Source organism: Felis catus, chromosome D2 (genome assembly GCF_018350175.1).
Source record: "Felis catus isolate Fca126 chromosome D2, F.catus_Fca126_mat1.0, whole genome shotgun sequence".
Classification (NCBI taxonomy): Eukaryota; Metazoa; Chordata; class Mammalia; order Carnivora; family Felidae; genus Felis; species Felis catus.
Window position 1 is genome coordinate 17,764,835 of NC_058378.1, and position 60,948 is coordinate 17,825,782.

Below are 60,948 nucleotides of genomic sequence, written 5' to 3' on the forward strand. Positions count from 1 at the left end.
TGTGCTGACAGCTCAGAGCCTGGAGCCTGCTTCGGATTCTGTGTCTCCTTCTCTCTCTGCCCCTCCCCAACTTGTGCTCTGTCTTTCTCTCTCTCACAAATGAACATTTAAAAATTAAAAAAAAAAAAAAACCTAAGCATAGAATTACCACGTGACCCAACAATTCCACTTCTAGGTATATACCCCAAAAGAATCGAAGGCAGAGGTTCAATCAGACATTTGTCGCACACGCACATTCGTAGCAAGTGGCATTGTTTACAATAGCCAAAATACAGAAACACCCAAATCTCTGTCAACAGAACATGTGCTGTATACGTAACTACGAAACACTGAGCCGCAAAAAGGAAGGAAATGCTGACACGTGCTACAACTTGGAAGAACCTTGCAAACGTAATGCTAAGTGAAATGAGCCAGATATGAAAGGACAAAACTTGCATTTTTCTACTTATTGGAGGTCCCTGGAATAGGCAAATTCATAGAGACAGAAAGTAGAATAGAGGCCCCCAGGGGCTGGGAGCAGAGGGAAATTGGGAGTTAGTGTCGAATGGCTACGGTATTTTTATCTGGATGATGAGAGTTGGGGTGATTGTGTTCAGCCTCATTTGCGGTATGGATTACCCTCCGTTCCCCACCTGTGTGTCCCGTGGACTCCGTCAGACGGGGGCCTTGGCGGCCTGTCCTGTTACTTGACCCTCTGGTTGAGGAAGGCTTTTGCCCAGATGTCTGAGAGTCATCCCGTGGGCGCCGGGTCATCCTGCCCTGGACCTAAGTACCTCTTTCACTCTGCCTGTGGTCTATGGTCGGGCACAGTTCGAAATCCGTGTATCTCCGTCGAGACTTACGGAAACATGTTTCTCATTAGTTTCTAGGGGTAATTCTACCTCCTGTGGATCCTGGTTCTGAGTTTATACGGAGGCTGAGTCAAACCAGGGCCGCCGTGTCCTTAGTAGCAGGCAATGCGACCCTTTGATATCGTCCTAGAGCTGTTTGCTCCCTTGACCTTCGTCTCTCAGGTCAGCTCGCGCTAAGACTGCAGCGGGCCACTGGAGGTTTCCTGACTTGGGGAGGCCACCATTTCTGCAATTCTCTCCTTCCGTTTCCGGCCACTTATGGAAACGCTAGAATTTTATTTCTGAATTTTATGGGAGAAAACAACCCCTCGGATAGAATGATCAAGGCAGCTCATTCACGAATAACAAGGAATAATAAAGGTCCTAATAAATTAGGACCTTCTCCTGCGTTTCATTTTGGCTGTCACTTCGACGTTACTCAGTATCTTTTATTGAATAGTAAGTGTATTTATTTATTTATGCTGTTATGAGGGTCCATTTTGCTTTAAGATACACTGCTATCATTGAGAAGAATAAGTGAGGTTTTTTTGGTTCATGATTTCTCAGGCCTAGCACACACAATTCCTGAGAAAGGAGGAGGAAGTATGTTACAGTGACTAACAGCTGTTGGGAGACAAACTTGGTTTTTGTTTTGACACTCAGTATCTGTTTTCCCCTTTCTCCCTCAGCACCTTAAGATTTCATTTCTTTCTTTTTTTTTTTTAACTAGCAGTTTTTCTTTTCTTTAAAAGAATTTTTTTTTAATGTTTGTTTTTGAGAGAGACAGAGAAAGAGACAGAGCACAAGCAGGGAAGGGTCAGAGAGAGCAGGAGACACAGAATCTGAAGCAGGCTCCAGGCTCTGAGCCATCAGCACAGACCCCGATGCGGGGTTCAAACCCACAAACTGCAAGATCACGACCTGAGCCGAAGTCAGATGCTTAACCGACTGAGCCACCCAGGAGCTCCTATTTATTTGTTTTTGAGAGAGAGGGAGAGCACAAGCAGGGGAGGGTCAGAGAGAGCAAGAGACACAGAATCTGAAGCAGGCTCCAGGCTCTGAGCCATCAGCACAGAGCCTGATGCGGGGTTCAAACCCACAAACTGTGAGACCATGACCTGAGCCGAAGTCAGATACTTAACCGAGTCACACAGGCACCCCTAACGGCTTTTCTTTTAAATGTTTATTTATTTTTGAGAGGGGGGAGGGGCACAGAGAGAGGGAGAGAGAGAATCCCAAGCAGGCCCCGAGATGACAGCAGACAGCCCGATGTGGGGCTCAAACTCATGAACTGTGAGACTGTGACCTGAGCTGAAGTCAGACGCCCAACTGGCTGAGCCACCCAGGAACCCCTAAAAACATTGGGATGGGGGCATCTGGGATTGTGGGGCATCGGACTTCAGTCAGGTTATGATCTCATTGTTGGTGAGTTTGAGCCCCACGTTGGACTCACTGTTGTCAGTGCAGAGCCCGCTTCAGATCCTGTCTCCCTCTCCTTCTCTCTCTGCCCCTCCCCTGCTTATGCTCTCTCTCTCAAAAATAAATAAAACATTTTAAAATAAATAAATAAATCAAATTTTGGAATGGGTTTTAGAAATGTCAAGGCTTATAAGAAGCCTTGGAACAGCTCGGCGAGAGCCCCATGAATTATTGTGCGTAACGCCCTGTGATAATGATGCCATCCACGGCGACATATGTCCCTGTGCTTCTGGCTCAAGGATGTTCTGTTTCTGCAGATACAGTGGCCAGCTACTGGCAAAAGAAATATCGGCTTTGCAAAAAACAGACTGACTTTTATATATTTCTACCAAATGCAATAATAGAGATAACCATGGGACAAGGTTTCTGTGGGACTCTTTTCTGACTTTGCCTGGGACTTTCAACCAAGCAACTGAATGCTGCTCAGAGAGGGTGATTTTTAAAAACTTGTAATTATTGAACACAGCATGCACGTTCCGTGGACGGTACGATGACCCTTTTATTTAGAAAAAGGGACTGGCATCTGTTTTCTATCAACGGTTTTCACCATCGTGCTCCTTGCTTCAGCAAAGGCCACCCTGTGCGCTCAAAGTTTCTTGTATCTGGAAGGCATCCTGCCACCCCTTGGAGCAGAACACCGTGCATGCTCTTTGAGCAAAGAGAGCTGGTATCGCGTGCTAACAGACAGATGCTCAGGACGCCCTTCGTGTATCCACAAAAGCTAAGCCTATTGTGACCAAGCAAAGGGATCTAAGGAGCACGTATCTTGGGTCCGATTTCCTTTCCTCCCTGCTTGTGGTCCACATGCGTTAGAGACAGAAGGCCCAAACATGAACGTGGGCCAGAAGCTGTGCTGGGCACTTGGGGAACACAGAGGTGGGTAGGACTTGACCCCGTCCCCGCCGGTAGGTCATTCCTGGTCTACAGGGGACACCCACAGTGGGCAGGAGCGCACGCACAGTAGAGGCAGTACTGTGATCCAGCTAGGCTAGGGGATGGTTCCAAGCAAGAGGACAGCAACCCGGCTCCGGGCTGCGTCCCGAGAACACGCTGAGAGGTGAGCAAGGCCCTACTGAGTTCTGGGCATTTTCCCGGGAGCAAGGAGGAGGCCTGACTGTATTTGAAGCAGGAGGGTCACAGAGCACCTGTCATAGTTGGGAGCTGGGTGGGGGCACATGCAGACATGATTCTCCTCTGCAGTGTGCTGTCGAGGAGCTCAGGAGAGGCCGGGAAGGGGACACGGGGCTGGGTGCAGACATGGTGACGGAATCCACGAGCACACAACATGAGGTGTGTGCAGAGAGGGATGAAAGTACTGAGTGCCAAAGACGCCAATGTTCAAGTCCAAATAGAGGAGAAGAGCACGGACGTGGGACTGGCAAGGGTGGCCGGGAAGGCAGGGGAAAGCCAGAGGGTAACCGTGCCCAGAGCGAAGGAGTGGGTTCATAAAGGAGGCATGGCCGGGAGCCTCCGGTGCTGCAGAGACCTCCCACAGGAGAAAGACCCCGGTGTCCCCGGGGCTGGCGCTGTCCCAGCACAGGTGCCAGCACTGTGGTGGGAGGAGGAAACTCCTTCCAGCAGTGTGTTGAGAAGTGAGCACAGGGGAGTCCTTCTGGGTGGCCGACTGTCTTTGTAGAACCTAAAAGGTCAACTGCGGGGGCCGACAGAGGAAGCTAAATCGTATGGATGGTTGGCTTCTGATGAGTTTGGAAGACAGAGGAGCATGTTGACGTGCTGAAAGGAAGGAGGAGGACAGAGAACTTTCTAGAAGCCAGGTCCTGATGTGGCCCGGAGAGACTCCTCTGGACGGTCTCCTTCTTTCTCCGAACGCTGGGCTTTGTCGGAAAATCAGATCAGTGAAGTCTCAGGCTGACTGGCCCCACCTCATCTGCATCCTACCGGCCTCTCCGTCCACCCCATTGGACCAGGACTGAGCCACACGTGACTTGCCTTCAAAGCCCCAGAGTTAGAGAAGGAATCACATAATTGCACAGGGCAAGGCAGCCCAGAGAAGTTGAGTGATAGGGTTAGAATAACACAGCTAGCTGGAGGTGAACTGCAGACTAGAATACAGGTCTCCAGACTTTAAATCCAGTGTCACTGCGTCACATGATCCTACATTTGTTCCACGTGGTTCAGCGGCCTGCCCCCGGAAAGAGCGATTTCCCTCCTGGCGGGGTTCTATTGGTGGTGCACAGAGAGAGCTCCTCCTTGAGAACATCACTGGGCTGTGTTCTTCCATCCAGGGCCACCATTCAGGGATGGCGGGAGAGTCTCTAAGTCTCTCTCTCCTATCTGTATTTCTCTCACGCGCTCCCTCTCCCTCTCTTGTCCCCTCGGCTCTTTGTCCCCTTCCAGAAAGGCACTGCGGGGCTGGGAAAGTGCCCCAGGCGAGCATCAGTGGCAAGCACAGCCTCCTGCTGATTCACAGCTGTGGTGCCCCCACAGCCCCCACACTGGCACTTGGCAGGCCGTCTTGGCTGGCCGTAGAATGGTGCTTTGTTACCATGAATGATCCGGAGTACTGAGTCGAGCTGGCACCACTGACCCCAGGACTCGTGCCAATCGGCATCCTGCTCTGGTACTTTCTGAAGCCCCGGCACCTCAGGGCACTGCGTGGCTCCACACCGGGCAGGGCAGAGAAGAGCCTGGAGCGTTTCAGATACAGGTGTCTCTGGCTCGCAGCTCCCTCCTGGTAGGGTCTGAGGGGTTTGGTCTAAGGATCTATGGGAAAAGATTTTCACTCTCTGGGTTCCGTGCAGCTCTTTGCATGTGACCACAGGGCTGCAACTGATGTCAGGGCTGGGGGCAGGGGGGTGCGGGCAGCCCTGTGAGCAGAGACAGTGGGGAGGTAGGTCAGCTCTGCTCTCTGAGGTCTCCCTCAGAGTCCATGAACGTCTTTATTTAGAGAATCCCCCCACCCCCCTTACGTTGTCCTTTATTGAGGGCTTACAACGCATCAAACACTGCTGTCACGTACAGGAATTTCAGTCCATCGGCCATTGTAGACTTTGCGTCCAGCAGAGTTAAAATACTCGGGGCACAGCCACCCTTCGTGTGCAAAGCTGGCCCAGGTCAGCAGGCAGCTGCTCGCACGCAGGGGAGGAAGTCCTCGCTGCATGATAATATGTATCCTCCTCTCTGGACCTGAAATCTCACCGAGGAACATCATTCCTTAAGCTTAAAGCTCTCATGGTGCTTCAAAATGTCAATACTTGCTTTACAAGTTTACTTATTTATTTTTGAGAGAGAGAGAGAGAGAGAGAGAGAATACCAAACAGGCTCTGCACTGTCAGCACGGAGCCTGATATGGGGCTCAAACTCAGGAGCCATGAATAATGAACGACCTGAGCTGAAACCAAGAGCGGACGCTTAACCGACCAAACAACCCAGGTGCCCCAAGATGATAATACCTTTTAAGTGTCATTAGTCATTTATACTATTATAAGAATAATTTTCAGGTTACTTGATAGCATGATAGAATCTCAAGGTTGAGAAGGACTCCACTTCCTCCAGCCAGGACTTGAATATCTTTATTCAGCTTCTGCTCAAACAGGGAGCAGTCAGGATTGTGTTCATCACTCTCAGCTGCCTGGTTTGGGTTGTTTAAAAATCTGTTTCACGGGGATGAGAAAACCAAACGTGTAGGGTTGCCTGAGCATTAAATGAGCTCTTTGTAAAGTATGACTTGATATTTTGAATGAGTAGGGTGAAATCAGAAAACAATCTTTTTTTCTTTAAATGAATTAATTTATTTTTGAGAGAGAGTGTGTGAGCAGGGGGAGGGGCAGAGAGAGAGGAGAGAGAATCACGCTATCGGCGCAGAGCCTGACGCAGGGCTCGAACTCACGAACCGTGAGATCATGACCTGAGCCGAAATCAAGCATCAGAAGCTTGACTGACTGAACTACCCAGGTGCCCCAGAAAGCAACCTGATTTTTGTCTTCCATTGTCATTCAAAGACTAGGTCTCATTCATCCCCAACCCTGGATGAGAAGTCGGGTGGGCCTCTTGCCGTCACTGGTCTTCCCCAGGAAATAAATCCGCTGGCATTGGAGGTCAAGAAACACACTCTCCACACAGTAATTAAAATGTCTTGTCCAAGGTTCAGATGAGCAATTTGAAGCTGAATCCACTGAACACGGGGGTCCAAGCAAATGCCCATGTGGTTGTTAATGATTTGGGGTATCACCCTCGCAGTCAGGGAAGGAGTGGGGACCTGTCTGGAAATATACATATCTCACTCAACCAAGCTGATGTCTCTACTATTAAAAAGTTGGAAATTAACGGACAGATTAGCCTACTTAAATGTACTCAAACTCAGCTCAAACTGTGCTTTGTGAAATTGATGGCTATTGCCCTAAGAACTCTTGTCCCATCAAAGGTGAGTGAAAGCAAGTATTCTTGAAACTAAGAAAAAAACACGAACACGCATTATCATTTTGACTGAATTAACAGAAACCAGTCACTAAGGCCGATGGTAATTAATTCACTATTATTTATCTGCTTGTGCTCTCTCTCAGGTCTCTCTGGTCTCACAGATCATGTACTTTTTACTAAAGGCTTTATCGAGGTATTTATTTATTTATTTATTTACTATTTTATTATTTATTATTTATATATAGAGAGAGAGTGAGAGACCGTGTGTGCGCATGCGAGCAGGGGAGGGGTAGAGGCAGAGAGAGAGAGAATCTTAAGCAGGGTCCACGATCAGCGTGGAGCCTGACTCGGGGCTTGATCCCACGACTCTGGTATCATGATCTGATCTGAAATCAAGAGTCAGACGCTGAATGACCTGGGCCACCCAGGCGCCCCTCTTGAGGTATAATTTAAACATCACAAAACACACCCACTGTAAGAGTACAAACAAATGTTCCTTAGTAAATGTATAGAGTTTCACAACCATCGCCACGATCCAATTTTAGAATATTTCCATCACCCCACACTGTTCTCAAGCTATTCCGTGAATCCTCACTTCCGTTTCTAGCCCCCCAGCGACTGCAGATCTGTTTTTTGTCTCTAGGGATTTGCCTTTCAAAAGAGCTTTATGCACATGCGAAATTGAAAAAGCATATATTAACAGTTTATTTTACAATATTTACATTTCATTGTGATGAATTTTGTTAACCTATTCCCCAGTGATGGGTTGGGTTCATTTTTCTTTCCGGCTTTATAAATAAATCTTCTACGGGGCATCATATACAAGTCTTGTGTGTGTATCATGTATTTTCATTTTTCCTAGGTAGGTCATTGAGAGTGGATTTGCTGATGTACATGGTAAGTATGTGTTTAACTTTTAAAGGAAACCCAACTGTTTTTCAAGTAATGGTACATTACTTTCCCCCCAGCAATGGATGAGGGTTGCAGTTTCTATACATCTTCACCAGCACTGGGTGTTGTCAGTCTTTTTCATGATAACCATTCTAGTGGGTCTGTGTGGTATCCCACTATGGCTTCAATGTGACAATGTGTGCATTTCATTAATGACTGGTGACATTCAGCATCTTTTCATGTGCTTATTTCCATTGGCATATCTTCTTTAGAGAAAGGTCTAGTGAAATCTTAGCCCATTTAGAAAATTGGGTTGTTTACATTAAAAACAAATTTTAAAAAGGGGAGGGCACCAGGGTGGCCCAGTTGGTTAAGCGTTCAATGTCAGCTCAGGTCACGATCTCACTGTTCATGAGTTTGAGCCTCTTATCGGGCTCTGTGCTGACAGCTCGGAGCCTGGAGCCTGCTTCGGATTCTGTGCCCCTTTCTCTGCCCCTCCCCAACCCTCTCTCAAAAAGAAAGAAGTATTTAAAAAAATTAGAAAATCAGGTTGTTTGTTTCCCTATTGAGTTGTAGTTCCTTGCATATTCTGGAAACGAATCATTTGTCAGACGTCTGATTTGCAAATATTTTCTCTTCCAGTTTGTGGCTTTTCTTTTTATTATTATAATGGTGTCTTTTGAAAAGCAAATATTTTAATTCCAATGAAGTCTAATTTGCCAAAGTTTTCTTTTATGAATTGTGCTTTTGGTGCCACATCTAAGAAAGCTTTGCCTAATTTAAGATCACAAAGAATGACTCCTATGTCTTGTTTTAAAAGATTGATCATTTCTGGGGCGCCTGGGTGGCGCAGTCGGTTAAGCGTCTGACTTCAGCCAGGTCACGATCTCACAGTCCGTGAGTTTGAGCCCAGCGTCAGGCTCTGGGCTGATGGCTCAGAGCCTGGAGCCTGTTTCCGATTCTGTGTCTCCCTCTCTCTCTGCCCCTCCCCCGTTCATGCTCTGTCTCTCTCTGTCCCAAAAATAAAATAAACGTTGAAAAAAAAATTAAAAAAAAAATAAAAGATTGATCATTTCAGTTCTTACATTTAGGTATGACACATTTTGAGTCGATTTCTGTATATGGTATGACATGGCTGTTTTTGTTTTTGTATATAGCTATATGGATATTCAATCATCCCAGTCCCATTTGTTGAAAAGACTATCCTTTCCTCCATCGAATTGATTTGGCACCTTTGTAAAAAATCAATCGACTATAAATGGAGGCGTTTATTTCCTGACTTCTGCTCAATTTATCTGCATGTTTGTCTTTAAGCCAAAACCATACTCTATTGATTACTATAGCTCATACTAAGTTTTGAAATCAAGCAGAGTAAGTATTCTTACTTTGTTCTTTAGGTAGATTTTATGCACAATATTCAGGAGTTTTTGTTGTGCACAGATTCAGGTCATCTATGAACCTGTCAATAGGTTTACTCCTTCCTTTACAGTCTGTTTGCGTTTAATGGCTTTTTCTTGCCTCTGTTACACTGGGTAGAACCTCTAGTGTAGTGTTGAACAGAAATGGTGAGCACTGATATTTTTGCCTTATTCCTGATCTTTGGGGGAAAAGGATTCAGCCATTTACCATGGCTCTTACCAGTAAGTATGACAGTTGTGGGTTTCTTTTAACTGCCTTTTATAAAGTTGAGAAAGTTTCCTTTTACTCTCAGTCTTTCAAGAGTTTTGATCATGAATGATGTTGGATTTTGTTGGGGATTTTTCTGCAAATGTTAAGATGATCATGAAGCTTTTGTCCTTTATTCTCTTAGTATGGAGTATTACCTACATGCATTGAAACTTGTTTGATTGCCTAGTATATGATGTAACCTGGAGAATGTTCCATCTGCTTCTGAAAAAATGTGTACTTATTTTAGATAGATAGAGTGCTCTAAAATGCCTATTAGTCAAGTTGCTTGGTAGTGTTATTTAAGCGTCTGCATCTTTGCTGATTTTCTGTTTAGCTGTTCTATCAATTACTGAAGTGGGATATTGAAATATCTAATTGTCAGACTGTCTATTCTTTCAATTCTATGCATTTTTGCTTCATAAATTTTGAGGCTCTACTGTTAGGTAGTGTTACATTTATAATTGTTATATATTCCTAATGTATTCACACTTAATGATCATGCAATATCCTTCCTTGTCTTTAGAAATACTTTTTTCTGGAAGTTAATTTTGTTTGATAGTAATATAATCACTCTGGGTCTCTTATGGCTACCATTGGCCTGGTATACCTTCCTCATCATTTTACTTCTAACCTATTTGTGTCTTTTTGTGTGAAGTGTGTCTCATGTAGACAGTAGCCATTGAATCTTATTTTTTTAATCCATTCTGATAATCACTGCCTTTTGATTATAGTGTTTATCCATTTATATTTAATATTATTGATGTGGTTGGATTTCGGTCTGCCATTTTGTTTTCTATTCCTCATTTTTAAAATATGTTTCCCCTTACTGCTTTTGTGGTAAACAACTTTTTTCTAGGTATACCATTTCAATTCCTCTGTTGCTTTACTTCATTTTTGTTATTTTCTTAGAGGTTGCTTTACAGATTAAGATATGCATATAACTTATACCATCTACCTCGGGTTAATACTTGCTTAATTTCAGTAAAATATAGCAATATTGTTTCAATATATCTCAATTTCCTCCCTTTCTTTTGTGTAATTATTATATCTCCAAGAATGCTATAAACCCAAGGATATAGTGTTATAATGATCGTTTTATATAATCTTACGTCTTTTAACAAAATAAAGAGAAAAGAGGTTTAGAAAAGAGAAAACATATATGTATAGTCTTCTGTCTTTGCCCACGGATACCATTTGTAGTGCTGTTCATTTCTCCTGACACATTCGAGTTATCATGTGGTGTGAGGCCAGCAGATCAGGAGACAGTTGCTGTTGAAAAGGTAACTTGTTATACTCACAGATCCCAAGAGGAGGGGCCCTGCCATGTAGGACCATACAGAGACCCCCCAGGGTTGCTCAGGAAGTGGAGGGAGCAAGAGGAAAACATGGGCAAGAGTCTTAACTGTGGTTTCCATGGGAAGAATGAGTGAGGCAGAGTAATTTCAGCAGGCTCTTGGGCATAGGGGTGCCCCTAGTTGTATGGCACCTGGCCCCGTGGTGATTGGGGGGGGGTGGGTAGAGGCCTGGAGTGTGAAACCCCCATAGAGGAGATGGTTGGGGTGTGGGCTCTGGATTGGGTGGCTTGTCAATGCAAGTTGTTTGCTCTCTCTGGGAATTGACTAGCCCCGAAAGGGGCAGTCCCCCCAGGGTCAGCAAGGCCTCAATGTGTCAACGATCAAGTGCAGAAACTAGAAAATATGGCTGTTGCACGTCGCTCCTGTCCTGCATCCATTGCTGGGTGAGCTCAGAGAAGGGTTGGGAAGCGAGAGAGAAGACCGTGTTGCCCTGACACCTTCAGCCAGGGGGCAGGGCTCTTGATGAGGTTTTGTTTCTACCTTCATGTTCATCCCAACCATGCTTCCTCCTTCCGTCTCTGAGCACCTTTCCATGCCACCTCACCTGCCACAGGTATATAAATAAGAAAGCGAGACCTAGCATTTACTGAGGCAACATCTTATCATGTTATTTTCCATGATCCAGTTTGGTGGGATTTTCCTATGCAGGGTCAAGGAGCTAAAACAAGGCTTCTCCACCCTGTTCTTCCCCCATCATGGTGGAAATGAATGCAATCCAGTCTGACCTGAATCTGGACTCCCGAGAAGAAATAACATTGCCTTTGGCGTTTCTGACCCAAAAGCTTTAGACACAAAGAGTTGTCTGGACTGGATGGAGAATTAGTTACCACCTCTTGGAGGAGGAAATAGAGATTTTCGTGTTGTTCCGCTCCTACAAGTAAGCATCCAGAATTCCCTGATGTTTGCCCCCAGTAAGCAAACACACCTAGGATGAAGAAAATGCTTAATTATGACATCACACCTTTCCCTTCTCATCCCCAACGTACTTACAAAAACATTGTCCTGTGGCGCCTGGGTGGCTCAGTTGGTTAAGTGTCTGACTCTCGATTTCGGCTCAGGTCACGATCTCAGGGTTTGTGAGTTCAAGCCCCGCATCAGGCTCTGCACTGACAGGGTGGAGCCTGCTCTCCCTTTCTCTCTGCCCCTTCCCCACTCGTGCATGCACACACATTCTCTCTCTCAAAATAAATAAGCTTAAAAACAAAACAAAACAAAACAAAAACCAAAACATTGTCCTGTGTCGGATGTTTGAGTATAATGATGGATGCTCCGTTGAAGCCAGGGTTCTATGCACCGAGTTACACTCTGGATAATTAGTAGTGGGAAGAGGTGGAGAAGGAAGGGGGAATGCCTGAACCTGAAGGTATGGCACCAGCCATCTTCGGGAAGTGATTGTACAGAGAAATAGCATAAAATCCGAGGTCAGAGCTGTGTCCATTTCATTCTTCCAAGATCAAGATGGTGGGACGGGGGGAGGAGAAGGTTGGGTCATGGGAGCAGAGCTCTACACCAAGAAACGTTCTGAAGTTCATGGTCCAGAAGTCAAGACTCAGCCGGACAGAGTGCGTCCTTGCCAGGGAAGCCTCAGATGTTCATTGTCAGCTTGATGAACTGGGAACAAAAAGGAGAAAGAAAGAGAAGGGCTGGTTATCCCTCTAGGTCCCCGCCAGCACTGGCCTGTTGAGTCCATGGCAACTCTGCTATGCGATTGCCTTGCCTGCGAGTATGGACTTCTGCTTCGACATGAAATATTAAAAAAAAAAAAAAAAAAAAAGAATCCTCAGCACTTTGTTTTCCCAGAGGTCCTGAGTTCTGAATTGGCTCAAGTGCAGACGGTGAGAGAGAGGGAAGTGTGCTTTCTCCTGGCAAAGCAGACAGCCTTCCTGAGGCTCCTCAGCCGTTTCCTCTTTGACGAGGGCCCCCCTCACGGTGAGCTCACAGGTGGTCCTCCATCATGTGGAGGCTGCGGGCTCAGCATCCGGGCTCTTTACAAGTGAGCTGGTGGAGAAGTTGCATGCAATTCTCATTTCCTCCATCCTGCCTCTGCCTCCCCGCCCCTCCACCCCAGCTTTCCTATCACAGCATGGTGACGTGGGGGACCGTGCTTGTGTGGGACGTTGTTTTCTCTCCTCTCTGCCCCTCTTCCTGGGCACAGCACGTGCCGAGGCCAGGGTCAGGGAAGGCGGCTGGGTGAAGGATGACGCACAGGCTCTTTTAGCAGAGTAACTGTGGGTGGGGCCAACCCAGGCAGGGCAAGGATCCATTGTTACCTAGGTGGATGGTGGGGGGGTCCCAACTGTGGCTCTTGAACTTGGCCGTATATTGGACTCATTGGGGAATTTAAAAAATATCAATGCTTGGGCATGCCTGGGTGGCTCGGTCGGTTAAACATCTGACTCTTGACTTTAGCTCAGGTCATGGTTCTAGGGCTCTGGGATCCAGCCCCACCTCAGGCTCTGTGCTGAGTGTAGAGCCTACTTAAGATTCTGTCTCCCTCTCCCTCTGCCCCTCTCCCATCCTCTCTCTCTCTCTCCCTCCCCCACCCTCTAAAAAAATGTATCAGTGCTTGTGCCCCACCCCAAGAGATTTGGACTTATTTGGTCTGGGTCATGGCCAGGCCACTGGGGTTTTGAAATCTCCCCCAGGTGATGCTAATGTGCAGCCGGAGTTGAGGATGATGGGCTTGAAGGGAGAGAGAGGGAGAAGACTCAAAGATCTTCGACATCTCCCTGTTGTCTTGGAGGTGAATAAGGGGCCGGGGGGGGGAGCTTACACGAGATGGCTTGGGTCTGCCGAGGGGAGGGCAGACAGGAGAGAGAGCTCATTCCAGCCCCCACACCCGAGGACGCTTGGTTTGGAAATGACACCTTGATGCTGAGGCAGTGGGATGCTTCTATCATGCATCTGGTGGCCTTTGGCTTCGAGGCCTTTGGCTAAGAAGGTATTGAGTACCACACCTGCCCACTCTCCCCCCGCACTGGGGACAGGCGGAAAGTGTCCTTGGCTTAACAGAGGCCAAACCCTGACGAAACTGAGAAATCTGTCTAGGAGTCCCTCTTGTGTGATACGCACAGGGTGAGTACCCACATCTTTCTTTGGAATCCTCAGGCTAAGGCCTTGATCTCTCTGCAAACGGTGACACTGAGGCACAGGGCAGGTGAATGCGTCAAAGCACGGCCCACACGGCCATCAACCTCTTCATCTTGATAGTCAGTAAAATGCAACCCAAATCCAAAGTTGCTGTTGAATTTGGAAAGGAGCCGGGTGTCTGCGGTGTGAATGTGAAAGAGGGAGGGGAGGGGAAAGGGCCCAAGGATGGGAAGGAGACACAGGCTGCCTCCTTTGCTACTGTTAAGTTCAAGGGAAGGCAGAGCTGGAGCGGAAGACACGGGGAGGGAAAGGAAAATAATGGGAAATAAAAATCGTGGGAACCATTGGAGGAAAGCGCTCCATAATTTTCTCCCTCCCTGCCTTGGGGCAGGAGGATGACCAGCCAGCACTTGCAAACCTTAGTACGGGTAGGAATCCCTGGGGATCCTCCTAAAACAAGATCTGACTCAGCAGGTCGGGGGTGGGGCTTGGTCTTCTGCATTTCTTATTTGTTTGCGTGATTTTTTTTTTTTTAGTTTTATTTATTTTGGCCACATATAACTGACATGGAACACCGTGTGAGTGGAGGACGTACAACGTGTTGATTGGATACGCTTATATGTTGCAGGGGGATTATCACGGTGGCGTTAGCGAACACCCCTTTTAGGTCACGTAACGGTCATGTCTTTTTTGTGGCGAGAATAGCGCAGATGGTGTCTTTTAGCAACTCGGGGGCCTATGGCAGTCCTGTGGGCTGTCGTCCCCACGTGGCACTCTGCTGTTCCTAACCAGCTCGCCTCGGTTAATGCCCACGCTGCGGGTCTGCAGACCACGCTCTGGGCAGCGGGGAGAGGACTGTCTACACCTGGGGCGCCCCTTCCGAGCCTCTGAAACTCTGATCCGTGTTCTGCGTTCCATCGCTTTGGCTGTGGTCAGCCCCTGTCACTGGCACAAGCTGTGTCTTTCTCAGGGTTTTTGAGGTGTGTGCGCGCGTGTGCATAGAATCATGAGACCCGCAGGACGGCATGAGCAAGGGGAGTGAACAAATTGGAGGCTAGGAGGCAGACAGGCTGAGGAACCCGTATAGCAGAAGGCAGAGAAGCAGTCAAGGTTTGCTGGCTCACTCTGTTCAGGTGATTAAGCTCTCTATGCCTCGGTTTCCACTTCTGCAAAACGGGGATGCTATGAATCCTTAGCTCACAGGGCTCTGGCAATGATCGCATGGACTGCTAACCGACGGGTCCCTAAACATATTAGCAAGTTTACTGTTGTCACTGCCCCCGTGGCTCAGTGTAAACTTCACATTCAGTCGCGCATTCAGCAAGCGTTTACACAGCATGGGCTCTGCCTCGCGCTGGCCGGATCGTACCTCGTTTATGTTGAGATGAATGAACTCCTTGTTCTTTGTACTGAGCGCGTGGAACACCCCTAACGGGGAGAGACATGAGAAAGGCATCATTGTGGGGACGGTTCCTTCAACAGGTTCAAGGGTTTCCTGTGACCTTGGGGCCTGCCGGGCTGCTGGTGGAGGAAATGCTCCATCTGGTGGTGAGCACGGGTCTTCTAGAACAGCAGGCCAGACTCAGGCTGACTCCGCGGGGATCTCTCGCACCTGGGGGAGGCTCTTGAATTCCTGGGATGGCGGAGCTGGTGGCCTTACCATTGGGTGGCACCTGTTGTCATCTACAGTGTGCCAGTCAGCCGGCCAGCTCCCGGGCCCCAACATCTCCCCTGTGCTAACTTTTTGGGGAGCTACCGATCCCCTGCAATCTACGGACCTCCTCCCCAGAGAAAGAACACACGTACGTAAAGTTTTGCCTGAGTCTTGAGAGCCGTTCAGCCTCCATGAGCCCCTTACAAGAACATGAGCCCCCAGCTGCTCCCACACATAGGAGCAAAGGTAGGACAGAGAGCCCTCTAAGCTGGACGCCATGGCTAACGCGCTGAATAGCCTGGGGGTTACTTTCCTCTCTGGGCCTCAGTCTCCCCATCTTAGTCAAAGTGGCCGAGCCACTCAACCCCGGCTTCCCCTGAGAGTCACCCGGGAACTTGAGAAATACAGCAAAAGGGGGGAAGGGTGGCTGTCCTAGAACAAAACAGACAGGGCCCGACAGCCCAATGCAGTTGGGTACCTCCCGAGACCGGCAAGCCAACGTGGAAAGACGGCCTGCGGAAGTTGAGCAGGGGCCAGGTCTTAGATGAGGTTGAGGGCTCGCTGAGAGCCTGCCTGTCAGAGATATCGACAGGGGAAGGGACTCAATTTCTGAGGTCTGTTATTAATAATTCAGGAAAAAAGGATGCGTTAGAAGGACGTCTGAAAGATCAGCAGAACGATCGTTGCTGAGGCTGGTATAAGGCCCTAGAACTCCCTGGGGGAATTTTTATAAATACTGACACTGTGTGTCACCCCCCGGATTCTATTCAGTTGGCCTCCCGGGCAGCCTGGTCATCACAAAACATTATTTTTTCTTTTAATCCCCTTCTCCTATTGTGCCCGTCCCCCCCACACTCCCAGGTCATCAAAAAATGCTAGCCCTTCCCCGGGGGCGGGGAGGGGCTTTGTAGTGGGTGGCAAAGTTTGGAAACACGGGTGCAGGGCACATGGGGACCGATTGTCATTCTTTCTACCTATGTATGAGTAAAAATTTCTACAGTAAAAAGTTTAAATGATCCTGGGGTAAAACCCTAGCCTTGATATTTTAAAAACAGTCTCCAGGTGGTGAATCTAACGTGAGGATCCCGGAGTAGAGGGTGTTGGGGCAACCGTACCTTCCCCCTAATAGTCCTCCGTTGTAAGAACACGTTGAGCACCCCTTGCTGGGAAGGATCGGCCCAAGGGGACTCAGGACAGGGGCAGTTGAGAGAAGAGAAGCTACCAAGTCTCATCATTTTTAGGTCGGTTCTGGCCACTGCGTGATTGTACTAAGTGACAATCTTTCAGGAGGCCTTCCTAAAATGCACCTCTTACCAGCTGCTGGTGACCGCCTACAGAAGGCGCAACCTCCCGGCTTGGCGTACAAGGCCAAGGACCTGCTTGCCTCTCTCAAAGCACCACGAGCAGCCAGCAGAAGTGTCTTGCTTGTCTCCTAAGCCCAGCCCTCCCAGGGATGACAGCCTGGTGGAGACAGGCTTCAGCAGGGACTCACCTGTGACCTAAGTGACACAAAAGAAGCCGAGGGGGGAGCCCCAGTGCCCCAGAACCGAGGAGCACGGACCCTGCCTTGGTTTAACGAGTGCCTTGAAGTCACCTAAGCGAGCACCCTTTAAAAAATGCCGAGCAGAATGGGGCCCTGATCTGTGGGGGCCAGCGCAAAATGGAAACATGGGGCCCCCTGTACAAAAATGATTAAAATTCAAGATGGCGACGTCAAAGCATTAAACCAAGCGCGGGCCTCCTCAGGGGTGCGGGGCCCCGTGCGTCAGCGCATTTCGCTCCCCTCCCCCAACCCTGACAGCCACCCCGGTCCTGGGTTACAAGCCCCCGGATGCGTTTCTTTCAGCTTCAACTTTGTGACAGTGTGACGAGAAACTATAAGCCCTAAGGACCCCTTGCACATAATCTCTTGAGTAACGACTCTTGTCTGGGATAACTGGGTCAGCGTTCAGACAAGTGTTTGGACAAGACAATGTCAAGTACAAGACACAAAGGTAGGGTGGAGGGAGGGGGACGGAGGGAGAGGGAGAAGGGGAGGGACTCCCCTGGTTCTGTGTGCTGTGATAGATTTGACCTCAGATGGGGCCTTCCTCAGATAAGAGGCAGGAGCCCCCCACCCCCACCCGTGGCCCTGTCCTCCCACGAGGACACTGTGAATGCACTCGAGGAGAATGGCTCTTAGCAAGCGGGAATGTGCTGGGCCCATAACCCACAGGTCGTGCACGAAGACGCCCCCACCCCCACCCCTCAGTTAACCACACACAGCGCAGAAATCACACGATGACAGCCGTCTGTGGCCTGTCCTCGCCAGGATTTCTGGCAGGTTATCTCTCACCAGCTCCTGGAAGGGAGCCCAGGGGTCGTGGCCCCCCTCCTGGGGGCCCAGGGCCCCCGAGGACACTCACGGCTCGCGTTCTCCAGCCGGACCAGGCAGTTGAGGAAGTCATCAAAGCCGAGCTGGAGGTTCTCGTCTGTGTACCTGAGGACAATCAGCTGCAGGAGGCGACCGCTCAGCTGGAAGCCTGCGGGGAAGAGCAAGGAGACCCCAGCCCGTCAAAGGCCGGGCCCCGCGGGCGCACCTTCGGGAAGCGCCCAGCGCTCTGTCCGCAAAGTGCGGGTTCTCAGGCCCAGCGGGGGGCCCCCGTCCTCAGACACTGCGTGTCTCCACTAGCTGACGATGTTTCTGGATGTTTGGTTTACCTGGGAGGGAATCACATTAAGAACTCTGGCAGGGCCCGGGGGGCCTGTCTGTGAGTCATGCTCTGTGAGAAGCACCACGCAACTTGGCAGGGGCTGTGAGCTGCAGTGGCCTCAAGGCCACGGCTACGTGCAAAGGACGGCCAACCCCAGACACTCAGACCGCCATGGTGGGGACTGCGGGGGGATGACAGACGCCCCCTGGATCCCGTCCTTTGTGTAGGGAGCTCGTAGATGTTAGGACTGAACCATCTGGTTTGGATTCAGTCTGCTGGTGACAAAGCCAGGGACAGGGTGGCAGATGGCAGAGGAAATCTGTGAGCTCCTCCCTGACCCCCAACCATGGGATCGTCCATGATAATCACCGTCCTAGAGTGCAATTAGAGGCTTGGAAGCACCACGGCCTGCCACCAAAGGGCCACACGTGCCCCCGCTTGGCCAGAAAGCTCGGCCAGAGGCTGAGAGAGGGGGTGAGGCTAAGTTCAGCCCTAGTGGGTACATTTGAAAGACTCCAATATTGCACAGCAGTTTAAAACACGGGTCCCGGTGTGCGGGAGCGAGTCCTGAGCCCGAGGCCTGCCTCCGGCACTGACAGGGCTGTGCTCTTAAGAAGCATGAACTCAGGGGCGCCTGGGTGGCTCAGTTGGGTGAGCCTCCGACTTCGGCTCAGGTCACGATCTCACGGTTCGTGAGTTCGAGCCCCGTGTGGGGCTCTGTGCCGACGGCTCGGAGCCCAGAGCCCGCTTCGGGTTCTGTGTCTCCCTCTCTCTCTGCCCCTCCCCCGTTCATGCTCTGTCTGTCTCTGTCTCAAAAATAAATAAACATTAAAAAAAATTAAAAAAAAAAAAAAGAAGCATGAACTCAGGTTAAAGACCGGCCACCCTCCAGGGCACCAGAAGCAAGTGGCTTCTAGTCTCTTCTAGGCTTTTCTTTACCTGTGGCTTTCAGGGCGGTCCGCAGCTCATAGGAGGACATAGTGCCAGACTTGTCAGCATCGAACTGAAGGAACAGGTTCTACAGGGAGGACAGAGGCATTGAGAACCAGAGGGCACCCAGGGGCGCCAGCCAGCGCCAGCCCGCGCGGGAGGACAGACTCCTCACAGGGTCGGGCAAGGCCTTCAAAACAGGCGGGTCCCTGTGATTTCCCTTTTCAATTTGGGCGCCAGCGCGGTGGTACTTTGCTAAGCCTGAGACGTGATCTTGGGAATGGAAATTCCACCATAATTACTTCCCTTCTGCCCTCTCCTGGCCGGCAGCACCTTGACCGTTTAGAACCCCCTCCTGCTCTAGGCTCGCGCAATCCCCAGAGGCCAGGCCCCGGCCGGGTTACTTACTGTCCACTTCTGCAGCTTGTCCCAGAACATTTTGAACTCCGCGAACCCCAGCTTCCCGCTGCCGCTGGTCTGTGCCGAGAGCATTAAGGAAGGAAGGGAAGAAGGCAGGTGAGCCGGGTTTCAACCCGGTGCCTCGTAGGACTCCAGAGATGAAGGGGCAAGGGGCTGGCCCGGGGGACTGGGGACACAGATCCAGGGCTCTTAGGGAGGCGGCTTAGTTACAAACCATGCATCTCTGAAGAATGAAAACTGCAGGGGTGAGATGGGGAGGGCACCAGAAGGCTCGAAAAAGCACATTATAAAAAAACTCCCTTTATTCTCTTAGAGGGGACCCCAAAGCGGTAACAAGATCCCCAAGTCCCTTCAAAACCTTCCCCCCACTGGCCAGTTCGGGCCTCTTGATTCGGTTCCAATTCTAGGGGCGGCCATCTTGGGTTGTTCCCCGAGGAGACGCCTATCCTACCCGTGAAGGAGGCCACATTCTAGAAAGGTCCGCACCGCAGGAAAGCACAGCTATTTCTGCCCGTGAATTTGGAAGGATACGTCCATTAGAGAAATGATGTTTTTACAGGAAATCAGGCTGAGCTTCTTGAATTTGACGTCCTTTTCTGAAACCACACACAAAAGCAGAATTCATGGGACATGTGATAAGATAAACCTATTTCCAGCTGCTGGAAGTCCTACGGTGTGGTCAGATCTGGGGCTGGTGAGGGGGACACGTGGTCACTCCCAGGATGCTGGTGACAGTGGAAACTGACAGGGCCCTTTGTGAGGAAAATTTGCTAAATATAAAAAAGATACCTTAAAAGTGGGAATATCTTTCCATTCCTTATCCTAGTTTTAAGACTCCCAAGCAAAGAATTACAAATTGAGATTTTTTTTTTTATCATTTGGTCATTAATAATGGCAAACATTTAGAACGGAAAGGGGCAACAATGCAAATGTCTCCCCGTGAGGAATAAACGACACTTGGTATATTCCTACAACGAAACATTATCTGGCCACAAAAAGGGATGCAGTGATGCTGGTAAATACTACAACGTGGATAGATTTTGTGAATGTTATGCTAAGTAAAGAAGCCCATGAAAAAGGACTCCCTATTACATGATTTTTTTTTTCCTAAATAGCCTTCATGCCCAGCGTGGAGCCCAACATGGGGCTTGAACTCACGACCCTCAGATCAAGACCTGAGCTGAGATCAAGAGTGGTCAGATGCTTAACCGACTGAGCCACCCAGGCGGGCGTCCCACATGATTCTTTTTATATGAAAAGTCCAGAACAGGCCAGCCTAATAGAGACAGAAAGTAGATAGGTGGTTGCCATGGGATGGGGGCCATGGGGAGTGACAGCTACTGGGTACAGGGTTTCTTCTTGGAGTGATGGAACGTTCTAAACTTGGTGGTGGTTGCACAATTTTCCGAACATCCTAAAACCCGTCAGGGGTGAATGGTATAGTAGGTGAATTATATCTCAAAACTGTGACATTAAAAACTAAAATTATCAAGGGGCGCCTGGGTGGCTGAGTCAGTTGAGCATCCGACTTTGGCTCAGGTCATGATCTTGAGGTTCACGAGTTCGAGCCCCGCATCTGCACTGACAGCTCAGAGCCCGGAGCCTGCTTCGGATTCTGTGCCCCCCTCTCTCTCTGCCCCCTTCCCCACTCGCTCTCTCTCTCTCTTTCAAAAATAAATAAACATTAAAAATATAAAAAATAAATGAAAATTGGATCTATAATTTAATGACAATTATGTGTGTGCACATATATCCACACACTGAGAGATACAAACAACACATACATGAAGATACACACACGTATCTTAACAGTGGTTATTTATGGGCAGTTGATTATTGGTGGCTTTGGTCATTGTCTTGGGGCTTTTCTGACTATCTTAGAATTTTCTGCCATAACTGGCTTCGTTTTTGTAATCAGGAAAGAAACAAAAGCTATTTTTAAAGTCTACCTAAGGCCAGCCCTGGAAAGCAGGGAACCTGGGAGAGCTGGAGGGGAGCCAGGAGGTATGCAGTCACAGGTCACACGTCCCCTCCATAGGAGCCCTGGGGTCCCCGATGGGTGGTGGGTATGAGCACTTACTCTTTTGCAGCACAGCGTTTAAAACATATTCCAGTTTCTCTGCAGTTACCTCCATGTCCTGTGGGAGGGGAGATAATTGCTTTTGATGGCCCATAGCATTCTTTTGATGGCCAGAGCTGCTTCCAGTTCTGAGCTTGATTTGGCTCAAGCAATAGCCCGGCCCTCAAGGACCTTGCCACGGGCCCGTGTGCCCACGTCGTGAGTGGCTGCAGCCCGCTGAACTTCTCAGGGACTATGGCCAACCCAGAAAGGACGGGAAGGCTGGGCCCCACAAGGCAAGCTTCCCCACTGAGCTAAAGTTCCCAGGTGCTTATGTCAGAGCACATTTATGTCTGGTTCTCCAAGCCTCTGTGCAGCAGAACCGCCTGGAGAGTATTAGAAATGCGGGCATGGATTATTCCCATGGATTATTTTCAAAACCTCCAGGGTGAATTTCAGAACCGCTTCTCTAAGGCCGTCTGTTCAGTGCGCTAAATCTCGGCATCGGCATCGAGGACACTGAGAAGCTGGTTAGAGATGGGGAGGTCCAGGCCCCGCCCCTGACCTCCTGGTGAGGAAATCTGCATTTTCCCAGGATGCTCAGGCGATGTGTCTGTACGTGACTGAGCAGCGTGGACTTAGGGCTCCTTCTGTCCAGGGTGTTGAACCAGCATGCGAAACAATCACCTGTGAAGTTACTTCCGCACACACCCGCCCAGGTTCCACCCCGGAGCTTCTGAGGCCCAGGTGCTTTTTGGTCGTCAATACAGTTTGAGAGAATCTTCTGCAACATTCCTCACTTCCCTTTCCAACCCGGATCTCCAGTTCCAGCAACTTCTGTCCCTCCTACGCTGGGAGGGGGTGCTCACCCAGGCCCGTCCTCCGGATGGCATCAGATGCCGGAAGTTAACCATTCACTCCCTTCCCCACCTGGCCAATCAGCCCCGGAAGGAGAACAGATGGCCGCTTTGCCTGCACGGGCCCCCACTTTCCTCCACCCAGACTGTTGTCCCCAGGTCTCCCTGACCTCCCGTTTATGGCACTGCTTGAAATCCCACTGTTAGGGCTTCGACCCCAGGGACAGGTGTCACACGGGTTTTACGATTCAGGAGCCCCACTGGGGCAGGAAGCTAATGAGGTCATTAGCACCGGCCATGAAATGGTTAACTCTATTTATGGCTACCAGGGAACACAGGTGGGGACAGTTTCTAGGAGAAAGGAGGAGGCGGGGCCAGGAGATACCCAGGGCCCCCGACAAACAAGCTAAGTACTGAGGGGGCAAGGATGGAGTCAGGGTCAGAGAGCAGGAGGTGAGGGACAGATCCTCTCCTTCCCCAATGGCTGGCCCCGGCCCGAGCTGCCAAACCTGGCCATGCTGCTGATGTCACTGGACAGAAATCATGTTTGTAATTTAACGGTGACGTCCAAGCAGCGCCACCCTCCCCCGGAGCAGAGAGAACATTTTAATGGCGGTGGTCTATGGGTAGAGTTCAATGAGCCACGTCTTCCAAGCTTTCTCTAGCCTTTCACAGAACGCCTCTGGGCCGGGCTGAGCTGCTTTGGGTGCTATTACCCCACGGACAGTGGCAGACCGGCATGAGAGTGCAGTGGGGGAGGCGGTCCTGAGAGCCTCTCGAGGGACTGGGGCTGGTCTTCCAAGTGACCTGGGCTGGCCTCACGTTGGAACTAGGTCCGCCAGGCCCCCGGGAGGCGTTGCTGACCAGCACCCTGCTGCATCCCTGGGCGGAGGAAACCAGGCCCCTGAGCTCTGCAGAGGATCAAGGCCGAGTGCAGCTTGCGGCCAGCCCTACCTCGCTGGCAACTTGTTCAAACAGGGCCCGGAACTGCAGGTGCTCCTCTGTCCCCTGGCCAGCTGGAGTCGGCTTCGGAGGCTAAAAAAGCAACCAGAGGAACTCACGTTGGGCCCCACGAGAAACGAACTTGGCATTTGCTTTCCCAAAGAGATAGCAAGAAAAAAAGAGGCCCGCCCTGGAGACGGTGTGGCCCCGTGGGATACGCTGGGACCTCGCTGCTGTGTGGGGCGGGGTGGGGGTGGGGGACAGAACTGGCCACCGTCTGTGGCATTAGGAACAGCAGCCTGATTTGTTGCCACGGCTCTTGAGAGGGAGAGTCTGGAAGGACTAATTAGTGGGGCTTTGCAAGTAAGAGCGACAAAGGAGGCCAGAATCCTGACCGAGTTGGGGTCCCGGCCAGGGTGGTCACAGCCCCCTGTCTGACCCTCACCACTCTTGACTGCTTGACTCTTGCTTCACCATCTGTGTTGACAGGTGGTAAACTCCTCGAGGGCAGGAGTCTGTCTCTAGCCGGGAGCCCAGGGCCTTGTGCGGGGAAAGAGCTCAGTAAATGTTTTGGGTGTTTTGTCCTGTGCGGATCCGAGCGGACGTGGGAAGCATCAGACTGTTCCGGCTACACCCTCAGCACCTCTTGAAAGTCTCAGAGCCCTTGGACAAGTATAAAACCCGCCCCTCCCTCTGCCCCTCCCCACACACATATCGTCAGGAAGAAGTAACGTGTTGCCCTAAGTCCGCTGTAAAAGAATCCACCAGCTACTCTCGTTTTCTTCTTATCACTTATTTTTCTTAAATTGAATGCGCTTTAAAGATAATTCACCCCCTTCGGAGGCAGCAGCCACCTCCCAGGGAACAGAGCGAGTTGGTCAGCACAGAGAAAGATCGGTCCAAACAGAGCTTCCTTCCGGGCACCTACCTCGTCCCCGTGCCTGGTCCTGGTGGGATACGAAAGACTTAGAAGGTACAAAGCCTCCTTCTCCAGGAGGTTAGAATCGAGGTGCTTACCTGATCGCAGATAAGACACTCCCCAAACTCCAAAGTTTTGAGTGATGCTGTGACTGAAGGAAGCTTTCAGGACAGACACTGAATCCCACCCTCCAGAGTAACATGAGAAGGCTCACCTCGGGAAGGTCAATGTTCACATCTCCATCCATGTCCCTGGGTGGGGCGGGGAGGGAGGCAGAAAACACACCGACTCACTTGTGGATTCACTTCCTCCCTAGGATCTGCAGCACTAACGGGGCCCCAGAGGGCTTGGAAGGCTCTGGCCCATTGAAGCCCTTCTTTTTCCATGATGTTTATGTGTCACAGGGTCTGCAGACCCCCTGCGTTGACCTCCCTCTCTCTCCCCTATCACTCAGACCCTGCCCAGCACGAAAATGAGAGGGAGGCAGTGTAGCCATCAGCCAAGGAGAACTCGTGAATCCTGGACTTCTAGAAGTAAAAGAAACTACCAGCTGCCACCCCCTGTTTCCTGGATGCACTTTCGCAAGGGATATTTATGAAGTGAGGGTTGGGCTGTGTGTGTACGTGCCTGTTTGGGGAAAAGAGGAAAACTAATGGAAAGGTTTATTTTGCTGTTCACATATTTAGGGGAACCGATAGTGTTTGGAAAGCAATAATATTGGCAGCAGGAGGGGCTTCAGCTTTTAGTGAGACGAAAACATTTGGAAGAATCCAATCTTACAGAGGAAACTCGAAGCACTCCCCAAGAAAAACTGCTAAAAATTCAGAGGGAAGACGCATAATCAAACATTAAAATGGAGCCCAGATTTGGCGGGGGGCAGAACTGGCCGCTGCCTGTAGCATTAGGAACTGCAGACTGAGTCCTTGTGAAGGCTCTTCAGGGAAGAGTCTGGAAGGACTAATTTAAATTAGTGGGACTTTGCAGATAAGAGCAACCAAGGAGGCCAGACTCCTGACCCAGTTGGGGTCCCGGCCATCCCCTGGGCATGCACAAGAGAACCCTTTCAGAACTTTTTAATTGTTTAAGATCCTCTCAAGAGGACGAGGCCAATGGCAGAACTGTGGTTCTTCAGTTACTGAGCTACAGAGCTGGTGTGTATGCTCGAGATCACAGCAGACGAAAGTACTTCATTTGGAGGCCCCTGGGTGGCTCAGTCGGTTAAGCATCCGACTTCGGCTCAGGTCATGATCTCACGGTTCATGAGTTCAAGCCCCACGTCAGGCTCTGTGCTGACGGCTCGGAGCCTGGAGCCTGCTTCGGATTCTGAGTCTCCCTCCCTCTCTCTCTCTCTCTACCCCTTCTCTGCTCACACTTTGTCTCTCTCTGTCTCTCAAAAATAAATAAATACTTAAAAAGAAAGTTAAAGTACTGTGTTCAGGGCAAACGTGAGTATGGACCCTAGTTCTGCCATATGTGAGCCTTCTATGAATGCCCGGGCTCTGATCTCACCCCACTATTGGGGCAGGGAGCATAAAATGTGGGATGGGCACAGCCTGGTTTCCCTCTCTTGTTATGGCTGCCCACAAAAATTGCCCATCTTCACGCCTCTCGTACAGGTGCTCTTGCGTGAACAGACACGGGGCTTGTAGGGAGAAGGCCAGAGGACAGCTCTCCAGCAGGATTTTTTAAAAAAAATTAAGATCTTATTGCCCCTATTTAGCTGATGGGAAAGAACCATGCCTTTTGTAATCAGCTCGGGAAACCCAGCCAGACTTGAGAACCGAGAGTATTCTCAATGCCCGCCACCAGTCCAACTCCATGCCACGAAACACAAGATAAAACCGGAGGCCACGAAGTCACCGCTGATTCCATCTTGTTTTCTCAGGTCGGTCCTCAGTGGGGGGTGCATCTAGCTCAAATACAGAATTCTCTGCGATCCCTCGAATGCCTCTAGAACGTCGCCCTGATGGCGAAAAGGGCAGCAACGGGAAATTTTTTCTTAGAAGTATCTGATACGGTCTAATTTTTTGCTAAGACGCTGCAAAGGGGAGGCGGCAGAAAGTCGGGTGTACAAAATGGAGGGCAGCCTTGGGTAAGGTAAGCACTTGACCATTGGCTTTGGTGATTGTAAGTGCCTGACATTGCATTCTGGACTGTCGAGGCATCCATTTCAAATCAAAATTGAGATCCTCATCTCAAATAAACACATCGCGAGCGACATGGCTAGATAAAAAGCCCAGGTACCCCACCCATGAGGTTGTCCCTTTTTTTAGAAAGCTCCAGTAGACCATTTGACCCACTGATTCCTTTGCCTTCAAGCATTTTAATTCACCAATAGTGACCCTTTGGAAACTCTAGGCTCAAAAAAAAAATTAAAAAAAAAAAATGGGGCGCCTGGGTGGCGCAGTCGGTTAAGCGTCCGACTTCAGCCAGGTCACGATCTCGCGGTCCATGGGTTCGAGCCCCGCGTCAGGCTCTGGGCTGATGGCTCGGAGCCTGGAGCCTGTTTCCGATTCTGTGTCTCCCTCTCTCTCTGCTCCTCCCCCGTTCATGCTCTGTCTCTCTCTGTCCCAAAAATAAATTAAAAAACGTTGAAAAAAAAATTAAAAAAAAAAGAAATAAAAAAAAAGAAACTCTAGGCTCCTACCCTCGACCCCAATAAAGGCAGAACCCCAGGCCTGTGCGCATGCTCTCTCTCTCTCTCTCTCTCCCCTCAAGATATTGCTGTGTGACTCCAGGGGTGCTGTGTACCCTCCAGAACCTGTGAGCAATAAACCTTGTCCTTTCCAAGTTCCCTGGGTCATTGCTGAGATGCGTCTGCCCTCAACGTTGGCTCCAGCTGGGGAACCGTCTGGGGGGGGCTCGCCACAGGGAGTACAGGCCCAAGTGAGTGCCCTCAGATGTTCCTAGCTGATGGCATCACTGTCCCTAGGCTGAGACCGACGACCTCAAACAACTTGGCAATATTTATTAACTGACGCTGAAAGAGCAGGTCGTGCTAGAAACTTCTAGAAACCTGTTCTATAAGGAACTGGTCATTGTAATAGCCACCCCCCTTCACTTTGCTCAGAAATAAGTCCTAGCATTTCTAAATGTGGGTCCCACTCCAGAAGCTTCTTGGACATAGGGTTTGGAAAATGAAGCGCTCCACCCGGGGGGGTCTGGTGAGCATGATTCTGGAAGTGGTTGGAGAGAGCAGCTTTTCAGTGGCCTGTTTGAGGAAAGGAAGGAGCAGAACCAAAATAGAAATGTATCCCACTTTGCAAATGGGTTAAGAGACCTTCCTGCCTGCTTTCTCAGGTGCGTCGTGGAGAAGAGAAGAAAGGGGTCAAGGCTCCAACAGTCCCCTGGTGACTTCTCGGGGATTGAACGACTAAATGAAGAGGGATTCTTGAACCTGTTACTCACTGGGTGATAATTTTCTTCTCTGTAAAGATCCTCAGGCAGAAATCAGCTTCCTGATGGGGCTCAAAAGTGCTGGGTATCAGGATATACTCCCCAGGGGGCAGTTGGAAGCGGTCGGAGACTTCTCTCAGGTTGATGAACGTTTTGCTTCTGGCCTGGGAAGCATGATACCTGAAGAAGTCTTTGTTCAGGTGTTCGTCTTTGCGGGGGCTCTGCAGTGGGAACGTAAGAGGGTGGTTCTATAAGGAGGGCCATTGGTCTTGGGTATTTGGACACAGTTTGGGGACTGACCATTGAGTCTCGGGCATGTGGCTGAGAATCCAGCACGTAGGCTCTAAAGCTCAGCTTGGTTCCTACCCACCTGGTAAATGGCATAGCCAATGGTCAGCATGTCGGCACCAAACCTCTTGAGTTTCCTTCGATCTTTCTGCATCAGGGCTACAAGGAAAGTGCAGTCCTCCTGCCCCTCATCTTTCTCAATCAAGGACAGTTTTATCTGTGGATTGGTCCAGAAGGTATCTGCCATTGAAAGAAGTGAATTATTTTGCCTTCCTTTAGAAAAACACAAAGGACACCCCCCTACACACACACACACACACACACACACACACCATCCACCCCCACCACAACCTCCCAAACCCGAGAAAGTCATTCATTTCTTCTCTCCCTGTTCTGATGGCCCTCGTGCCCTACTTCCCATAATCCCAGTGAGAATGCCAAGTGCTCTCCCTTTTCATTTCCACCTTCTCTTGAACCATTTCCCACAGAACTTTTAAAAGACATTCTTCTGGGTCTACTCAACTACAGTTCCTTCCGTCTTATTTTGTCCATGTGGCATTTCAAAGGAGAGTGCGGTGCCCTTGGAGTTGTGCAACTGGAACAGAATCCACCCCACTCCGGCTCCAAGGGTGAACACTGAGTGATTTACGTTCGCCCCTGTTGCCTCGGACAACTGGAACAAAGCCAACCAGCGTGTAGCATTCACCAGGCAATATGGGCTCAAGGAATTCCCAGTAGAAGGGAGTTGAGGACTACTGTTGGATGACCCTCGGGAGCTCTCACTGTTCATGCAAACGAGGGCTCAGGAAGCCCTGAATGCTGCTGCCAGCCCTCCTGTGACTCTCAAGAAATCCAGACTGAGGAAAAAGTCAACAGAAGGAAGAGGGCAGAGCAGAGGATTACAAACCAATGCGTTGACAGCTATGCCTGAAGGCCACCCCACTTCTCCTCTGAATTTTTCAGTTATGTAGGGGAAAAATCCCTTTTTATTGCTAAACTAGCGTGAGTTGTGTTTTCTATTATTTGTGATGGAAAAGAACCTAATTTGGAAAACAAGAGAGTTTCCTTGAGCAATTCTTATCCAACTTCCTGCTCTTTCTTTGCAGCCCTCACCGGCCATCTCTGAAATCCTACCATCTAAACTCTACACTTCAGGCTTTCTCCAGGGTCCTGGCCCTGATCCACTGACGTACCCTAGGTTGGACTGGACACTTGCCAATGACAGAGAGTGACAGGTGGACGACCAACCTAGAAAATTGCGGCAGCCCCCGGCGGTGGAGCCCCGCACCCAGCTTCCTTGATGGACCGTCACCTCCCATTTGTGGACAGCATCCTCCTCCAGGGCGTCGGGAGTCAGGTTGCAGATTTCTACCTTGTCAAAGTGGGTCTTGAAGTCCCTAAACGCCATCCTACAACAAGGTGGAGAGACACCAAGGCGTAGGAGGTGATGGTGATGCCATGATCCACTCAATCGCTTAATCATCTAACCGACCACTAGTGAGTGTCTGCATCTGTCCTCAAGACTCAGGTGTGGGCACACAGAAAATGCACAAAGGTAAGGAAAACCCAGAGCCTCTGTACTCAAAGTTCAAGGTAAATGTATCTGTAATTTCCAATTGAATGGCTTGTTAATCTCTCAAGCTTGTGGATCCTACGTGTTTTCCACAAATTTCTTTGACTCATGACCTCATGGTTCCTGAAGCAGGCCACCAAAGTTCACCCATCAAAACGGGGCCAAGGACTACAACCCACTCCTTCCATCTAGGGTGGGGTGTAAGCAGTGATGTGTGGGTCAAGGCTGTTGGAAGTGGGGGTGTCTTCTCCAACCTTTCCTGTTTTTCCTCTTCTGCTGGCTTCCTGCAGGTGACTGTGTGACCCCAGGGGAGGGGGGAGCCATACAGAAGAAGGGGCTTGGGTTCCTGAATCACTGCACAGAAAGGGCCACCCACAGAATGAGGGTGTCTTCCTGGACTGTTATAATGAGTGAGAGATAAACTGTATTGCATTTGAGTCTTTATACATCTTGAGTCTATTTGTGACAGCAGCTGGTGTTACCCTAAGTCATTGGTGCCTTGAAGCATGGAGCTGCCATGACCGAATTCTAAAATATGTGATATCAGCTTAGCATATGGGCAGGTTTCAAGGACATATTGGAGATAGAAAATAGATATTCATGTTAGGAATGGCAATATATTTATTAAAACTGTAAAAATAGGGGCGCCTGGGTGGCTCAGTCGGTTAAGCGACTGACTTCGGCTCAGGTCACGATCTCGCGGTCCGTGAGTTCGAGCCCCGCGTCGGGCTCTGTGCTGACAGCTCAGAGCCTGGAGCCTGTTTCAGATTCTGTGTCTCCCTCTCTCTGACCCTCCCCCGTTCATGCTCTGTCTCTCTCTCGGTCTCAAAAATAAATAAACGTTAAAAAAATAAATTAAAAAAACTGTAAAAATATGGAAGACAGAGGCTGTGCTCCAGGGGAAGAGAATGGAAAAAGCTGGAATATTCATATGTATCGGTTTTTGCTTAGGGTGTTTAAGAGGGTATCTAAGAAAGACGTGAGCTCAGGTAAGAATTGACTGGTTTGCTCACCAGGGAATAAAGCTAGAAATCCGAAATTTGTGGTCTTACACAGGGGAAGAGCCAACTGTTTTCTGAACCCCACAGGAAGAAATACGATTAAAAAAAAAGCTTCTAGAGATGAAGGTCCACTAAAAACTTTCAGTTAGGGGCACCTGGGTGGCTCAGTCGGTTAAGCGTCCGACTCTTGATTTGGGCTCAAGTCATGACCTCACGGTTTTGGGGGATTGAAAACCACGTCGGGCTCTGCGCTGACAGTGCAGCTCCTGCTCGGGATTCTCTCTCTCCCTCTCTCTCTCTCTGCCTCTCCCCCACTAGTGTGTGCTCCCTCTCTCTAAATAAATAAATAAACGTTAAAAAAAAAAAAAACCTTTCAGTTACACAAAGAGATTCTACCTTGTGGAAAGTCCAGATTAGGAATGTTTTGTGCCCACTTCAGTCTATATTCAACTCTCAAGGTCGCTGCCTTCAGGGGTCCTTGTCATCAAGTGGGGCAAAGGAGTAGCCCAGGGAGCAGTGGGGCTGCCTGCCTTCAAATTCATGGTGCAAACTCGGATGATGGGTAGTTCGGGGGAGGGGTGCCGGGCTGCAGACCCAGGCTCAGCCACACGTACAAATCAAATTCTCTGCCAACCTGGGTGAATGCGAGGGGGTTGAGACAGATGGATTTGCTTTACCAGAGAAATCAAACAAAAACAGACAAGGGAAACATGCAAGTAAGCCAAGGGCCATAGGGTGCTCTCATACCCATTATGTCGTTAATACAGAAAGGAAAACAGAGGCCAGCACTGTACCAGAATTCCCCGTCGTCGAGAGAGGTGTGACACAGGCGCTTCTGCTCAGCTGGCCCGACCGAAAGCCACTCGGAGGAACTAGGGATAAGCAAAGTCAGGCTTTAGGTGGAGGGTCTTGCACAGTGGCCGAAACAACACTGGCCTTGGTGGAGAGGAGTGTCCCTCCTGGGGAGGCAGGGTATGCGGCCATGTGGGGAATGGTCCCGGTCAGTGACTGCTCCCTGGGCCCCAGAAATGTCCCAGGGGAGCTGGAGGCTGGTTGAAAAGTGAGCGTCCAAAAGCAGCTGATGGAAAAGGCCCTTGGGGTCATTTGAACCTCCTCCATGGGGGATTCTCATGGGGCCGTCATAGGATGTTGAACACCAGCAGGGTAGCAGAAACTTCCAACTGGAAGCCACGAGTGGACTGAAATGCGTGCCCGGGAGCACCTCCTGGCCTCGCCTCTTCGTTTGTAAGCAACGTTTTGACAAGTGATGGTAATAATGCCTTATGTTCACCTGGGCTTGAGATTCCACACCCCAAACACCTTCTTTACGTGACCGTGCTAGGAGGCCAGGTGGGGATCTGTGAGGTTCACGGGCCCATTTCGTGGACCAGGGCACCCAGGTGGGCAGCCATCACCACCCGCCTCCAAACCCAAGAGTTCCACCTCGCCTCCGAGTTCGCTGTGTCTCCGCGACCCCCGCAGCCACCCCCAGAGAGTTTAGGCCGAGTCACCACCACTGTGGTGCTCAGCCAAGGCTGCCCGCCTCACCCACGCCCTGCATGGGCCCCTCTCCAGGAGGAAGGAGCCCCTCTCCAGGTCCTGCCCGCCAGGGTTGGAACAGCGGAACTAAGAGCCATTATTTTCTTTTTGAACCAGTACCTTCCACGGGGCTCACCCCCCTGATAGCGGGCAGACTGGCTAAGGAGCGCTTTCAGCACTTCCGTCGTAACAGGGGGTCAGGATCAGGAATCAGGATGGGGACCTGCCCTCCATCACCCCAAGGCTGAGCGGGAGCGTCCGGCCTTGACCCCAGTAAATGCACTCTCCTTATTTCGCCCTCTGCGCGTTTCGCAGGAGAAGGAGAAAGGGGCCCCTCGCCTTTCTCTAAACTGAAGGACGCGTGTTCTCTAAACTGAAGGACGCGATGAGTCTACGCAGGATAGGAAGCCGTCTCATTCATTTGGGTGTCAGTATTTCTGTGCTTTCCATTTCTGCCAGGAGAGGGAGGCCGCTCTCTTCCCTCCTGTGATGCTGCTCGGGTGTGAGTCCATCTCGGCCACAGCTCCCCGGCTCTGAGGAGGCAGGAGCCGGGAACCGGGGCAGCAGGTAGGGGGACAAGAGCAGCCATGGGAGGTCTGGCCTCCGCGGGGGCGTGGCTGTGCCCTCGGGCTGGAGTCAGGTTAACGGAGACACAGACGCGCTGACGACTGTGCCGCGGTGGCTTTGTTGTGAGCAGAGGACAAACACGAGCTCAAGATCTATTCAGGTTCGAGACTTGCTCAAGATCTATTCAGGTTCGAGACTTGCCGGAGGTCTCCCCAGGGCCCCACGAGCCATGAGCGGGTGGGGCTGGGACAGCAGGACCCCAAGACGGCAGGGGCAGGGGAAGGGTGGGCCCCACCCAAGCATATCTAAACATTCCCTGGTCCCCGTCACCTGGGCCGCTTCCCGAGGGACAAGGAGGGGACACACACCTGCAAAACAAAACTTTCTTTATAACTGGGGACCAAATAAAGAACCCTGGCTGACTGCTCTGTAATGGATGAATTTCCTGTCCCGCTTCCTCTGTCTCTCCACTGGGCCACCGGGCCTCTGGCTGGTGGTCACTGACCAATGAGAGAGAACCCTGGAATGACCTGCCTGGTGATATTTCAGGGATCCTCACACCCAAAATACTCATTGCCACCCCCACCCCCACCCAAAACACATACATACCAAATATCAAAGCTACCATAATCGGAGATCAAGCCTTTCACAATACCATGGGGCTATGAACTATTCCCATGGGAGGGAATACATCCACTGACATAAATACAATCATTGGAAAGTTTAAAAAGACATTAGGGGCACCTGGGTGGCTCATTCGGTTAAGCGACCGACTTTGGCTCAGATCATGATCTCGCAGTTTGTGGGTTCTGTGCTGATGGCTCAGAACCTGGAGCCTGCTTCCGATTCTGTGTCTCCCTCTCTCTCTGCCCCTCCCCCACGCTCCCTCTCTCTCTCAAAAATAAATAAACATTAAAAAAAATTTTTAAGCCATTATAAGGGCGTTCCATTTTGACTACATGATGGACCAGAGGGCTAAAAAGGGAGGAAGTAAGGCCACCCAGAAGCAGGACCCTGAACAAGAGTCAGGAGGGAACTGGGAGCTGTAGACCCGGGGCCCCTTCTTCATACGTCTGCACAAACCAGTGCTGGCCCCTCTGTGCCCCAGAAGGCAAGGAGGTGGGGACTGACCTGTCACTCCAGGACCCGTTCCACTCAACCTGGCCCCAAGGGTTCCGGACTCTGATGAGCTCCACGTTCCGGCCTTGGAAGTTTACCTGGAGGGGAAAAACACCAGGGAGATTATATATTCACGTGTGAACCTCAGAGTGCTTCACCTCCAGCCCGGGCTGGATTTACTGAAAGCCTCTTGACTGTGACACGCTAAAGCCATGTCCAAACTCATCAATTCTTTTTTTTTTTTAATTTTTAAATGTTTATATTTGTTTTTGAGACAGAGAGAGACAGAGCATGAGTGGGGGAGGGGCAGAGAGAGAGGGAGACAGAATCCAAAGCTGTCAGCACAGACCCCGGTGCGCGGCTCCAACTCGTCAACCGCGAGATCATGACCCGAGTCCGAGTCTGCTGCTCTGGTGACTGAGCCACCCAGGCGCCCCGAAACTCATCAATTCTTCACTGGCCCTTGGAATTTTCTAGTTCCTAGTGAACATAATGGCTAGCGTTACCAACACCGTTATACCAGTCACCCACGATGGTTGCACTGCAGCTGGAAAATAACGTAGGATTATAAATAACAAGAAACTAGTCCACGTGAATCTTCAGATGAACGAGTTTTCTCTCTGGCCTGGAATCTCCCTAGATGCGGAGATCAAGTCTTATTTATCAGTGTACCCTCAGCGTCTAGCAGAGCGAGCGGTAAAGAAGAGTGGCCAGAAGTACTCATGGAGTGAGTTTTCTTCATCCTTAACATCTTACTCATGGATCAGTGAAAAGTATGCAAGCACACACAGGAAATGTTAACAATGAATAAACAAAAACCACTTGCAAGCCTTCTGAATCCAATCTCCCCCCACTTTCAGGTGTCAGGTGAAGATTTCTGCTGTCCATATGGAGAACCCTTGGGCCAGTAAAGAAGGATGATGTAGTCATGGCCTTCATGCTCTGCCCTGGACCAGGAGAGAGGGCCAGTGCATTTAGAAAGATTTTGGAGGAAAGAGAGTAGAAGTAAAAGACTTTTGTTCATCAGTGAACCAGAAATTTGAGCTCAAAACTCTTTACCCTCATGCACTGGGCACAAATTATATTTTTGGTGTGTAAAAATTAAGTTAGTGGAACCTCTCCAGGGTCCAAGATGCAGCCCGCAGCTCATCATCTAAGATGTCCAGGAAGAGAATTGTTCACGGAAGGTAAATCCCTTATTGGTGGAGAGAGAGGAAAAACAACTGAACAGATGTGATGAAAGGTTTCTATTTCTTAAAATAATATTTGGAAGATGTAACATTAAAAATCACCTGCCAAAAAGAAAAACACCACCTGCCTACCCAAGAGAGTGATTGGCCAGGCATTATGGGTGGGAAGGAGGAGGTAAGAACACTTTGCAAACAGTTTTAATTATAAAGAATGCAACTGTATCCCCTGGTGAGGAGGAAGGACCGGCTTCCTTCTGCACTCCTTACTCCCCACTCCTCTAGACTGGGCTTCTCAAAACATGGGTGGCAACAGGAGGAGACCAGAAGTGCTGGTGTCCTGTACAAACCGGGTTTGAGACTTGTCCAACAGAAGCATGAAGTGGGCAAAGACAAGCCTTCGGACTTCGTTGAACTTGAACCTGAGAGGATACAGCCCTTGGCTTCTTGTCCTCCTCTTCCAGGTCATCCCCTTTGCTTCTCTTTCCCACGTGTCCCCCCAGGAGCGCTTGTCCAAACCAAGCACTCACTAGAAGTCAGGATGGTGTGCATGTGGGTCTGGAAGCCCCTGGGAATCAGTTCCACCCTGGACTATAGCTGCAGAGAATAGGACTTTTGAAGGTTAATTTTATGCGTCACCCTGACTTGGCCACTGGTGCCCAGATATTTGGTTATACACCATTTTGGGTGTGTCTGTGAGGGTGTTTCTAGAGGAGATTAGGATAGGTAGACTGAGTCAAGCAGATGGCCCTCCCCAGTGTGGGTGGACCTCATCTGATCAACTGAAGGTCTGAATAGAACTACAGAAGGTGGAGGAAGGGGAGAATTCACTCTAACTGCTGAGCTTGGACTTTGGTCCTCTTTTGCTCTGAGACCAGGACTTGTACCCTTGGTTTTCCTGGTTCTCAGTCTTTTGCACTTGGGCCAGAACATCATCCCCAGCTTACAAATGGCAGATCACAGGACTTCTCAGACTCCATAATCATGTGACCCAATTCCTCATTATCTATCTATCTATCTATCTATCTATCATCTATCTATATTTTTAAATTATTTTTAAAGTATATTTTAAGAGAGAGAGAGAGAGAGAAGGAGAGAGACAGACTATGAGCTGGGGAGGGGCAGAGAGAGGGAGAGAGAGAATCCCAAGCAGGCTCTGTACTGTCAGCACAGACTGTGAGATCATGACCTGAGCCAAGATCAAGAGTTGGGCACTTAACCGACTCAGCCACCCAGGCACCCCTCATCTATTTATATCTTATTGGTTCTGTTTCTCTAGAGAACTATGACCAGAACAAGACTGGTAGAATTAGGGAAGAAAAAAAAGAAAAAACAAAGCCTAGGCTCCCACACCAGCTAAACAAGGTTGTTACTCTGGTGGAATCACATGTCTCTCTCTCTCTCTCTCTCTCTCTCTCTCTCTCTCTCTCTCTCCTTCTCTCTCCTGTTTTGCTCTTTTGAATTCCAGCTGTCTCTCATCCTTTAGATGAGACATCCTCAAAAATATCTGAAAGTGTGGTTTAGACTGTGATGCCCTGAGAGTTGCTTCAAGATTCACAAATCAATCAGTAGGATACACCACATTAATAAAAAAAGTATAAGAAATAAGAACCATATGATCCTGTCAATAGATGCAGAAAAAGCACTTGCAAAATACAGCATTCATTCTGATAAAAACCCTCAACAAAGTAGGGATAGATGGAACATATCTCAACATCATAAAGGCCACATATGAAAGACCCACAGCTAATATCATCCTCAATGGGGAAAAGTTGAAAGCCTTTCCCCTACGGTCAGGAACAAGACAAGGATGTCCACTCTCACTGTTACTATTTAACGTAGTACTGGAAGTCTACGTTGGCAACCAGCCAACAAAAAGAAATAAAAGGCATCCAAATCAGCGTGGAAGAAATCAAACTTTCATTATTTGCAGACAGCATGATACTCTACGTAGAAAACCTGAAAGACTCCACCAAAAAATCGCTAGAACTCATACATGAATTCAGCAGTTGCAGGATATAAAATCAACTACAGAAATGTGTCGCATTTCTATACACCAATAATGAAGCAGCAGAAAAAGAAATCAAGGAATCAATCCCAATTGCAATTGCACCAAAACCAGTAAGATACCTAGGAATCAACCCAACTAAAGGGGCAAAAGATCTTTACTCTGAAAACTATAGAAGACTTATGCAAGAAATTGAAGAGGACACAAAGAAATGGAAAAGTATTCCATGCTCATGGATTGGAAAAACAAATTGTTAACATGTCAATACTACCCAAAGCAATCTACACATTTAATGCAATCCCTATCAAAATACCACCAGCATTTTTTGCAGCGCTAGAATAAACGATCCTAACATTTGCATGGAACCACAAGGACCCCTGAAAAAGAAAACCATCCCGAAAAAGAAAAAAAAAAACCTGGAGTCCTCATCAGGGAAATACAAATCAAAACCACAATGAGACGTCACCTCACACTTGCCAGAGTGGCTAAAATTAACCATACAAGAAACAACAGGTGTTGGCGAGGAGGCGGAGAAACGGGAACCCTCTTGCGCTGTTGGTGGGAAGCAAACTAGAGCAGCCACTCTGGGAAACTGTATGGAGGTTCCTCAAAAAAGTGAAAATAGAACTGACATATGATCCAGCAATTGCATTATTAGGTATTTAACCAAAGGATAGAAAAATACAGATTGGAAGGTGTACATGCACCCCAATGTTTATAGCAGCACTATCAACAATAGCCAAACTATGGAGAGAGCCCAAATGCCCATCGGCTGATGAATGGATAAAGAAGATGTGATATGTATAATGGAATATTATTCAGTCATCAAAAAGAAGGAAATCTTGTCATGTGCAACGATGTGGACGGAGCTAGAGTGTATTATACTAAGTGAAATAGGTCACTCGGAGAAAGACAAATACTGTATGAGTTCGCTCATATGTGGAAGTTAAGAAACAAAACATGAAAATATGGGAGGGGTACTCTTAACGAGATCATACTCTTAAGGACAGAGAACAAGCTGAGGGTTGATGGAGGGAGGGAGGGAGGGAGGGAGGGGATGGGCCAGATGGGTGAGGGATATTAAGGAGGGCACTTGCGATGAGCACTGGGTGTTGTATGTAAGTGAGGAATCACCGCATTCTACTCCTGAAACCAATATTGCACGGTATGTTAACTAAAATTTAAATTAAAAAGAAAAAATAAAATAAAATTTAAAACCCTTGAAGTCATTGGCAGTCGGATACATACAAATTAAAACAATGACGCAAGATCACCTCATACCCGTTTGTTTGGCAAAATGCAAAGACCGGCTGTTGGCAGAAATTTGAGGAGGGGACAATTTGACACGTGCACTGGTGGAATCGTAGCGTGTTGCGACCATTCTGGAGAGTAATCTGGTACTATTTAGGCAATTAAGTACATGCCTCAGATCCCGCAATCCCACCTCTGGGCATGCATCCTCCAAAACGTTTTGCCTAAGTGTCTGAGGAACCACGTTAAAAAGAAAAATATATATATAATGTGACGCACTAAATAAGTACAAGGGACTAGCACGACTGAGGCTATTCCTATACCCTGTCCGCAGGGGTTCACATCGCCTACCTGGTCAATTCCTGTCACACTGTAGGCATGGCCCTTAATGAGACCAAAAGGTGTTCGGGCTTCAGACTCTGTAGCATTTCGGATCTGGAACATGAAAAGAGCACCGTTGGACCCATTGGGGACCTTAACCCTTCCCTCCCTGCCCAGACCGAGCTCCAGGCTGGGGCTGGCCCCTTCGAGCCATGTGCCTGAAGCATAGCCTCGCGCCGGGGTGAGGAGACCCTGAATCCCGCGACAAGTTCACTTTTTGCCGCCAAACAGAACAACCTGACCGCCCCCATCATGCAGCACAGCACAAGATAGAAGATCCCATACACCCAAGAGAGGATAGCCGGCATTTAACAGTAGACAACCCTATGTCACACGCCTGAAAGCGAAGATGAAATGGATAATTTAGTAGCAAAGAATACATGCCCAAGGTCGACCCAAGAGGAGACAGAAAGCTTGAACAGGACTCTAACAACTAGCTGGGATAAAATTATATGCGTGTGTGTTTGCACGCATGAAGACATTGGAGAAATACTGTCAGAGTCCTCTCTACAGATACGAATTTTTTTAATGATATACGAAGCAAAAAAAAAAAAAAAATTCAGGCACGTATAAAGTAAGATGCCATTTAGTAAAACCAAACTAAACTTCTGCTGTGGTTGTGTATGTATGTGCATGCCTGTGTGTACAAAGAAGAGCGGGGCGTGAAGGGCACACACCCGGTGTCACAGGGCTGGGACTTGGGGAGGGAGATAGGGATATGCCTTTATAGATCGCACGATTGTCCCACTGGCTACAGTAAGTACACCCCAACTTTGCAATTTGGAAAACATGAAATTAAAACCTCTGTTTTAATGAAAATAAATACACATTGACACCACCCTCCCACTGCCTGAAAGTTATGTTCTTCCTCACACGGGGCCAGGGCAGCTGGCCCAGATCCCCAGCCCCAGGGCAGCGGGGGGCATGTGAACAAGCCAATGAACGACTTACATCAATGGAGCAGCCCACGAGAGAGCCCCTCTTCAAGGCCTTCTCCAGAATCTCATAGAAGTTCTCTGGAGCCTCTTTAGTTGCAAAGGTCTCTGCTACACCCCCGGTGAAGTCTTCCATGGCCTCGATGGCGCTGCCTCCCTTCAGAGCCTCGTAGCTACCGCTCAGCCTATAAGGGCGGCAAGGAAGCACGGACACCGTTGCAGGGAACCAGGAAGACCACCAGGTGGCGCCCCTTGGCCAAAGATTTTCTAACTTGTAGGGCCCGTCGTTCAGGGCTTTGCCCTGGCTGGGTGATGCGGAAGGAAGATGGGAAGCAGGCATAGGGCTTTACCTGGAGCTCCAAGGATCCAGGCTCTCTGTGAGACAGGCAGTTGGCTGTGGTGGTAAAGGGCGTGGACTCTGGTCCCTGACCGGCTGCAGGTTCAAGGGCCGGATCCACAATGTACAAGCTGAGTGCTCTGGGGACACCTCCCTTACCCAATGCTTCAGTTTCCTCATTTGCAAAATGGGGGTGATGGGTGGTGTATGCTCCCTCCCGGGACTGCTGTGAGGTTTAAATGAGTCTCTCTCTCTCTCTCTCTCTCCTCCCCTCTCTCCCTCCCTCCTTCTCTCTCATCTTACACACAACAGGGCTTGACCATGAAGGAAGGTGTCAGCTATATGTAGACCTGAGACAAAGTTGAAGATCTTTTTCTTCCTTTCTGGTCTTGCATAATCCCAACCTTTTTTCTCATAGTTGTATTTTTTATGAATATGAGTTTTATTAATATAAATTCATATAAGGTAAAGCCCTATGCCTGCTTATATATTATATATAAATTTATATTAATATTAATTTCTATTAATATTAGTTGTATTTTTATTAATATTATTAATATAATAACTTATATTAATATGAGTTAATATAATATAATTAATATACGTGCACACACACACATACACACACATATAGGCATCCTGCTTGCATTTTAAAACAAACTTTCCCATTTAGAACAGTTTCAGATTTAAAGAAAAAATTGTACATAGTACAGAAAGTTCCCATCTACCCCCACCCAATTTCCCCTAGCGTTAACATCTTACGTTAGTGTGGTATACTTGTTCCCAGTGCCTGAACCCATACATTGTTATTATTAAGGTCCTTACTTTCTTCTTATGTCTTTAGTTTTTACCTAATATGCTTCTTCTGTTCCAAGAACAGGATATCCCATCCAAGATATCACATCACACTTAGTCCTCATGTCTCCTTGGCTGTGACAGTGTTTCGGACTTTCCCTGCTTTCTACGACCTTGACAATTATGAGGAATACTGTCGGGTGTTTTGTAGAATCTCTCTCAATTAGGATCTGTCTGTTGTTTTTCTATTGGTTAGACCGGGGTTATGGGTTTGGGGGAGGGAGACCACAGAAGTAAGGTGTCCTTCTCATCACATCACATCCAGGGTCCATAGCGTCACCATGACTTACCGCTGCCCATGGTGCCTTGACCACCTGGGTGAGGTCGTGCCTGTTAGATTTCTCCACTAGACAGTTACTCTCTCTCCCCCTGTCCACGCCGTCCCCTTTGGAATGATGTCATTACGTGCAGCTAAGGAGCAGGGAGTTTTGCTCAACCTTAGATGACTTGCAATTCTTCTACAGGGTAGATTTATTCTTTTCTCCAATTTATGTATTCAGTCATTTGTTTATATCAGAATGGACTCATGGGTATTTGCTTCGTACTCTGGCTTATAATCCAATACAACTTTACTTATTTTGTTCCTCACAGTGTTCTAGGTTTGGCTATTTTCAGCTTCTCCAGCTGGCTCCTGGGTCCCTTTGACATAACCCCATCAGTGTGTGTGTGCGTGTGTGTGTGCGTGTGTGTCTAAAACGTGTTCTCACTCCTTACTACTGCAAGACACTCTAGGCTCATCTTATGAATTTCCCACCCCTGTCCTACAATCAGCCTTATCTCCACGGAGCCTTGGTTCCTTTCATTGGAAAATGGTATTTAGAGACCAAGACCCGAGAAGTAGGAGTGCTTGTTGCTGTGGGGCTGCCATTCTTTCTAGGCCATCTCTGCTGACAAAGTAGGGAAATAATGTATATACACTGACCCTGTATATATACATATATCTTTATGGAACCATCTCTTTCAAACAAGATGTGAGTTCAGCCTGAGTCGCCAGCCCTAACCCATGACAACATGCATTATTCCAGCCTCCTCCCCTTGCTTCTTTGTAACCTCCTCTCTAACTGTGAGGAACCTAGCTCGACCACCTGCCTTAATTGTTCAATTCACAATTATATACATGTATCATGTATTATATATGAAACATAGACATTACAAAACATATATATGATACATGTATATATGCATAATATATGTATTTTATATATACACACATATATAGCACATATATCATACACACACACACACACACACACAATTATATATGTATAATGGTATCAGAATGTTGTCTTATGTCCCTATGAGAAACAACTTTATCAGCCCGAGTAGAATGCTCGTGTATAATTCCTCTTGCCGTTAATCTTACAGACCCCACTCATCTCCACCGTTACTCAGGTTAGCTCCCTTTTCTCCTACCCTCCAGTGAGTTTGTCTCATAAATTTGTGATATAGTTAGATGAAATGCATAGCCCGCATTTCATCCTGGGATTCTTCATCCTTCTCGATGATTTTTAAATCTTGTATTAAGCTTCATTGTTTGTGCCGTAAAGGGTTATGGGTTTGGTAAATGAATGGCATCATGTATTTACTATTACAGTATCCTACAGAATAGTCTCGCCACCCTAAAAAAAGATCCTTTGTGCTCCACATATTCATCCCTACTCCTCTCTGTCCCTCCCCCTGAACTCCTGGCAACCACTGATCTTTTTATTGTCTCCATAGTTTTGCCTTTTCCAGAATGTCATACAGTTGGAATCATACAATATGTCGTGTGTTCAGACTGGCTTCTTTCACTCTGCAATATGCATTTAAGATTCATCCATTTCTTTTCATGGCTTGATAGCTCATTTTTTTAAATCACTAAATAATGTTTCATTGCCTGAAAGTACCACATTTATTTACCCATTCATCTTGAAGGACACCTTGGCTGCTTCCAGTCTTTGACAATTGCGAATGATGGGGCTAAAAACATTTGTGTTCAGGTTTTTGTGTGGACCTAAGTTTGTATCCAAGTCATTTGGGTAGAAATGACTTTTTACCCGACTCATCTACCAAGAAATGTGACTGATGATTCATTAGGTAAGAGTATGTTTAGTTTTGTAAGAAACTGCCAACTTGTCTTCCAAAATGGATGACCCATTTGGGCCACCATGGCTCCCCCCGTGGCCATTCATTGGCTCCCCCCACCAATGAATGAGAGTTCCTGTTGCCCACATCTTTGTCAGAAATTGATGCTGTACGTGTGTGGTGGTATTTCGCTATTGTTTGTAATTTACAATTTCCCAGTGACAAATGATGTTGAGCATCTTTCCATGTGTTTATTTGTCCCCTGTCCATGTTTTCTGGTGAGGTGTATCCCAATCATCTTGGGCCTCTTCTAATGACCAAAAACCAAACACAGATTTTCTTTTTTAGGAAACTTATTCTTCACTCTTTGAGTGAATACCCTTCATATTCCACTGACTCCTACCAGCTGGAATTCTTGACCCAAAGCCTTTTCCAGGGCTGCCGGGGGAGGATTTCCCTGTGCTGGGCTCACCGAGAAGGAAGCTATGCCCACCCAGCCCTGGAAAGCACAGGCTGTGGCCCCTGGAGGTGACGGTTGCACAATAATGTGAATGCACTGAATGCCACTGCACTGTATACTGAAAAAGGATTAAAATGGTCAATTTTACCACAGCCCAGATGTTTGAGCTGTAACAGCACTCGGTGGGAAGTCAAGAGAGCCAAGATCTGTCAACACATCCATAATTTCTTCCACCTCCCCTCACAGCTCTTCGGAAGGCCAGACTCGTGACACAGGGAGAGAAGAGGGACATGTGTCACCACTCTGCCCAAGGATGGGCACAGCTAAGCCATGACAGGAAAACTATCCACACTTTCCTTTTCCACCTCCGAGCCTGACCGAGCCCCAAGAGGGTTGGCCGCACGGAACCACACCTGTGAACTCTGTGTCCCTTGTCATTGAAGCTCTCTGAAAAGGCTCTGGGGATAGAGACCACTTCTTGGACCTGCCTGGCCCTTGGCCTGGCCCTGCAGGGGGCACTCACTTGGCGTAGGCTTTTTCCAGCAGGGCACTCCAGAACTCTCTGTGGTCGGCCGAGTGGAGGAAGATCAGGCGGTCCCTGAAGGTGGGCAGTCGGTCATCGATGACCACATCCAGCCATTCGCTGTGCTGCCAGAACTGTTGGCCAGATGGAGATGGAAACCATGGGGGTGAGGCACAGGGGAGGTCTAGCCCCATCTGTAAAGGCTTGGCTCTTTCTTCCACCCTGGGCTCCCTTGGCAGTTCCTCCCTCAGACCAAACCTCCCTTAGGGTCTTGAGGAAACTCACACGTGGGTTCCGTGATGGGTCCCCTGGACTTTGTCCATCAAGCATCCCACCCCACCGCTGGCAGCGGATTGGAGACCCAGTGTCGACCCATCAGAGCCAGGGTCACACGTGGACACTGTAGGGTGGGCCGAGTTAGCTCCTCTCTCCCAAGCGAAGGGGGTCGTGTGGGGTTTGCTCCTCTCCTGCCCAGCTCGCGTCTCCATGTCCCTCTCTCCACCAATCGCAGGTTATCTTGGATGTCCCTGCCTCTTGAGTTGCCTCTTTGCCCGGGGGCGGAAACTCTATAAGTGATCTCTTTTGGCCGTTCACACGCAGAGAGAGGCTATGGTGGGGCACACTCGTGCCAGGTGTGCCGACACCAGGTGAGTGTGCGTGCACCCGTATGTACGCACGCACGCGTTCTTGTGTGTTCACACACGTGCCTATAAGTGAGTCCAGCTACGTGTGTGAGCGCATATGTTCACATACGTGTACGCGTGCATTCGTGTGCATGCATGCACACGTGTGTGAGTGCATCCATGTCAGAACTCAGATTGCCAGCCTTGGGGACGGAGGGGACGGGGCTGGCCCAGGCGTGTCGGGACAGAAATGCGTGCCTGCCCCGTGCTGCCCCCTTCATCGGATCCTTTTAGTTTTGTGAACACCCCACGAGCTCGACATCAGTCCTTGTTTCTCCAGACAGCTTGTGAAGGCCGGGGTCCCTAGGAAATCTGCCTGAGGTCACCCACATAGGCACAGGGACGGGCGGGCATCCGTGGGTGGGCAGCTCTGCACAGGGACTACAGGGAGAGGTGGGGAGAGGAGAGGGAACAGGGTGGAGAGAAAACTGCAAACCGATTCCCAGGCAGGCCGTGCCCACGTGAGGCTCTGCGCGGGTCCCACGGGGGTGACGCGTGTCCTGCCGGGACCCCAGCAGGTGACGTCTCAGTGCTTCTTTCTGTTTCTATTTCTTACCCTCACACACGTCTCCAAATCTGTGCTTCTTCAATAAGGAGAATCTCTCGGTTTGAGAAAAATATGAGAAATAATCCAGTCCCTGAGAGGTATAAGGGTTTTAGGCCATTTATGCTGAACGCACAAGATATTCCAAAGACGAAAACCTGTAGCGTGGGCCTGCACACTTGCCAAAGTTCTACTGGATATATTCCGAACGCGGTCCTTCGAGTGCGTTTAGACGTTAGCCCTTGACAAAGCCCAGTTTGGGGTGCGGCTTTCCCACAGATGGGGGCGCATTCCTCCCGGGATTACCAAGCAGCTGAAGAGGCGGGTGGCGTCACGTTGGACCCCAAAGACCTAGCTCTACCGGCCAAGGCCCCCTCTTACCTGGAAGTGGAATATCCCGGCATAACCGGGTCCAAAGCTTTGGTCCTGGGGGACGACTCGAACCAGAGCTTTTTCATTCAGCGTCAGGGAGGCGATGGCAGCTAATAGCCAGCAGTCGCCTGCGAAATGAAGGCCATAAATCACAGTTTTCATCGCCCAGTTCACAGTAAATTGGGAAACGCTATACACCAGAAGGAGAAGTGGGGGCGTTCCAGATGTGGCCGCGTCTTTTCCGCATTTAAGGCAACGGACAGAATACCACCAAATACCTCTGCTCCCCACCCCCCCACCCCCGCCACCTTCTGCCTCCCTTCCTGGCTCTTCCCTTGCCCGGTTTATCACGCACAGCTGTTGCCGGCTGGCCAGCGTTATAGGATACGCTCACTTGGGTTTCAGACATATGCTCCATTATGCATCAGCTCTGTGCGGTTCCAGAGACTTCCCCTCCAGAGGGCGAAGCCTCCGTATGTCCGTGTCAGCGTGCGCTGGGTAAATAGGCAATTCATAAGCGCAGCCCAGGAAATTGGGGGGCCCTCAGAAATAGCCCTTGCAAGTGCCTGGGGAGTATATTTCCGGCACCGAGGCCTCCCCACAGCCCAGACTCCGTGTAGTTAGAGATCGCAGTAGCTCCAATTATTATTTTTTAAAATTGTTTTAATGTTTATTTATGAGAGAGACAGAGACAGAATGCGAGTGGGTTAGGGGCAGAGCGAGAGGGAGACCCGGAATCCGAAGCAGGCTCCAGACTCTGAGCTGTCAGCCCAGAGCCCGACGCGGGGCTCGAACTCACGAGCCGCGAGGTCACGACCTGGGCCGAAGTCGGACGCTCAGCCGACTGAGCCACCCAGGCGCGCCTCCAATTATTTTTCATTGTCAAGATTTGCTGACTGATCTACGGATTTCTGCAGCGATGTCTTCATGATGACACACATCTAGAGGACAACTGCAAGGTGCAGTCAGATCTCAGACCGTACTGATCCGCGCTGTACCAGACGGACGCAGCCACTTGCCCGCATTGAGAATGGAATGAGCCCCTCTCTTCATTGCTGCTTGGGAACGAGGGGTGAGCAGATATTTGGAAGTATCCATTTAACCAACGGGAACCCCTCTGTTTTCTCCCAGATCTATCTGTTTGCCATAGATACCACCACCATCGTTGGAATTCAAGACCCCGTCGCCCTCAGCCGGGCTTCCCCGGGGGCTCACATTTCTGGAAAAGACCATATACCCCATGACCCCTTTCTGATTGTGCACAGGCAGGAGAGACTCACAGAAGGCCTAGCATCAGGGAAACGACTCCCAGAGTCGCTCTGCTTCTGGCTTTCCCGAGGGTGTCCCCCAGGGGGCACATGCCACAGGTTTCGAACGCCTCAGCCGCTCTTTGGCAGCCTGGGGTCCGGCCTTGGGGAGATGGTAATGAGAAAGGACACAGGATCATTTGTTCAGCAAGGTTCACTGAGTGCCTCCCGGGAGCCGGTCCCTGCTTTCAGCTCTGAGGTCTGATGGAGGGGCCCCTGCTGTGGGGCTGACCTCTTCCCCACTCTTCTCCGAGTTATGGCTTTGCCTGGTGCAGGAAAGTGCCTTTCTTTTCCTGAGAGTGTGGCAGATCGTGTCTCTTCAGCCAGGAATGCCCTGAGCGTTTGAAGGAGGAGATTCAGAAGCCGGTGCTATTCACACAACTTAAACCAAAGGGGAAGACTCAAGAGCAGAGCAATATTGCTTTATCTCTGCTGGGCCCGTACGGATGCAGGGTATTGCTTATCCCAGCGCTATGCCCAGAATAAGGGTACCCTCTCAAGGTCAGTTTGTTGGGCAGCCGGATGAACAGACAATAGCAGGCAGGGGGCCGCCAACCGGGAGAGGTGGGAGATGGTGATGTTCTAGCTTTTATTTTGGGTGGCAGACTCACAGCTGTTCATTTTATTGTTAGCCCTCGTTGTGCACACGTATGTACAGTATTTGGAAATAATAAAATTGTTGTAAAGTACTAGTTACAGGGGCACCTGGGTGGCTCGGTTAAGCATCCGACTTCAGCTCAGGTCATGATCTCGAGGTCCGTGAGTTCGAGCCCTGCGTCAGGGTCTGTGCTGATGGCTCAGAGCCTGGAGCCTGCTTTGGATTCTGTGTCTCTCTCTCTCTGCCCCTCCCCCCCCATTCTCTCCCTCTCTCTCTCTCTCTCTCTCAAAAAATATAAACACTAAAAAACTAAAGAAAACAAAATAATAGTTAAAATCAACACCAGCTAAGGTTAAATATGCAGTTGTAATTCCAAATGGGTGTTTGCACTCCTGTGACAAACCAAAACTTTGAAACACAAAGAAGCCTGTACAATGACTTTCTAAGCGAGGGGGCAGTGAAGGGAGATAGAGGAAGAGTTTGGGGGTGAGATGAGAGAGAAGATGAGGAAGGGACAGACAGAGTCTCCCGGGGAAGGCTTACCCTCAATAAATGAAGACCAATCTGAAAGTAAATAGTTTCGGAAGGTCAAAATTCTAGCTAGGCTGTCTAATTCTATCATCTATGTACAGTTGACCTTTGAACGACATGGGGGTAAGGGGCACCGATCCCTGGCACAACTGGGAACCCATGTATAACTTCTGGCTCCCCCTAGAATTAACAACCGGTAGCCTACTGTTGACTGAGGCCTTAGTGATAAGTCGATTAACACATATTTTGGATGTTACATGTATCCTGTACTGCACGCCTACAATAAAGTAAGCTGGAGGGGCGCCTGGGTGGCTCGGTCGCTTATGCGTCCGACTTCGGCTCAGGTCATGATCTCACGGGTCGTGGGTTCGAGCCCCACGCCGGGCTCTGTGCTGACAGCTCGGAGCCTGGAGCCTGCTTCGGATTCTGTCTCCCTCTCTCTTTCTGCCTCTCCCCAGCTCGTGCTCTGTCTCTCTGTAATGTTACGTGTAAACATTTAAAAAAATTTTAAGTAAGGTAGAGAAAAGAAGATGTTAGTAAGAAATCATGAGGAAGAGAAAATCCATTGGCAGTACAATACTATATTTATACAAAAAAAAACCATGGGTAAGTGGACTCATGTTGTATCATTGTATCTCTCTTTGTATCTATCATCTATGTACCTATGTATCTATCATCTATGTATCTTTTATGTATCTATCTACCATCTATCTATGTATCTTCTATCTATCTTCATCATCATCATCTATGTATCTTATCTATCATCTATGTATCTTCAATGTATCTATGTATCTTTGTATCTATCTATCATCTATGTATCTTCTATGTATCTATCTATCTATCTATCTATCTATCTATCTATCTATCATCTATCTGTGTATCTTCTATCTATCTATGTATCATCTATGTATCATCTATCTATCTATCTATCTATCTATCTATCTATCATCTATCTATGTATCCTCTATCTATTTTCTATTTATCTATCTATCTATCTATCTATCTATCATCTATGTATCTTCTATCTATCTATCTACCTATCATCTATCTATGTATCTTCTATGTATCTATGTATCTATCTATCTATCTATCATCTATCTATGTATCTTCTATGTATCTATGTATCTATGTATCTATCTATCTGTCTATCATCTATCTATGTATCTTCTATGTATCTATGTATCTGTCTATCTATCTATCATCATCTATGTATCTTCTATCATCTATCTATCATCTATCATCATCATCATAATCTATGTATCTTCTATCTATCTATCTATCTATCTATCAATCATCTATCTATCTACCAACTATCATCCCTCTAGGTTTGTGACTCTGGGTTCAATGTTTGGGTAGCTGGGTCATTGAGCATGGTCAGCTGTGAATCCGGGGCATTACACCTTTTTTTTAGAAGGTCTTTTTTTTTTTCCATAAAAAGAATAAAGGTAAACCCAGTCCAATGTTGGACTAAATCCTGAAATGCAAGATCCAGTGTAACTGACTTGGGGGTACTCTCTGGTCAATTGTAGGAAGGAGATTGTGAAGCTTTGGGGTGGGGGTGGGGTGCCCCAAAGTCTGAGCCCCTGGGCGGCATAATGGTTAAGAGCAAGTTCAGATCCCGACCGCCCAGCTATCGCTCCTGTGACTCACGTTACTTAGCCTCCCTCAGCGTCGGGTTCTCATTTATAAAATTGGAAGGGTCACTGGGAGGGTGACATGGTGACGAGTTAATGCGAGTATTAGCTGTGTCATGGGGCCGGGAGCCAGACCGGCATCACCGGGCATCTCTGTTCTCTGTAAACTCCTGGCTCTCGAGCCCCACGCCGTAGGCACATCCGCCCCCAGGGAACAAGAGTGCAAGTTGCCCAGAGTCTGCTGGGCTCCATCTGGGGGCACAGACTGGCAGACTGGGAGGGAGGAGAGGAGGAAGCAGCAGGGGGCAGCAGTGCTGTTCCCCCAAACCCTGTGTCCCTTGGGTTTCCAGGGTCCTGTGCTGCCCTTGTCACGGAAGCAGCTCAGAGGCCCTCTCCTACTGGTCCCTACGGGTGCTCTGTCCAACCCCCCTCTCTCTATGCCCCATCTCCCCCACTTACCAAGCTCCCCCTGGCAGATATCTGTCCTGGTGGCCCCTCCAAGGATGAATTCTGGGTTTTCCACTATTTCCTGGAAGAACAAAGGCGTTACTGAAGTGAGGCCCGCCACGTCCTGGGCCGGTGTGCTTGGAGCAGGTGCAGGGTCTCTCTCCGTTCTGGGAGCAGAGGGCTCTTTCCTGTATTTGATCCTTTTCCTACGGAGGGACACCACAAACCTGGGCCTGTCTCTGGGAGACATCCCTCATCCCCTGGGGAGAGGTCCTACCTTCTGCGCGGTCCCTCAGTGCAGTCCTCTGGTCAGACAACTCCTGCCGTGCCAGGCTGCAAAGCAGGACCAGGAACCGAAGGTTCCCCACTGCCTTTCAGGCCCTGGGCTAGGAGTCGGGGGGGGGGGCATGAGTTCGAATCCTGACTCCCGGCTTATGGGCATTACACCTTCTGTGGGCTTCAAATGCCTCATCTTAAAATGGGGTGATACAGGGGCGCCTGGGTGGCTCAGTCGGTTAAGCGGCCGACTTCGGCTCAGGTCATGATCTCGCGGTCCGTGAGTTCGAGCCCCGCGTCGGGCTCTGTGCTGATAGCTCAGAACCTGGAGCCTGTTTCAGATTCTGTGTCTCCCTCTGTCTCTGACCCTCCCCTGTTCATGCTCTGTCTCTCTGTCTCAAAAATCAATAAAAACATTAAAAAAAAATTTTTTTAATGGGGTAATACACACACCACAGACTGGTGTCTAGGAGTAAATACAAATTTCCACTCTCCCCACCCAGCTTCTTTCTTTTTTAAAGTATGTATTGTGTGTACATATATACATGCAGTAAAACCTTGGTTTGCGAGCATAATTCATTCTGGAAACATGCTTGTAATCCAAAGCACTTGTATATCAAACCGGACTTCCCCATAAGAAATCACGGAAACTCAGATGATTTGTTCCGCAACCCAAAAATATTCATATAAGAATGATTACAACACTGTGATATAATACAACAAAATAAGGAAAATGCAAAATATAAAGAAAAAAATAAATTAACCTGTACTTCCCTTTGAAAAGCTTCGTGGCTGGTGTGAGGGAGACAAGAGAGGGGAGGGTTATTGTGTAGGACGACTTTCACTATCACTGATGGAATCACGGCTGTTTGTTGGTTCAATGGAATCTTTTTCTTTTCGTGCAACTTTAACAAGGAACCTAGCCAATGACCCAGAATGAAGCAAAGCAGTCCTAAGCTCACTCTTGTATGGAAAAACAAAGGACTGTCCTTAGGTGCTTAGAAGCGACAAAAAATACACGAGTCCCAGTTGCGGGAACTTTCCAACATCCTGAAAAATCTCTGATTTCTGCCAAACACCATGGCCTGAGACTGAGCATTTGAGCATGGGAGACGATCACCCACAATCCTGCGGTGAGAGACAGAGAGACAGAGAGAGAGGAAGAGAGACAGACAGAGAGAGAGAACCATTGGCTCAGTTGTGGTCATGTGACGTTGGGCATCACGTACTACTTGTATTGCAAGACATTGCTGGTTTATAAAGTTAAAATTTATTAGAAATGTTTGCTCACCTTGTGGAATACTCACAGAACAAGTTACTTGCAGTCCAAGGTTTTACCATTTATATATATGCACACACACACACATATACACATGCATATACACACTATATAGTGGGAGATATGTGCATATATCTCTCATGTCACTTTACCTCAGTGCATTATATATATTCTACTCTATAGTTCACATATTATATTATTGTGTATACATAGTTATTTATACATACACTTATATATACAGAGAGATACACATAAAACATTAACAAAAAAGCATTTGAAAGCAATTGTATAAAACTCATATATTCTTTCCAGTTTTCTGGGGCACCAGTCTCCATTCCTGGCACGGACTATGGCAAAGACCAAGACAGAGAAACCCCCTGCCCCCCTGCCCAGTGAGGGGGGACAGACCGGAAACAAGCGAGCAGACGTACACGTTCAGGAGCGCTAAGCACCGGGATGGAAAGTGATGGCGTGAGACGCAGGCTATTTTAGCTGGAGCAGTCAGGGAGGGCATCTCGGAGAAGCAGGCCGTTGAGTAGGGAGTCGGGTGAAGGTCCAGGGAGAGGAAACAACAAATCATGAGACAGAGAGGAAAGTTCTGGCATACAGCAGATGCCTGGTCATTTAAACTGGATCTGAATGCAGGCTAAGGGGCTTTCCTCCTTATTTCCAGAAACAGGACCGGAAGGAGAGGTCCTCACCAGTCCCGGGGTGGATGCCTCAGGGGACAGCTCTGCCCTGAAGGGGTTTCTTCAAGCTCCCCGGGACCCTGCTGCTCCTCTGGCCTGTGTCCCAAACAATCGCCAGAGGATGGCGATTTCTTTGCGGGGAGGAGGACTTCTCAAGGCAAAGAGCCAAAGTATACAATGACGGTGCTCTCTGCAGCCCGCAGGATGCGCCCGCCTGGCACAGTGACGACCCCCAGAACATCTGGGGGAGAGCGCCGCTTGGCTTCATTTTCCAATATTTCAGGAAATTCGGGCCAGGGGAAGGGCAGGAAGGGCAGCGCAACGTGGTGGGGGGCAGCTCCTCGACCAGGCCGGTGGGGACCCTCTCACACGTGCTGTGTCCCCTCCGTGAGCCCAGTTCCCCAGGGGCGTTGCAGGCGGCTCAGGGCCGGGCCGTGGGAAGGTGAGGTCCCCGCGGTAGCCCTCCCCGATCAGCAGAGGGGCTCGGCGCAGGCCATCTAACCTCTCCAGCCTCTGTCGCGCGACACACAGCCCGCCCTCCTCCACCTTGGACATTCGGCGCCAGGTACTGAACGTGTATTGGAGCCCCTGCCCCGAAGGGGCACCCGGGGGCCTCCCACGGCGCTCCCTGCACAGCCAGCCGCCATCAGGGGGCGCCACAGGGCTCCAGCAAGCAGGACCCCCACTGCCGCGGTGGCTCACTCCCACAGTGGATGCAAAATGGACCGAAGCTTGGCAGATTCTGCCCACCAGGCTGTGGCAGGTGCCGGGCCGCCTGGAGGCCAGATGGGCCGTGGGCGACGGGCCCCGCCTGCTCCCCCTCTCGACCGTCCCCTCCCCCGCCTCCCGCCGGCCCATCCCCCCCCCCCCATTGCACCCACTACGCCCACAGCTGCCGCGGCCTCTGGGCTGCATCTTGCAGTCACTTGTTGTTGTCCAGGAGACTTTTATCGAATTGCATCCAAACTGTGGTTTGATGGAGGAAAATACAAAGGGAGAAGACTCAGAAACTGTCACCAAGTGAACACCCATCAGCCAGCCGGTGTCAAGCCCGGGGGGTCCCCGGATGCGTGGCCGGGACAGCGGTCCCTGTCGGGTGCCCGTGAGCGGGGGGGGGGGGGGGGGACGGGGACGGGGGGGCGGGCGGTACGGGCGCCGTTCTGGGGGTTCCGAGGATGCGCATGCCCAAGGAAGGGGCGCCGCGCGGCCAAGTGTTCGATGCCATGTGCCGCGTGACCGCACGTGTTGACGGATGTGAGTTTCACGCGTGGGAAACGTGTGCGACCCGTGTAGGCGTGGGGCACAGATGGCCCCTGCGGACGTCTCAGGTGCGTGCTGGCTCTGTGTGTATCTGGGTGCGCTGCCTGTGCGCCTGGGGTTCGTTCCGGAGGCATGTTTGCTCGGGGCCTGTTTCGTTCACTTGGTACATCATCAGGGGCTCAGCCCCACGCATAGACTTTTCTGCACTAAGTAATCAATTTAAAAGGGGGCAAAGTCACAGTTCTAACAAATTCGGAGAGGCCGGGCCCTATGACTGACAGGGGTGTGCTCCCCAGGGCCGCGGAGGTAAGTGGGGACACGGGGCTGGGGGGGGGGGTCTCAGGACAGCCCGCGGCCTCTGGAGGCACAGGGGTAGGGGCGAGCCGCCTGGGCGGGGCAGTCATGGCCCCATGCCACAGTGTACCCAAGCTAGAGGGGTGTGGGCATCTTTACAAGGAGGTGCGGCCCGGGGTTTAGGCTGAGAAGTGAGGGAAGGGATCACAGAAGAAAGCAGATGGACGCAGGCAGACAGGGAATCGAGGAGAAAAAGGCCAGATGAGACACTTGTGATCTAAGGAAGTCGGGCTGCGGGGGCCCAGGAAGACAGGCCCCTGGTTGACTGCACTGTGGCCCGCCCCTCCCCAATCAGACCCCACTCACGGCCCTTTCCAGGCGGCCCCCTGGAGGTGATCTCACCTTCTCCCCAAGCAGAACGTGTCACCTCCCCCCACCTCCACTGCGGGCCCCCAGGTGATCCCCTTCAGTGCACCGTTGCCCTGGGCTCCCTGGAGGGCAAGACTGGCTGCGGACCGCCCTCTGGCTTCTCTGATTCCGGCCACTCCTGTGCTCATGCCCGGCCTGCAAAGCACAGCGGTGTTTGACAAGAAGGTGGTGCTGGGGAGGGCACCCCGCCCCGCGGTCCCCCTGGGCAGCTCCGCACTTGCGGCCCCAGCAGGCACCACCTAAGTGCAGGGCGGAAATGCAAACGGCACCCAAGCCACACAGGCCTTCTGGAGGGACGTTGCTGCCATTTCCCTGCTGCCCCCCCGGCCCCCGGCCCTGTGCCAGGGACCCTGGACCTCCGTCCAGCAAGAGGAATATCAGTCCTCACCCCCCACCCAGGCCCTTGCTCCCGATTTCACACAAGTCTGCAAAACCCCTCAGAGAGGAAGTGGAGAGGTGTGTTTCTGGGAATGAGGACAGAAGGGAAGGTCTGTCTCAGGTGCATGCGAAGTGAAAGGCAGAACAGACTCTGAGATTGAGTCCACAGGAAGGACAGCAACCCAGTCAACCTGAGTTAAGATAAAGACGTCGTTGGGGCCCTCGGCCAAGGGCAGAGGGGCTGGGGTGTGCCGGGGGCTCTGGTCTGTGGGTGGCAGCCTCATCCATCATTTGGGGCAATCCCAAGGGAGATCAGTAGCGAAGACGACTACCTCCTAGAGCTGAGCTCTGGGACTCTGGAATCCCCCGGGGGTCCCGGTGGCCCTTGTTCCGCGGGGGGCCCGCCTCCGGGAATGGGAACAAAGGCGTTCCCCACCCTGGCCTGTGCGCATCAAGCTTTCGTGCTGGAGAAAGTCCAGCTCTGGCCAAGAGAAGGGGAGTTGTAGGCAGCAGAATGACAGGTGACGCCAGAGGGTGGAGGGGCAGACTGTGGGGGCAGGGCGCCTCCCGGGCCCGGGAGGTGATGGTGTCCGGGTACAGTGACAGAGGGCAGCGATCACAGTGACACTTATTTACAGGCCCCTTTCTGCGTGCCCTACACGTTAGCACAGGAATCCTTGCAACAGCTCAGCACGGGAAGCAGCATCATTACCCCCCCCCCCGCTTCTGTGGAAGACAAAAGACCCCCCAGCAGCCGGGAGGGTCTTGTTCCCCCGGTTGGGGGTGCTGAAAAAGCTGCCTCTTCCAAGGTCATGGCTTTCAGGGGTACCGCATCCCGCGACTCATCGGTGAAGGGGGCACAGACACAGGTGGGCCTGTCACCCCCACACCAGGCGACTCTGAGAGCCCATCCCAGCTCCAGAGCGCCCCGTGCGGCTGGCCGAGGCCTTCGTGGGGCCCTATCCCAGCCCCCCGTGGCTCCTTCCGCCCACCCCTGCTCGTCTTTCCACAGGTGTTGGCCCCAAGGGCACCCATGATAAACTGACAAATGTCCTGCAGGCACTCTGTGCAGGGGGGGGGGGTCCACCCAGTGTCTCAGCCCAGCCCTTTCTGTGCTCGCCCTGCCCGTGGCGACCCGTCCCCAAGGGAGCCGCTCCCAGGCCAGTCCCCGCCTGGAGGGAATGACGGCCAGCAGCGCCCGGGCAGAGGTCAAGGCCTGACTAACCAGCACAGCAAATATTGACTCCTCGTGCTGGCGCCCCTGGGGACCATCTCCTCCAGACTGTTGGGGGTGGGGCAGCTCCGACACCGGCTCCCCTCCGGGAAGGCAGATGCGTGGTTCGGGGAGAGAAGCCCTGTGTTCCGAGCGTCCCGTGCATCCCCTTACTGAGCACTTGCTTGCTGAGCGACTGTCTATCCACACCGAGCACCCCGGCTGTGGCCAGAAGCTACGGGCACGTCACGTGCGCCCATGCGGCGAGAACGTGTCACCGGAGACTTGGCTTGGATACGCTTTGATCCCCACTTGCAGCCGACTGACAGGCCCCTCTCTGGAGCCGGGGCCCAGTCCCGGGCTCCCGTGGGTGGGAGTCAGAGAGCTGAGGGTGGGGTGTAGCCAGACACCCGGGAGCATCCCTGACCTGCCCATATGTGCCCCCTGTGTGTCGTTTCCCGTGCAAACCGCCCAGCATCTCAGCAGTGGACTCGGCCGATGTGCCTGGCAGATGTGTGTGTGTGCAGCCCGCCCTCCCAGGACCCCCTCTCCTGGGCTGCTGAGCCCCCCCCCCACCTGCACCCCCCGTTCCTGCTGTACTCACCCCTGGCCGTTTCCACACGAAGGGGATCTGGGGCCTCTCACTGTAGAAGAGCGAGGAGCTGTCGGCTGGGAAGTCTGCATCCTCAAACAGGATGCCCTTCTGCACACACTCCTGCCTCAGCTGCTCGAAGCTCTGGCCCGAGGAGTGGGTGGCGCGGGCGTCTTTGGGAACCGGGTGCTTCTGGGGCCCTGGGGCCCGATAGAGGTAGGGCATGGTTGCTCCCCTGGCAGGTGGGCTCCCGATAGGTGGGAAGAAGCAAGGCGACTGTGTCAGCCAGGAAGGAGCCAGCTCGGGGGCACCTGGGCTGAGTGGCCCTTGGCCTCCACCTGTTTGCCTGGGAACCTCCCCATCACGATGGAAAGGAGGCACGCCCTGATGGCAAACTGTGGAGAGGGCTCTCTGCCCTCCCTCCCAGGGCGCCTGCAGACCCAGGGGGAGCAGTGAGTCTGGGCCGATTCTGCTGAATGCACCGGGGAGACCCCGTGGGAGAGAGAGGATTGCGTTATGGGGAGAGAGGGCAAGAGGGCCGCTGCGTGAAGCCCCTGGTCTTCTAAACACTTTACAAGGATTTCTCTGCGATTCTCGATATAGTCACGGTCGGCGTTGGAGTCACAGGGTCTTTCGTTAAAAGCCCGGGACGAGGGTTTTTACAGGACCCCCCAGTTCCCAGGAGTTTCAGCTTAGTTCCACACACTTTCTGTCGGGTGGACCCTCCCTCTTGCTGTACAGGGAATGTGTAGACCTCAAAGTTGTGACGCGTGGCTTGAACTTCCAGTTTTGTCTAGGGTGACCTTGGACAGTCCGTGCCTGTTTTCTCGGAGTCAGGACAACAGCCAGGCAGACAGGTGTTGACAGTATGAGGGTCATCCATTTCTGGTGGCACCTCCGTCAAGGAAATGATCACCAGCCCAGGTTTCTGAGAATTTCCCCTTCAAATGCCCCAGGGGAAGTGAAATTCAACACCGACCACGCCGTTTAACGTGGGGCCTTCCCCGCGCGCCAGGAATTTGGGTCCTTACTCCATTCCCATTACGTGGGTCTCTGGACAGGGGTCTTTCCGCCTGGATCTCTCCCGTGGACTGAAAGAACCAGTTTTGTGCTTTTGGGTTTTGTTTTGTTTTGTACGTTTCTTGTAATAAGTTCTGCCTGCTGGTCTCCAGCCCAGAGACACGGGTGGCTCTGAGCCCCATCGGCCTCACAGGGCCCATTCGTCATTTTAGCTGTATTTCCTTCCCCTTGGCAGAACAATCTGCTGAAATGAATTCTAAATTAATTGACCCTTAGCGGGGCCTCGGGGGGCCTTCCAGTCCCTCCCTCTGCACATTTGGCCTGCAACGAATACGTTTTGCTCTCTTTTCTCCAGAGCAAGCCCGGGTGTTCGTGCGTGGGACAGAGGGATCCAAGGATCATATCTGGGGAGGGGGGGGAGGGGGGTGTCTGTGACGCCTCTGGGCAAAACTCAAGAACCAATGGTCTGAACCCTCACCCGGGTGCAGCCACTTGGTCCTCGGACTCCAGTGGGCTCGGACATTACCGCAGGGCAAACGGGTCACAAGTACACAAAACAGATTTGATCCTGTACCGGGGGTTGTCCTGTTTTCCGCGCCTGGCTCAGGGCCGGCCACCTGCTGTGTGGGGAGGGGTGGAGGAAGACACCAGAAGGCAGGTGAGTCGGGGCGCATGCCCGGTGTGCAGGTGGGAGGGGCGTGGCTTGCGCCAGCCAGGGGCGGTGGGAGAGACTGGTGGGAAGGGACAGGTTCTTTTCGGAGGATTAGTAGTGTCAGGGCTTCCTCGTGGGGTGCTGGGACCCCGACCCGAGTACAAGAACGGATGAGGGGTAGACCTAGACGCTTAAAACTTTGGATATGATGGGAGGAAAATGCCCTCCTCGTTGCTGGTGGGAGTGCAGGGTGTAAACTGTTACAAGCACTTTGGACTGTGGCTTATTAAACTCCATCAAAGGGGGCGCCTGGGTGGCTCCGTCGGTTGAGCCGCCGACTTCCGCTCACGTCATGATCTCCCGGTTCCCGAGTTCGAGCCCCGCGTTGGGCTCTGTGCTGACAGCTCTCAGCCTGGAGCCCCGTTCAGGTTGTGTCTCCCTCTCTCTCCCTGCCCCCCACCCCCCGGCTCGTGCTCTGTCTCTCTCTCTCTCTCTCTCAAATAAAGATTTAAAAAATTAAAAAAAAAATTACAAACGCCCAGACCCCCTGAGCCAGCCATTTCCTCCTAGCAACTTCTCCAGCAGATAGACCCACACCCATGCAAAGGGAAAGACGGTGCCCGCTTATTCATTTCACCGCCACGCTGTTGACTTTAGAGACCAGCAGGTTCCACGGTGTCAGCACGGAACCGTCTGCGGGGCTCGAACCCTGGCTGGTCTCTCGGCTCTGCCGCCTCCACCCCTGGTCAGGGCCACGCCTCGGTGGCAAAGGTGACCCTTCCTTCTCAGCCATGGAAACGGTCACGGCCGGGCTGTCCAGCGTCATTCGAACCCCCTCTGGCAACTAGAGAGTTTCCCCTCTTAGAAACCCCATTTCCCGGACCTGATTCCCAGGTCTTCCTCGCTGCCCAAGGCTACGTAACTCAAGCTCAGATGCACCTCAGATGCCCCCCCTCCCACCCCGGGAGAGACTGATTCAGAGCGACAGGTAGAGAAGCAGGAGAGAAGGAATTTGTTTTATGTGTGTTGTTGGCGTTGGTGGAGGCATTCTGGGCCTGATGGCCTGTGTGCGGCAAGCTTTCGGTATCCTGTGTCAGCCTCCAGCGTGTCGGCCTGCGACACCAGGTCTCTGCCGGCCAGTGACATTTCTATAAAGAAGCCTCATGATGGCGCTGGCCATTGTATCCGGCTTTGTTCTGGGCCTCTGGCTTCCCTGTACCCTTTAACCCTTCTTTTGCTTTTTTTTTTCTTTAAAAACTTTTTTAAAATGTTTATTTATTTTTGAGAGAAAGAGACAGAGCGTCAACAGGAGAGGGGCAGAGAGAGAGGGAGGCACAGAGTCCCACGCAGGCTCCAGGCGCCGGGCCGTCGGCACAGCGCCCGAGGCGGGGCTCGAACTCCCGGACAGCGAGATCATGATCTGAGCCGAAGTCGGATGCTTAACCGTCCGAGCCCACCGGGAGCCCCACTTTTGCTGCTATGGCTTGCAACTAGGAATCCTGGGGCCGGTGTCTGCTCCCACCGATGCAAACAGCACCCGGCACAGAGAGCACTGTTTGCAGAGTCCCCTACAAACGTTTGGGGTTTTCTACTGTGCTCCGTCTGCAGGTTGAACCGAGAGGAGTGTTGGGTGGGTGGAGGCAATGACTTCAGAGGTGGAACTCATTCTCACCTTTGACTTCTCCCCACCACCCCCCACCCCCACCCCCACCCGACCCCATTACCAGGAACATTTCCCACTTCCTCTCCGTGCCCTGTGGGAGGAATGGCCCTCTTATGCCATTACACTCCTTCTCTTGGACTTTTTGACTTAGGGGGTTCGATGACCTTAATATGCAGGTTTGGCTCTAGGTATGTAGGGTAGCTCGGGAAGTTTAGAGAAAATGCTTTCTCAACTGACTAAATGTGCTTAGCTTCAGACTGTTTCCTCACTGTGGACTTACAATCTCTGTCTGGGAGCTCAGGGCTGGGCCCTCGGCTGGCTTCTGTCCTTGTCAGGTGATTGTCAGCGTGGCCACGGAGGTTTTGCAGCCGCCCTGGTAAGAGGAGGGTCTGTGTTCCCGCCCTGAGTCTGGGCCCGGCCTGCGAGCTAGTCTGCACCGGGACACGGTTGCAGATGCACTGACGTGTGAGTCCCCGGGCCCCTGGACACCCTGAGACTTCTGCCCGGTCCTGAGAACCCTTGTGGCACCGTGTCCACAAGCCCTGGCCAGCGTGCTGCCGCGCCAGGGGCCGCAGGGAGAGAGGGTCCAGCCATCTCGGCTGCCCAGAGCCATCCCAGCTCCATCGTGCCCTTCCGAGCCAGCTCTGGTGGAGAGAGCAGAGCCCGCCCAGAACCGGAAGCCCGGCTGAGCCCGATGTGAAACACCAACCACGGACTCATGAAGGACAATGTGCTGTTTAAAGCCCTTCAGCTGGAGGTGGATTGTTATGCAGCGAAAGCTAACTGATACACCTCCCAGGAAACAAAAAATATGGGGGCCCGTCCTGAGGTAGCCAGGAGCTCAGCATGACTGGGGGGGGTAAACACCCACTGGTTTGGGATTTAGCGTTGAAAAAAGATCCCTGGGGGTGCCTGGGTGGCTTAGTGGATTGAGCATCGGACTCTTGATTTTGGCTCAGGTCACGATCCCAAGGCGTGTGGGATCGGGCCCCGTGTCTCTCTCGTCCTCTGCCCCGCCCCCTGACTCACGCACTTTCTCTAGCTAAAGAAAAAAAACCAAGTGAATAAATAATTTTGAAAAATCCCTGTTACGCATCATTTTCTAAATCAGATAAATTTGGTCTGGGGAGCCTGGGTGGCTCAGTTGGTTAAGCGTCCGACTTCAGCTCAAGTCACGATCTCACGTGAGTTCGAGCCCCGCAGCGGGCTGTGGTGCTGACAGCTCGGAGCCTGGAGCCTGCTTCGGATTCTGTGTCTCCCTTTCTCTCTGCCCCTCCCCTGCTCACTTTCTCTCTCTCTCTCGCTCAAAAATAAATAAACATTAAATAAATAAATAAATAAATAAATAAATAAATAAATAAATAAATTTGGTCTGAGCTCCCAGTCTGCAGATCTGATGAGAAAGGTCAGTTCAGTTCGTTTTGGGGAGGGCTCTG

The 60,948-nt window shown here is 50.5% G+C and overlaps 1 protein-coding gene across 2 annotated transcripts; it reads right to left on the minus strand.

The window, feature by feature from the left end:
• Nucleotides 1-11,831: 11,831 nt before the first annotated feature.
• On the minus strand, nt 11,832-56,402 carry CAPN9 (calpain 9). Of its 2 annotated transcripts, XM_003993929.5 has the most exons (20): nt 56,190-56,402; nt 49,780-49,849; nt 45,260-45,378; nt 43,652-43,785; nt 39,429-39,597; nt 38,448-38,531; nt 33,663-33,748; nt 31,220-31,297; nt 29,100-29,260; nt 27,934-28,091; nt 27,576-27,784; nt 24,382-24,418; nt 23,261-23,341; nt 21,471-21,528; nt 19,922-19,986; nt 19,379-19,447; nt 18,980-19,058; nt 17,753-17,869; nt 15,063-15,121; nt 11,832-12,214 (listed from the first exon to the last, which is right to left on the minus strand). In XM_003993929.5, exons 1-20 carry the CDS (start codon nt 56,400-56,402, stop codon nt 12,188-12,190), a joined length of 2,073 nt encoding a protein of 690 aa, XP_003993978.3. In that variant the 3' UTR covers nt 11,832-12,187. The 2 variants fall into 2 exon arrangements, with proteins under 2 accessions (XP_003993978.3, XP_003993979.3); XM_003993930.5 differs by lacking the exon at nt 31,220-31,297.
• Between the last annotated feature and the right edge of the window lie 4,546 nt (nt 56,403-60,948).

Coding starts and splice junctions, on each gene's coding strand:
- CAPN9 (XM_003993929.5), bottom strand. CDS start 56,402: ATGCCCTACCTCTATCGGGCCCCAGGGCCCCAGAAGCACCCGGTTCCC. Junction 31,298..33,662: donor AACGGGTCCTGGAGTGACAG/GTCAGTCCCCAC, acceptor GCTTATCCCTAG/TTCCTCCGAGTGGCTTTCGG. Junction 19,448..19,921: donor ACATCATTTCTCTAATGGAC/GTATCCTTCCAA, acceptor CTCTCGGCACAG/ACCAGCGGCAGCGGGAAGCT.